Source organism: Brachyistius frenatus, unplaced genomic scaffold (assembly GCF_029030835.1).
Source record: "Brachyistius frenatus isolate BFR_SWC_R1_liver_20210118 unplaced genomic scaffold, ASM2903083v1 Contig_304, whole genome shotgun sequence".
Taxonomy (NCBI): domain Eukaryota; kingdom Metazoa; phylum Chordata; class Actinopteri; family Embiotocidae; genus Brachyistius; species Brachyistius frenatus.
Window position 1 is genome coordinate 302,501 of NW_027210903.1, and position 61,823 is coordinate 364,323.

Sequence of the window (61,823 nt, forward strand, 5' to 3'; positions counted from 1 at the left end):
CGTTATGAATCCTCCAGTTCAGATTCTGTCTGTCACCATCTTTGTTAGTTCGGAGCGGTTTGGAGCAGGAAGTGACCATATTTGGACGAGCTGGGGGAGGAGCCAGCGGTGGATCTGACTGATCTGATTGGAAACCTGACGATACTACGTCCCGCCCACCGATAGCTGTAACCTGACTGCACCACAGGCCTGTCAATCAAACAGACACGCCCCCAAAAACAGGTCTTCTTGAATCTTCTTTTCTAATGAATGAGGGATTATTTTCAGATGGACCTCCAGAAAACTAATAAGAAGGAGTGACTTTAGCTAACAACACCGAGATAACTGATGGACACATTTTATTCACTTTGGATTTGATGAGAGAAGTTGAATGGGAGTCTATGGAGCCGGAGGCTTTTTGGAGCCGACCTCTAGTGGCACTCGCTGGTATTGCAGCTGAAGACACTTCTGGATCAGAACCATTTTTCAAACTCTAACGCAGTAGCAGGGATGCGATTCATAAAATATTTTTAATGGAAAAAAATTGGGATATCTTTAATGTTTCTTTTCTCATTTGTAACTCAACTACTTGAGGCACTCGTGTGTACAACCTCATGCAACACAGTTAATATAATATAACAAACACACAATGCTACCTAACTGCCCTCTGAGGACGTCGTTTGTCCCACAGTATCTGAGACACATTTAAGATTACAGAAAATGGAAACACAAAGACAAGATTGATTTCCGATGACAGGATGAGACCGTCGAGCTCTGCCATCGCGGTTGCACATATGACTTTTTTGTCACGCCACATAACTGTCACGCTGCTTCCTGCACCGCCACTGAATTAACATTTTGACATAAATTCAGCTGCACGACGCTCTGCCGGCATGAAATGAGGAATTATGACATATTTTCTCAAGTTTTTTTCTCACCCATTTTGTAAGATGCAGAATATTAATGGTGTTTTAATTAATATGTGCGGTTTCTTTTTTTAATTGTGTCGACAAGGTGCTGTAGTTACTTTGTGTGCTCAGGTTCAGTTCGAGTGTGTTGACCCGTGTGTGTGTGTGTGTGTGTGTGTGTGTGTGTGTGTGTGTGTGTGTGTGTGTGTGTGTGTGTGTGTGTGTGTGTGTGTGTGTGCTGATCCTATCCCTCTGTAGTGCTGTAGGTGGGTGATTATCTTCCCCGAGGCTGTTTAAACAGAGGAGCTCCCGTGTGACAGCCAGCTGCCGTTCACTCGATATTAAAAAAACGCGGCCGTGCGAGTTGTATGTTCACAGAGACGTTTTCCAGAATCAAGTGTTCTCGTTTCGAGCGCAACGAATTAAACATCTTTGAGGCTGAATGTGTTCATGTTTTTAAGGAGAAGTGATAATCCTGTAAGAGCGCGGTAGGGTTGGGTTACATTTACCAGAATATTTCAGGCCAATCTGCTCCCTGAGAGAATCAGAAAGCTACAGTACAAATGCTGAACACAAACTATCTGACAGATTATATTTATATCTTCTTGAACTGATTTCCTACAGAACATGGAGCCAAGTAATGATGGCAGATTAACGTGTTATCCAGTTTGGTCCTGATTTAGCAGCCGAGCGGCGCCGACTGTTTCTCACAGCTTCAGTTTGCTTCTCTGTGAATAAGAATCTGGGAACTCGGCTCGTATTAAGCGTTTTCACAGCCACTCTGAAGGGCGGACCAATCAGAAACCAGCGTCGGTGGTCAACCCGTCGGTTGTCCCGCCCCTCCTTCATCGTGATTGGACGGCTGGTGACAGTGACGAGCGCACCGCTTATATTTTTCAACTCCGATTGACCGGAAATCGGCACGAGATGAGACTGAAACACAAAGTTATAATTCACCTGCATAATTTTAGTGGAACAAATTCCTCAACAAAGTTTGCAGTTCATGAAATTTTTTAAACCAATTTACGTGCAGTAAACCACAGGTTTGTAGTCGCCTGCGCATTACTGGTCTTTTTAATTAATTTGCTTGTAATCCTTCCATGGTATTTGTTACTAACAATGAACATCTTTACTCAAATGCCACGATGAAATGAAATAATTATAATAATTTAATTCTGTAGTAGTTGCTTGAAGGAATACTCTGCTGAAAACATATGCTGAGAGAAATACCACAGTGAAAACCTGAAACGCCTGAAAGGCTTAATTGTTCCTTCAGGAGAGCTGCAGCTGTAATAAACTGGGATTCAGTCGGTCAGTGAAGAAAAACAAAAACAAATATGCACATTCAAATGTTGAATTTTGGTCAAAACAGGCCAAATATCCAGATTCTGGTTGGATGGTTTACGCCTGTTTATATGAGACATTAAGCAATCGCACATGCAAAAAAAAAAAAAAACGACGACTGTTTCGAAATTGGTAATAAAATTCTGTTTCCTGTTATTATTTACAACCCCGTTTCCGAAAAAAGGTGGTACACGATGTAAAATGTAAATAAAAACAAAATGCATTGATTTGCGAATCACATAAACGCATATTTAATTGGAAACAGACCAAAGACAACATCTGAAATGTTGAAACTAAACGTAGCTTTAAACAACTTTTCCAGTTAATATCAAATTGATGTTATACACAACGTCCCAACGTTTTGGCGCACAAAATGAAAATTCTTTAACCTGCAAGTACAAAACTGGACGATGTTTTCGAGCCCCCTCATATTTCAAACCATCTTTCAATTTATGGCAACAAAGAAGAAGTGATGTTAAGTGTCAAGGCGTTGAGTTTTTGTGACCAAACAGAGACAGCAGGCTCCCTGCGGAGCAGTCCTTGTGCTAAAAGTGATGTTTTTTGCACCATTCAAACAAAGATTGCTGCTTCTGTGAATTCAGTGTCGGAGCAGCAGAATACCGCCGAGCTCAGAAAAAAGCTTTTTGTTAGAAGGCGGTTCGTCATAAAGAAAACAACTCTGCTATGCACTGTTTGCAGTCTTAAAAGTCTGAATCTTGATCTTTCCAACCTTACTGTCAGACAATATTCTGCACTGTTTACATTCAATAATAATTTTTGCCGACATTCTCGACAGCGAATATGTGTTTATTTTTTTATTTTTTATAATACTTTATAACCCCCAGATGCCCTCGACCATTGTGTGAAATTTCCACCTAAAAAAGACCCTCAGCTTCAGTAGGAAGCAGCTCGGCGCCGGTGAGGCCAAACCGAACGACCTTGGGAGTCTGAGGATCGCAAACACTTGGAAGGCTTTTGTTATACGGTACGTCGACCTGTCGACTACAAGGCCAGAGAGACAGATTGGAGAAACTTCAGACATTCTTCCACATAGAGTACAGCACTCAATTACAGAGTAAAAAAAACAGCCTTGAGTCCAGAACGAGTCAGTGACACTGGACGAACAAACGAAGGAGTTTATTTTCTGAGTTAAGCTGCAGCTTGTGTTCAAGGATTTCTCCGGCAGAGTCATTTTTTGGGGTTTATTTGCGTGGTTGTTGAGGAGCGTGATTCAACGCTACTTCTAGTTCTTTACTGTGTAGCTTTGTTGACGTTATTAGCATTTCCCGGCACGCCTTCGCTATTTCTTTGTAACTTTTGAGAGTGAAGCAACCGAATGAAATCATATTCACTTCTGTTAAAAGATGTCGTTTTGGTATATTTCAATAAAGGGTTAGGCTATGATTCAATCCCATAGGAGTACAAGGCAGGAACTTCATATACTGTAAGTTTTCATGCAGCATTACCTGTAGACATTATCTTAAAAGCAATTTGTGATGATGATGTTGTTGTTTTTTAGTTGTTTTTACCTAAAACCTCAACTTTTAACTCCGTAAGTGTCAAATAATAAATACTTTTAAGTGCTAACTATAAACGCAGTCAAAGACTTAAAAGACCTTGAGGTCAAAGTTGAATTTTACTCCTCGTGGGAGTCGTGTTTTAACTCCCACCAGAGTTCAGGTTCAACTCCTGAAAAGAGTTACTGAATCCAAACAACCGAGTAGTTTTCAGAGGTGGCAGATCAGAAACCTGCACATGAAACATTATTTTCTACCGACAATCTGTTGTCATCATGGAAGGAAAATGATCGATGGCCCGGTTTGGTTGTATTCGGTCGTACTTGTAACTTAATCGTGCCAGAAAACGAACCCGATGTGCCTTCACCGCGGTTCAGTCCTTTCATCGTCCGAAGAGTTGAAGGGTCAGCGCTTCCCGAAGGGCCACGTGGGGCCGCTGACAACTCCAGCTGGGCTCAATGAGAACCTCATGAGCAACCTGAAAGTCGTCATACTCCTCTCAGAACGGGTAAAGTCCACCCCCCCTCCCGCCCCACAGGCCCACGCTGGAAATTGTGGTTGAAAGGTACACAGCCCAGAGGGGTCCCTTAAAATCCTCCCTTAATGAGGGACAAAGACGGGAGATCTGAGTATCATCAGCTTTCTTACTTGTTTGGGTAAAAAAAGGTGGAAAAAAAAATCTAAGTGAAGCCGAAGGTGGAAAATGAGAGCAGCAGAGATAGAAAAAGATGAAAAATTAGATTGATTGAGGGAAGTGACTGGGGGGGATCCTGCAGATGAGAGGTGGAGGAGGAGGAAGAAGGGGGGGGGGGGGTGAGCCGATCAAATTTTATGGTTGACTTATCCCTTTCACAGCTCCTTGAAATAGCCAAACAATTTACAATCACCCGAAGCATTAACCTTTCACGAGCCGTGGGGACTCATTGTCCATGATGCCACGATGAGACACTTTGCATGCCGCGATGAAATGACGCGGGGAAATAAGTCATCCGGCGGGCAAAACAAAAGAAAGTGGAGGGAAGGAGAGGAAGGAGGAAGAGGAAGAGGAAGAGGAGAGGGAGATTAGCAGAGGAGGAGGAGAGAGATGTGTTGGAAAATCTTTTGTTAGGGATGGCAGATTGGCTCGTGCATCAAGGTGAGGGATGGCGAGGGAGGGAATTCACTGCCCTCCACGCTTTTTAGGTGAGGAGGAGGAGGAAGAGCAGGAGGAGGTGTGTTTGGGGGGGAGGGGGTTACAGCGAGAGCAGGAGGAAGCTTAAGAGCACAAGAAGCAGGCTTGATTCCCATCTCGTGGCGGGGAGCCAATGTCCATGCTATTTACTGCATGACAGCCTCCCGTATCTCCACCGGGGGGAGGGAGGGGGGGTTGATGTGTGTCAGGGAGGGAAAAAGGAGACAGAGAAAGGAAGGAAGGACAATAAACAAAGAAGGGAGGAGAAAATGTGAAACATCTGAGGAAGAACATTTTGAAACTGATCCTAAATAGTTAAAAAAAAAATGTGCAAAAATGATATTTTTATTTAGACGTAAAAAGTGGCCTGAAGTTAGTGAGACGTGGTCTGAAACTGACCTCAGGATAAAGATACTGAACTCCTGAAGGGTTTTTTTCTTATTTTAGTTTTTAGACAGATTTGGAGGTATTTGAAGAGTTAAATTCTGTCACAGGATGTTTTATAGTTTATTGGCATTTCAGTGTTGAATTATTCCCATACTGAGTAATTCGGAGCCAATTACTGAAAATACTGCCAAAAATATTTGATTTTTAATTTTGTGTGTTGAGTGAAGTTTAAAATCAGATTCTGATTTACAGAAAACTGCTTAATTTAATCCCAAGTAAATTGTTGCGCTATCATGCTGTTCATTAACCGAAAAGATACGCTCGCGTGGCTTTTAATTAAAGATGAGTAAACATGACAAAACTTGTATTTATTCAGTTATATCTCTACTTCTTTAAAGTTTGACTCAAAGATACTTATAAATACTACGTTTCTTTCATCAAGACATTAAACTATCTGAAATCTATTCATCTGTGCTTTCAGGGCCTTATTAGCACATTTCTATCCTCACAAAGTGGAGCAAAAACATTACTCGATAGCACTCCTAGTGGTCAGAAACAGCCACAGTTACCCTTTAATCTCTAGTTTATTTGGAATTAGTGCCAAGTTGCATATATTTTTTTTCCCACGACACTTCTTAGGAAATTATTGAGGATACGTGGAACTGAAAAATAAAAACCAGTAGAATGTGTCTGAAACAACATCATCGTGGTTTCATTTCTTAAAAAGAAGAATCTGCTTTGTTTAATTTTTTCTTTTTCTTTTTTACATTCAACACATCAGGTTAATGTAGAGAGTCAGAGAGGAGGAGGAGGAGGAGGAGGAGGAGGAGGAGGAAGATGAGGAGGAGGAGGAGGAGATGAAAGTTTCCCCAACTCCAATCAGTCTGAGCTAACAGCCGACTTATTAAACCGGAGTCACGCTAATTATCAGAGCAGATACAATTACAGTCGCGGAGACAAATTGAGATAAGGAGGAGAGGGAGATGGAGAGAGAGAGGGGACGAGGGCGACCGAGAGGGAGCGTGAGAGGCCGGATGAAGAGACGGAGACGCTGCATACAAATGACCCCCTTTTAGCTAATTAGCAGTGGCACTAAGAGCCCTGTGAGGGTTGGCCCCTATATGCTGCTGCACAGCGGCCCTATAGGTGGCGGGTTCAAGCCCGTGGCCACGGGGGCTCATAAGCAATGTGTGTCATCGGCGAACATCATCAGTCATAGAACAAAGGAGGCGCTGGGTCAAAGGCAGCGCTGCACACCGCTGCTCCTCTTCCTCATCTTTTTCCATTTCCTTCCCCATTAACCCCTCCTCCTCCTCTTCCTCCTCCTCCTCCTTCTTCTTCTTCTTCTTCTTCTTCACCCTCCTCCTCCTCCTCTTCACACCCCCTCCTCCTCTTGCTATCTCCTCCTCATCACCCGTCCTGTTCCCTTTGTGTGCGAGTCAATTAGCTGGCCCTTTAGTTTTGATTTATAGACTGTGGACCTCCTATGGCCTAATGGATGGCTGTGAATTAATATGCAATCCTTATGTGTGTGTGTGTGTGTGTGTGTGTGTGTGTGTGTGTGTGTGTGTGTGTGTGTGTGTGTGTGTGTGTGTGTGTGTGTGTGTGTGTGTGTGTGTGTGTGTGTGTGTGTGTGTGTGTGTGTGTGTGTGATAAATGAAAAAGCAGGAGACACAATAGAGGTCACCACGTTACCACCTCCAATAAAAAAGGAGCGGGTTGGAATCGGCGCCGGTTCTGTTTTCATCCCTCACGTGAAAGAAACGATCAATTTGTAACGTCGGCGTAATGGATGATGAACAATAACCGGCGCGCTCGTTTTCAGACGAAGTCTCTCGGCGTCGCTCTCCGCGTGGAAATAATTAGGCGCCTCCGCAAACGATCCGACGCCCGCGAGATCGCTGCTTCCGAGAACAAAAGGTCGTTATGGGATGTCACGACGACGCGTTCGGGAGCCTCGTCATTTTGAGTTTTTCTTTTGTTGTTGGAGGACACAAAAATTAGAGAGACTCATCCCGCCTCGGGGGAGGGAGGGGGGTCAGGATAGGTGCACGTACACATCATCATCATCATCATCATCTTTGTAACACACACACACACACACACACACACACACACACACACACACACACACACACACACACACACACACACACACTGTGACCAGAGGCTATTTACACTGATCCAAGTCAAGAGGCCTCGGGCTGCAGGTTTAGAGTTCACGGGGGTCGTGAGAGCGTCTGACACACACACACACACACACACACACACACACACACACACACACACACACACACACACACACACACACACACACACACACACACACACACACACACAGAGAGAGAGAGAGGCAGTGCATCATCGCTGGCATCGCTCTTACGTGGGATGTCACATGTCACGCGAATCGCAAATAAACCGACTCAGTTTTCGCTGAGTCGGTTTATTTGCGATTTGCGTCATCAAAATACAAACCGTTCTCTCAAATGTTTAATTCGTGAGATAAGCCTGAAGTCAATCTTCCAAAATCATGACATTTTGTGTAAATTGTCAACACCAAATGTGTTTTAAAAGTAAAATCTGGATTATTCTCGACTGCTGTTGTTAAGGAACAAATGAGAAAACATCTAGAACGAGTGGTGTAAAGTCTTCGTACTCAACCCAACTTTTCCTTGTTGTTTTGTGGTTAATAAAGCACGATTAACATATTTGCATTATCATGTCGCCGTAACGACGAGGACTTGATCTTTCATGTGAAATACACACGAGACCTGAACATAAACCGTCAGACGTTTCAGCTCAAAGTTTCTAAAATGAGACAAACCTTCTGTTTTTCTGGTGATTTCTGCTACAAGTCGTCACTTTTTGAGCAGATTTACTTCCTTTCCTTCATTAATGATATCTGATGGTTTTCTCAAACACACACAGAGTAACTCCATCGGGGTAAAAGTTTAAAGACATTTGGCACTTTGATGCATGAAAAGCATGAAAGACACCGTTGGAACAGTTCAGGTACATCTGAGGAGCTTTTGTTCTTTATTCCCCGTCTGTCCCTCCAATAACTTCCTGTCCTTCCTCAGCTGTCAATATAAAGAAAAAAAAAATCACCTGACAAGTGATGAAAAAAAAAAGAGTCAATGACATTCATTCTGAAGGATGAAACACAATTTAGTAATTTAAAGGTCTCGTTTGTACTTTGAGGGAATTCGTTTGTAATCCGAGCTGTTTTCAGATTAAACGTGTTCCCTTCAGGGTCGAGGAAAGTTTGTTGTTGTTTTTTTAAGCGCATCTCCCATAAAAACACGTGAAGCTGGAAAGAGACAACAAATTAAAGCGAGACGACGACGATTCCTCATTTCCAGGTCGATTCACAGAAACTCCATCGAGCACTCGGAGAGCTTTTTGATGAGCATTCAAGACCCGTTGAACTTGCTGAGCACACAGCAGGCTGATATATCAACCTTAAAATCAAGTTAAAGGGGATGAATCAGTGCTCCTGCGGGACGTACAAGGTATACATGTAACGGGCCGGCAGCAGTAGATGTATAACCGCGGCGGCTGCCCCGGAGGGCCGCTGACAATACTCCATCTAACCGACCTCATTACAGGGACCCGTGTTTTCTACCTTCTCCATCTCAGTCGGCGTTTCCATCGGAGGTGATGAAAAAGCACCGGTCTAATCATTTCTTTTTCCAGTGAGTGTGTGTGTGGATGGAGATTATTAACGGTTTAACGGCTAACGAAGCCTGACAGGTGCTTCTCCGGCTGAGATTAAGGAGCGGTGCGTTAATGACGCCGCGGCTGAGATTGTCATAACTCACAATAAGGCCATTAAAGGGATATTACTGGGAGAGACTTCAGCTGATGTGGGCTCAACTTTTCCAACAAGGTGGCATTGGACGGAGGAATTCTTCATATTTTTCATTCAGGTTTTTGTTCTTTTCTCTCTCGCCTGCAGCTCAGTAAGAAATTAACTTGAGAATCTCAGGAATGAAGCAAGTCGGGGAAAAAAAACCTGCTGCTGCATTCAACAGACTTATACAAATATTAAATCTGAGTTTAGATGAATGTTATTTGTATTAAATGTAAAAAAAAAAAAAAAGACAAAGAGCAGAACATTCCTCCACTCGGAGAAAACACTATGTCACCAGTTGAAGTTGCAGGACAACAATGAAGAAGGCCTCACTGCAGTTCACTACTCCCCTCTAGTGGCGAGGACGAGCCACTGCAGCGCTCAAGACAGGGGAAAAAGGGAACAAAGAAAAAAGGGAGACGAACAATAGAGACGACCAGCAGACTGTTTGAATGTGGTGTCACGGTGCTCGTCAGGAAGGCGATTTAAAGAAGTATATTTTGTGTTTTACGGGCAGATTGTGCAGTTTTTGATATGACTACACGGTTTATTTTACAGATTTATGTTTCCCCAAATAACTGTCCAAAAAAATGTTTTTATTTAACTTTGTAAAACTAGAGACCCAGGTGTAGATATCAATAATTAAAGGAAAAACGGTGGCGTTTTTTACCACTAGGAGTGCTGTGGAGTAAACCTGCATGGCACATGCAAAGAAAATGGACTCGTACATGAAACCATAGACTGAATATAAAAGTGTTCATAGCTTCCGGGTCTGAAAAATGAGGCCGAAGCTGAAGTGACTTTAAAAGCCGCGATACCAGCGAGTGCCACTAGAGGTCGGCTCCAAAAAGCCTCCGGCTCCATAGACTCCCATTCAACTTCTCTCATCAAATCCAAAGTGAATAAAATGTGTCCATCAGTTATCTCGGTGTTGTTAGCTAAAGTCACTCCTTCTTCTTAGTTTTCTGGAGGTCCATCTGAAAATAATCCCTCATTCATTAGAAAAGAAGATTCAAAACTGACATCTGAACACAAGGTTAAGCTCTTAAAAATGAAAAATATTTGCATGTTCAAAGGTTCTAGATTTGTTAAATGAAGGCAATTGTCCAGATGTCTTTTTTTAAATTAAATATATATATCTATTGTTATGTTTTCGAACACACTTGGAGGGGTTATGTAATTTGACAAAATAAAAGACTTTAAAGCCTGCAGACTGACATGTTGCTACTTCAGGATAGTAAATTCCCAAAATGCAGCACAAAGCATGTTTCCAGGATTAGTGTGCAGTATTGTGTTCCTTCTTTGTCTGCTTAACGTGCGACAGTTTAACTGTTATCTAAAGAGTTGGTCGTAATAATGAGTTGCCTTGAAAGAGATTAAAAAAATTAAACGTTTGTTTTCATACAAACTCAACTCAAAGAGGTTGTGGACTAAAATCTCTGCCGGTATTGCGCAACACGACTTCACCATCTCAAATTTTCAGGATCAGTCTTTTCACGGTCTGACAGGCACGTAGCAGAGACACTTTCCACCCCACCCCCACCACCCTCTCCGCCCTCCCTCCTCCGCCACCCCCGGTCCTCCCTCCTCCACCACCATCCCCCGAGACGCTGTGAATCTGTGTCACCGCGTACCTGCAGGGGTCAAAGCTGCCACTCGAGCCGCTCCTCAACACCTGAACAATGTCCACCTGCTGCCACCTGTGTCCTCTGGGACCACACCCAGTCCCAGTCCCAGTCCCAGTCTCAGTCCCCCCTCCTCCTCTCGTCCCCTCCCCCCTCCCCTCAGCCAGTCCAAGGAAGCAGCACCCATCAGATTTCTCATCAGTTCCCCCTACGGGCAGCGTGGACATCCTCACCACACAGATATATTTAGACAGAGCTGTCTTTGTCTTCACGTCGGTTCACCTGGAAACAGCTGATCTGTAGGAGCAGAAAAATCACTGCATCTTTTTTTAAATTATTATTTATTTTTGCATTGTTTTGTTTTTCCTTCTTAAAATCAGTTTTGGACTCCGTTGCTTTAAATCTGCTCTACTTTGGATTTAAAGAAATATTTAATGGTAAGATCTGTTAATCTGAGTCTAAATGAAGCGGCTACATGTAAATACTACTTTTTCTAATTTCCCTCCGTCTTCTATTCGAACCTCACATTAGGAGATATCTTCCTCGCAGCTGTGTTTGTGTGTGTGTGTGTGTGTGTGTGTGTGTGTGTGTGTGTGTGTGTGTGTGTGTGTGTGTGTGTGTGTGTGTGTGTGTGTGTCATCATTAAGACTCACTGTCAGCGATGTAATTGCCACACTGATTTCTCAGGGATGTAATGGCACAGCACGCGTGTGCGTTTCCACTTTGTGTTCCTGTGTGTGTGAATAAGAGATAGAAGGTCTCGGATAATGGAAGAAGAAATGCTCTAATTCATCTCGTCTTTTCATTGCAGATTAAAATGGGCTGCTTCACATTCGTCAAACTGATGATGGTTTTGTTCAATTTGCTAATCTTTGTGAGTATGTTTTCCTCTTTGATTACAAGCTCATATATGATGACGAGGAGGTGAAGGAGGTGGTGTTCATTTACTCTGTGAAATCTTTTACGTGAAAAACAAACAATATCTTTCCACACGATGCCCGGGGCTTCTTTCTGTGCCGTCCTTCGGTGCGAACAGAGGTGTGTTAGGTAAACATCTGGGATCGGTGAGCCAGGAGACCTGAACGATGCTCCGTCTCCTCCGCCGCGCCAATTTTCATCTCATTAACTTCAAAGGCTGTAATTTTCCCACCAACGTCCTCGGCTTAATGCGAATAATTTACTAACGCGGTCTGTGAAACAGAGAGAAACTTTTGGCAGAGGTAAGCTGAATCCTGAATCCGAGTCCACCGAGATAACACGTGGAAAACATTTACTGACTTGGAATTTGATGAGAGAAGTTGAATGGGAGTCTATGGAGGCTTTTTGGAGCCGACCTCTAGTGGCACTCGGTGGTATTGCAGCTGAAGACACTTCTGGATCAGAACCATTTTACAGACCTGAAGCTACGAACTCTTTTACAAACAGTCTGAAGTTGCAGCCCACAGTGCCATTCACTGTAACCATGACAACATTATACTTCTAGTATCTTGTTAAAATGTACATCTGTTCATACAAGTGACGACTTAACGTGACATTTTCCAAAACAACTATTTCTATTGATATTCAACATAATCAATCAGGTCGCTGGTGCTCTCATCTCAAGTAGCTGTGATTGATCACCGCATTCATGAGATCCAGATCTCATAATGTATTTTTTTTGGTATTATTATTGTTTTCTAAATTTGACTAGTAAATTATTTTTTAAATAAAAATGTCCCTTAAACAAACAGACTGGACTGTAAGAGTATATCAGGATATCAATGGTATATTAAAAGAAAAAAAAAGCCTCCCTGTCATGAGCCTTTAGCCTGCCGATGCTTCGGACCAATCTAAATGCATTGGACATTAAGAAGTGTCTCCATGTGTGCCGATTCACAGTCGAGTGTCAGGACTTAATCAGATTGTCTGTTTCCAGTAATATGACCCGTGAAGATGGGTTTTATACTCCACTGATGTCTCTCTCTCCTGTTCAGGCCTTTTCAAAGTGAAATAATTCCTGTGGGGTGGGATTGATCCGGTCTCTGTTCCTGCTCCCCCCTCTCTCTCCATTTACCTCCTCTTCTTCCTCCTCCTCCTCCTCCTCCTCTCTGGAGGCCGTGGCCTCCTACTCTTGCAGCCTGTTTTTCATTCCCTGTCCTCGAACCCTAATAGGCTTTATTCCTCCGTCTGCAAGCTGGAAAACCTGATTCTCTCCCCATTTCTTTTTTGCCATGTGGGTGTTGAACTGACGGGTCACCCTCCTTCGTATGGCACACCATCAAAGGGATTAGCCTTCCCTTAAAAACAAAATACAACAAAGAGCCGGTGCCAGCTATAATTACACCAGGTGAGAGATGATGGTGGCAGACATGGAGTTAGAGGAGGAGGGTGGGGGGGTACACTTGTCTTATCACATTTAGCCAATAGCGCGATGATGGCGCCGAGCAGGTTTCTGAAAGAGACGAGGAAAAGTAGCCGGAGTGGAAAAAAATGGAAAAGGAGAAGGTGAATTATAGATAGGAAGAGCAGGTCGGACAAAGAAAAGAAGCAGGAAACGTCAGCGTCTTGACGGGAGATGTGGAAGCGTTGGGGTCTGATGGAGAGGGGGGGGGGGGCACTGCAAGCAGCCTGATGAAACCTGACAGGTGATATCAGGTTTCAAACATGGTTTCTGTCAGATGGTTTCTATTAGAGCAAGAGGAAAAAGAAGAATAAATCACTCAGGAGGGGGCCAAGTGAAGGGGAAATACAGGGAGGAGCAGGAGGAGGAGGAGGAGAGGAAGATGAGGAGGTCAGAGGTGGAGGGACGAGGAAGGAGAGATATCGGGTGATTTCCAGGTTTGTAACGTGAAACTTGTGACACAGTTCGGAATTTGTTTGCGAGCAGGTTCTGCAGGTTTTCAGTCAATAGATAGTTGTTGTTTTTTTGGGTTTTTTTATGAATGCGACGTGGCGAATAGTCAGATCAATAAATACGATAAGAAAAAATGCCGTCCACGTATCACAAACTCTCAAATAAGTAAGCGGAGCTGCACGAAGAGAAAATATGCAGATATGCAGATTTAGTTCCAAAATTTCTCATTAAAATAATTCCGTGTTTCCTACTTTTTTTTTCTTGTTTGTATAAATTACCGTTAAAGCAGACGACTTCATTATTTTTCACAGCACTAATATGGAAATATATCATATTTACCACTCAATCTGTTCCAGTATGGGTCATTTGATGTTGTCCATGGACTGTGTATAAAAGTGGGCGGAGTCTCTGGCTCGGAAAAGTCAAGCTAACACAAAAGTACCTTTAAGTGTAATTCCACTGAGGGCCACTAGGGGGCTGGCTCCAAAAAACCTCTGTCTCCAATTATTTCCTGAAATACAAAGTTTTTTTCCGTAGTTATTGTGTCATTAGCTGAACTCTTCTGAACCTTCTTCTGTAATTGATTAGATATTAGGCCTGACGTAGAGGAATGTTTAGGGTTTGATTTATATGTCTGAGGTGCAGTCAGGTGTACAGTATTGTGGGCGGGGCATAGTGTCCTCATTGTCTCAGTCAACTCCACCCCCTCACTCCTCCCACATTGGTCCAAATATGGTCACATCGTGCTCCAAAATGCCAAACTGGAGGCTTAAAAATCTATTTGTTTGGAAATGTCGGTGTTTGGGTTCAGCCGGAGCAGCGTGGCTGATCGACCCGTACAGACCGAATGTAGAAGCTGTATGTCCTGACTGCGCAGGTGAGGTGTTTAAAACATGTAGTACGAGTCGAATGTGCCATACAAAACTATTAAAATGTTACTTTACCTGTTCGCGTGCAGTATTAGTTGTCGCTCGTCCTCGGATACATAATAAGAAGCCCGAGGCGGTCGCACTAAAGAAACCCTCCTCTGAGGAGGTGCTGAGGAGTCATGGTGTCACTAGGAGGTAATACTAATGTAATGTACGAAGAGAGGCACGGTGATGTAATACAGCTTCTCATTTCCCCAAAAAAACTACTACCCCCTCGATATACTCATGTTGACTTGACCCCGTCTGGATAACTACCAGCCAAAACAAATGATTGACGCTTTCACTGGCTGGTTTGTTAAGAGTGGATTACCTCCTCCTCCTCCTCCTCCTCCTCCTGCTGAGTATATATTTTGCATAGATTTTTGTTATCTTGATTCCCCCCCCTCTACCTCCGGATGCTCCTCGTAGCTGGGCGGCCTGACCCTGCTGGCCATGGGGATCTGGGTGAGCGTGGACGGGAACTCCTTCCTCCACATCTTGGGGCCCTTCTCCAGTCGAGGCATGCAGTTCGTCAACGTGGGATTCTTCTGCATCGCCATCGGGGCGGCGCTGGTGCTGCTGGGCTTCCTGGGCTGCTGCGGAGCCCACAAGGAGAGCAGGTGTCTGCTGCTGCTGGTAAGAGCGTCCAAACCGCCTTTAGATAGCGGAGACGTGACTGGAAGATGTAGGTTGACTAAAGTTGAAGCCAAGAGAGTCGTCCTTTCCCTCCAGTCGCTGTCATCTTCAAAAAAAAATCAAATCTTCAATTACATACAACCTAACTATACTTTCTCTAATGAACTCTGGAGTTCAAATGAGAAAGAGGCAAAAATCTCCATTGGTTGGCCAAATGTCAGGACTTCCTATTTTCCTTTCAAAATAAAAGCCCCTCAAGGGTTTCTTACACAGTTCAGCCACGTCTTTGGTCCCAGAAGCGAAAACTTTACATCGAGTCTATTTGAAACGTAAATCGGTATTAAACTGCATCAAACAGGCAGGAAGTCAGAAGAGAGAAACAGCGTAAAGAATTTCAAAATAAAACACCTTCTGCAAACTCCTTCCTACTTCCTACAGGAACTGTGTGTGAAGCAGTTATTAAAATGTGTTTTTTAAAATGAAACCATTTAACGTTTGTCCAGCGTCTCACTCCCCCTCCCCCTCTCCCGCCTCATCGCCACCGGCAACGCCAGCGACCCCCAACACAGCACAGCGTACGGTTATTACGCTCATGAATGAAGGGAGCTAACTACCTCTCAGTCCACCGCGGCGAGGCTAATGAGGAGCACGATTTCCCCCCATCGAGTTGAACGATGGCGGATCCTCCGACTGACTGATCTGGGAACAGCTGTAATGGAGCGAAATAAAAAATAAATAAATAAAAACAACCGAGCTTCTGCGTACCCGGCCGAGCTTTATCGACCGTCGGTGATCGTTACGAACAGGAACGCCCGAGTGAGATTATTATTGCATGTTTCTTCTTTCCTCCTCCTCCCTGCAGTTCTTCTCCATCATCCTCATCATCTTCATCGCCGAAGTGGCCGCGGGAGTCGTGGCTTTGAACTACTCTTCATTTGTAAGTTTTCCCTCCATCCATCTTCCTCCTCCTTCCTCTTTCACTCCCGTTCTTTTGCCCTTTTGTCTCCTAATTCCCCCCCCCACCCTCACCCCCCATCATAGCGGAGGGCCATCATTGAATTACTGGCTTCACTACATTCGGCTACTTAATGACTCCGGGATAGCCCGAGGCCGCGCGCTGTCTCTCACTTTGAACAATTTATTACTCTGGAATATTGAAGCTGAAGCATTTTATATGCAAAACAGCCTATTTACATACGTGTCCCTCTTTCTCTCTCACACACACACACACACACACACACACACACACACACACACACACACACACACACACACACACACACACACGTGCGCCATTTCCATTTAGTGCCACATATAATAATTACAAGGATTTCAAATGAGCTATGTAAAAGGAGGTTATAGCCGAGACTGGTCTGCTCCTAAAAGAAAATACAAAGAGGAGTTTTTTTTTATCCAGTTGGGGGATGTATCTGAAGCCCCGCAGGTGGTGTTGAGGTGGTAATCTAACGCACCTCCGTCTGCAGGGAGGTCGGCGACGTGCCGGGCAGAGCCGACTCCGCGAGCGCGGTGGAATTTCATTTGTTTGTGCTTCTGGTTTGTTGGTAAACCAGTTTGACATGCGGCTGGCACGCTGCAAACAATATCAGAAAACCAAGCGGCGGTCTTGTTTTTCAGTTGTTGTTTTTTTAAAGCACGTTTAACACTCGCGACTGCTGTCGGAAAAAAACTCCACAAGGCCGATCCGAGCCGCAGCCTAGGGCGAGGTGGTAGAGCGGGTTTGCCCACTGACCAACAACAGGTTGTAGGTTCAATCCCCACTTCCTTCCTGTTTTGCATGTCAGTGTCCTTGACAGTGAAGCCCAAGTTGCTCCCGATTGCAGGACGGCACCTCGCATGAAATGTTTGTTTTTTATAAATCACGATTTTAGACTTTTTGTTTGTTTTTTGTTTTTACAGCAAAGTGTAAAATAGACACAGAAAAACGTGAGATTGCTACGCTTGGCGCCATCTAGGCGTGAAAGTGTCAACGTAAAAAAAATAAAAATAAAAATCTCTGAATCACGTCATTTACTGCCTTCAAACATTGGCCAACATTTTTTGTATTTGGTCTCAAAACATCTGTTGCGGGACCTCGGTCACATGATCCTGGGTCACATGAAAGTTTCACGCTTTTCACAAACGTGTAACTTTCACGCCTGGGCTGCCCAAAGCGTGGCCACTTACTACACTTTTTGCAGTGTACAGCGCCGCATTTAACTCCTGAACAATGCATTCTGGTCCTGTCCAATCATGACTCTGTGTGTGTGTGTGTGTGTGTGTGTGTGTGTGTGTGTGTGTGTGTGTGTGTGTGTGTGTGTGTGTGTGTGTGTGTGTGTGTGTGTGTGTGTGTGTGTCCTTGGAGGCCATGTTTGGAAGCGCTGCAGCTGCTGTTCAGTGATTTTTTTGTTTTAAATGAATCGGCCTCGTCTCTCACTCGTCATTTAGAGCGGCCGAGTTAACCGAAGCAACGCTGCGTGAACGGCGTCTGGCGGGAGGCGAACGGTCGTCCTGTCGTCTAAAAGCACCGTTAAATGTCAAACATAACTCCCGCGTCTTGTCTTTCTCAGAAGAGATCACAGATTTGGTTCTGAAGTCAATTTAAAGCGCTGTTTGTTGGCTTCAGCGTCATCCGTTCATTACAAACACCAAAGAAACACGGTCGCTCGCATCGCAGGTATGAGACGACCAGCTGTCCGTCTTCCTGCCTTCTGATAAGACGTAAACAGAAGAGCAGGATAATGAATATGGTGGCATTATATATCTAATATGCATATATATAGCTGCCCGTGTCGGCGCGTAAGAGACGAGAGATGTGAACAATGAAGGGAGACGATAAATAAAGCGTTGATCTTTTCTGTTCTACTTATCTGCTGCGTAAATCTGCCTTTTTGGCTTCCGGGTCTCCGAAGCTCATCTAAAACCAAAAGAGCCAATAACGTTCAGGTGGTCGGAATAACGGAGATTTAATAAGCAATTCCAGCAGGTGTTATGAGAGGCGTCGGTCACGCTTGTTCGAAGGTTGGAGATTTATTACGATATGAACTCGATGTAGTGTCGCGCTGAATGAATTATGCCAACAGCAGAGTCCAAATAACATAATCCAACGCAATTCATGGTTTGTTTTAACTCGTCATCAATAAGAGGAACGATTAGTCCGAAGGTTGTGATGTGAGGTGATTAACTCTGACGACTTCTGTACTAATCGATATTTATACATATTTCAATTGGTGGGGAGAAAAAAAAATGGCTATGTTGCATCATCACCTGATCCTGCAGCTGTACAGAGCTTTTTAGCATCTTTAAGCTCATTGTTTTGGTTTTAAAGAGCACAACGATATATTTTTGGTGAAAGAAGCTCTAAAACTGCTCCGACCTTCAAATGAAGGTTCACATATTTTTTGCCATGTTCAGACATGTTATATCGGTTCCTTTTCCTCATTCCATAAATGACAAAGTAAATATATATACAATACAAAAATGTTTGTCTCGTTTGAAATAATCCCTCATTCATAAGAAAAGAAGATTCAAAAGACCTGTCAGGCCTGTCAATCAAACAGACACGCCCCCCAAGCGTCTCCTGTCACAGAATCTGTCATATTGTGCACAAGATGGAATATTTTTTATATCCAAATGTTCATTAGATAATTGTAATCCTTTTATTTGAAAGTTTATTAGGTACTTTTCAATCGATTTCATACAAACAGGTGGATATTATGACTGAATTATGATTTTCTTGTACCAAAGCACAGCTCAGCTGGAAGCATTGAGCCTTTCCTTTATTGCTTTTCCTTTTTAAAAACAATAACCAATTAGCAGAGGGCGATCCGCTGCGGTAAAACATATATTGATAATTACTTCAAAAACAGCAAAACACTGTAAAACAGCAGCGGATCAATAACTAATAAGGCTGAAGATTTTTTTTTGTTTGTAAAATGTGTTCCCTCCACTGTACATTGATAGATGTGTTATCGCCGGGGCGGTGTGTTACTATACAGGCTTTGTCCTGCTGATACACTCACCTGTGTGTGTGTGTGTGTGTGTGTGTGTGTGTGTGTGTGTGTGTGTGTGTGTGTGTGTGTGTGTGTGTGTGTGTGTGTGTGTGTGTGTGTGTGTGTGTGTGTGTGTTGTGGGGTCCATATCAGTGTGTGTTTAACGGGATGTGGCGAGGCGCGTGGCCGATTGACAGTGATGAATTAGCCGCCTGGTAATAACCCTCTGTGATCTTCACCGCTCTCTCTTCTTCTTGGGGGGCACTTTTAATTGTGGCATGTATCCCAGCATCCCCTCGGGCATCTCCTAGCCCCCCTCCCACACACACACACACACACACACACCCTGTCATTGTACACCTGCTCACACACACACACACACACACACACACACACACACACACACACACACACACACACACACACACACACACACACACACACACACACTAAAGAAAAAAAGCTTTACTCCTGCACATACAGTAAAGCACACACACTCTCCCTCCCTGTCAAGCGAGTCTTTGTGTGCATGTACGCGGTGGGATTATTAATCAAAACAGAAAAAGAAAACTGAAGTGGAAGCAGGAGGGGGGATGATGAGGGGGTGGAGTGGGGGAGGATGAGGTGGGGGTGGGGGTGGGGTGGAGGGCATGAAACAGGGTTAAGCTGTGTGCGTGTGAAGGAATCCTCACAACAAAAGAATCTCCTGAGTCGGGGAACCAGACCGGCCTCTTTTCTACCACTTTGGATAAACATGAATATCAGACCAAATGTGTCCTGACCGAAGCCGTCAGAGCACCAATATAAATGTAAATGGCCCCCAGTTTATGAGCAGAAAAAAGAAAAAAAAAAAAGGAGAAGAAGAAGAAGAAGAATGGAGAATGACGTCTCGGCCCCCTTTTTTTGATTTATTTTCATTTTTTCCAGGTGCCAGGACCCGGGCCTGTTTATTTCCCAGGTGCTTTGAGCGAGAGACGATTTATTTAATTTCTGATGAATAGGTGACTCCCAGAGAATTATCCTCCTCCTGCCCATGAAATCAGCTGCAGTGTTTTATTTCCGAGAGCTCCCACATAGTCCTTCGCGTCTCCACTTATGTGTGTGAGAGGTTGACGGGGCAGTGATGTGCTTTTATACTCCTTCACCGGAAGACATTTACATATAAAGGCCTCTCATCTCCATAATGAACCCTGAGGAATACCGTGTGAAGCGCTGATGCTGTTGAAGTGCTTTTTATTTATCTAGTCATTGTTGGATATTTTTGTACAACTGGGATATTTTTAGATGGCCAATAATAAAAAATAAAAACCACCTTGAAAAAAGAGAGTATTTTCAAGAGGACGAATAGTTTGAGGAAACTGGGACATTTTTGGGGAAATTTGGGACATTTGTCCAATAGATCCATTTTTGGAAAGTCAGGACATTTTAGATTATGTACATATTCTGAGGACAGTTTTGGAAGTGGGACATTTTTCAAAAGTTGAGACAACAGAAGGACGAATTATGGGCATTGTGAATTTTGAAAATATTTGGTAAATTAAGACATTTAAGTACAATGAGAACAACTTTGGCACGTGTGAACATTTCTGTCCAGTCGGGACAAATGAGTAAATGTTTTGGGAAATTAAAGGGCCTTAAATGAAAGAAATGAATGAATGAAAATTCCTCTCTCTGTGTGTGTGTGTGTGTGTGTGTGTGTGTGTGTGTGTGTGTGTGTGTGTGTGTGTGTGTGTGTGTGTGTGTGTGTGTGTGTGTGTGTGTGTTCCACAGGCTGAGGAGATCCTGAGAGCGTGGGCGATCCCTGCGTTACAGAAGAACTACGGCGGTGATCCTGTGGTCACTAAGATCTGGAACACCACCATGACAGAGGTACGACGTGTCTGAAGACATTTACATCGTTATGATGTTTCTGTGTGTGTTTAAAACTTGAACAGGCTTTTTTCTGAACTACAAACTATGTGTTTATACAGTAAACCCTGTGAGATTTCGCCATTTTAACACACAGTCTCCCAAAAGTGACGAGAACCATGAAAACTAAACCTTTCTTGGGCAGCTGGGTTTGATTTCAACATCAGTTCACGAACACAGAGTTCACACACGAGGCTCTGAGCTGATTGACAGTTGCCATTTAGACTGAGGTGGAGTTGTCAGTCAACATGAGGCGTAAAGCGGGGAACCATGCAGGTGAAGAAGATAATGATGCTCAAACGAGGGAACCAAATTAACAAGTAGAACATCAGAGGATTCAGAACAACATGAAAAACTCCGGGTAAACCTCAGAAACAGAGAAAACCAAAACGCCAAATAAAGCTGAAATACGGCACTTTGACAGCATCCATTATCCAATAATCATTATCAAGCAGATCAAATGTGTAACTGTTCAAATACCGAAGAGTTTGAGCTTCATTCAACAGATGATAAACGGAGTCTTTGTGACGGCGTAGTGTCGTGTCCTTGAGCTGCACTCGTGAAACAGCACAATCAAACTGCCGTGTGCAAAATGAAGACTATTGTTCATCGGTTCTCTGCTTTTGTCCAACATTTAATCTCATCTCGATTTAACACAATCACTTCCTTCTCTCCCCTCAAAACTGTCAGTCAGACCTCGAATTGCACAAAAAAACAACTATATTTTCTCACTTCCACTTCATTGTGCGGAGTTAATCAAATTATTTCAGTTTTATTTGCCAACTTTAGGTGAAAGGAATTTATAGTAAAGTACAACTCAGTTTTGAATATATATTTGCAAAGCGACATACCCGACCTGACAACGTGAGGTCTGAATATCTGCAGCAGCGAGACTCTTGTTGAGCTTGAACTCAGTAAAGTTCAGGTATGCAGAAGAAAATCTGTATTTATTGATTAAAAACTCCCCACAACTTTCTCCTCGAGTGTTTTCCTGCTCTGGGATGACGGCATTTTTTTTCCCCCCATCCTTCTCGCAGCTGAAGTGCTGCGGTTTCTCCAACTACACCGATTTTGTGGACTCCGAGTTTGAAAAGGAGAACGGAGGCAGCCTGCCGCCGAGCTGCTGCTGGACCAACATCGCCCCCTGCAGCCCGGCGGAGGCGGAGCGCAGCGCCATGCAGGTGAATTTTGTTTAAAAAGCACCCCAATTTAATGTACAAAACAAGTAACGGGAGGAAAGAAGTGTCTATTTTGTAAATATTCATTCATATTAGGGTGTACAAAATTTTACATACGCTTCTCTATATTGCACAACACAATTTAAAAGCTACATAAACTTCCAACAGTTCTAATAAAAACTGAACACAGCATTCATACATGTAGGATTTACTGCAGAGCCGGACTGCATTCGTTTTATCAAGGTGTACCTAATAAATTGGTGACTGAGTGTAAATTAATCATTAATTCTTCAGGAAGTCAGGAATTGATTGGAGACATATTTTGGTCATAAACCAAAGTACTGGATCCCATGGTGCAGCTGGAGGAAAGGTCACGGGAAGCCCAAAGTGATTCATGGTCATCCTGAAGGGGGTGTGAATATCTCCACCAAATTTAATTCCAATCCAAGCACAAGCTTTTCACTCAAAACTACAGTTGTAAACCTGCTGCTGGTGGCAAAAAAAATCAGGAGACAAAGAGAATCGTCCTCTGCGGACCACGAATATCTGTCTGGACAACCCATGCGATACTTGACATATTTCAGCGACTGTTAAAGTTTGCTATATCAGTTGCAGCTAGCCATTACTGTTCCTTGCAACAGTTGTTCTGGCCCGTGATATTTATATTTGGACAAACACGTTCCCCCCTCAGGGCTGTTTTGAACAAATACTGGAGACCCTCAAACAGCACGCCAACATCGTGGGAGGCGTCGCTGCAGGAATTGGAGTGTTGGAGGTAAAAAAAAACACAAAAAAACACACAAGAAGCTCGAGGAAAAGCTAAATTTATCGTTTCTATTATTTAGTCCGAGTTCAGACGTTTTTTTGTGTTTGTTTTTTCCCAGATTGCTGCCATGATTGTGTCCATGTACCTGTACTGTCACCTGGACAACAGAGTCACCTGAGACTCCTCCACAGAAATAACCAAGACGGATCACATGATTTGGTTTTCAAATCGACACTCTTTAACCCCGTCTTGAAGCGGTGTTACTCGCAGTCTCTTTCTTTTATAGTTCCTTTTAGGGAAATATTTACAATGAAGCCATGTTTATGACGTACATTTTTTTTGTTGCAGTAAATCATTTTCTTTTTCTTCAAAAAATGTAAACATTACAAATAATACCTACAAAGTGTAAATACATATTTGTCAATAAAATATTTCACAAGTTTATTATATGCAAATTTCTTATTTGGTGACAGATTATCCAGCACGCTTGCTTTAGCTTCTTTTTTGTTTTAGCTACTTTTAGCTCTCAGTTTTGATTTTCTGTCCATCTGCAGCAGCGGCACACAGAGTTCAGGGAAGAAGGTTTAAAAGCCAACTGTAGACTATCTTCCCAAAAGCATACAAGCTGGAGACCAACCGAAGAAAGTTGAACATCTAGCAGCTAAAAGAGCCACAGTTTGAAGATCAAGAATTCATATTTGAGTTTCATTCCAGTGGTGTAATGTAATAGTTTAAAGGTTTTCAGGCAGTAGTTGACAGTTGCAGCTCTTAACACAGAGAGAGATGCCAAAACACCTCAGAGAAATACAAGAAGACCACAAAGAGATGCCAAAACACCTCAGAGAAATACAAGACGACCACAAAGAGATGCCAAAACACCTCAGAGAAATACAAGAAGACCACAAAGAGATGCCAAAACACCTCAGAGAAATACAAGACGACCACAAAGAGATGCCAAAACACCTCAGAGAAATACAAGACGACCACAAAGAGATGCTAAATGACCAAACAAGGATGTAAAACCAACATAAAGCGACTACAGAGAGATGCACCAATAAGATGCATCAGAAAAGGAAACTGTTCTGGTTTGTTTTCCATCTGAATGACTTGCTGCTACATCAGAGTGGTGGAGAAGGTGGTGCTCATTATTTCATGATCTCTTGGGGACTCGTAACGCCGTCAGCTGTCCTGGTTTTTGATGATAAAGAGACCGTAGTGGCCCGAATTGTGTAAAATCGTTGAATCTGAAGCCCGTTTCCCTCTAAAATGAAGCTCCGCACTCGTGAAGGGAAGCGGCGGTGCTGAGGACCTCTTTTGTCCACCGTGTTATTCACTAATGTTCCTTCTCCTGCCCTTGAAGTTAACAAGCATTGTGGCACAAGGTTCAGTAGGTATTAAACCAATAAAAGGTGAGACAACAAGCCGGAGGCGGAGCATTGTTCATGTGTGCAGCAGATGTTTCCGCTCTTCTTGAATTAGTGCTTTCATGACTAGAAAAAAAGATCTACGAGAAAAAAATACCTAAAATACGACACAAAGATGGAGCCATTTCTTTCAGATTACATTTAAACCAAAGTTATAATAGTGAAAGGACGCTGTTTAAATCTCACAATCCACTAATCAATAATTTGTATGAACAATGGATGCAGTTAAATGTGTGTGAGCACGATGAAAGGTATCAGAGATAAGCCATGAATGTACAGATGAGCCTCTGCAGCTGACTTTCAATCCCACAAAACATTTCAACATCTTTTGCACAAATTTGAAAGCATAAGAAACTCTTTATAGTGAAGGCAAAAAAAAACAACAACCAAAAAACCACTTGGTTAATGTTAAAAGTTCACAAAGATGAAAACACAAAGTTTACTTGAAGAAATAATACTGCGACATAAATATTAATCTTTCATTGGTTTCTGAAAGTCTCTGAAAACTCGTGAAAATTCTTCCACTTTACATTCGTTTCAAATCTAATTTTTTTGGTCATCGCTAAATGGGAAATTCATGAGAGCAGCACCAGTTTATTCTGTTATTCTTTTATTGATAACTAATATTATTCCAGACTGATCTGAATAATTTCAAAATAGCTCAAACCATAAATCCACTCTTAAAGTGGGACTTTGAGATTTTCCATTTAACTCAATGGTTTGGTTTTTTCACTGCTTCATGATTGAGTTTTTCTTAAAAAAAAAAAAAAAAAAAGATTTTCATTATTTTCAGTTGCTAATTTCATCTGGTTTTAAGATACTTTTCAATGAAACACCTCCTGCAGATTTATTCACATTAAAAGTGGCCCAAAGGGGAACGATCCTTCCTTTTTCCCTACTGAATGCATCTGACCTCTTTTATTCATGACTATAATCTCACATTTTTTTGCGGACGCATTTATTGCACAAAATAAATTACGTCATTGTGTATATTCTGCTCTTTCCCCGACATTAATGTGATAGAACTTGTTGAAATGTGCAGAGGCGTGTTTTTGTTCCATCCAATTATAAAGCCACGCGAGGTATTTAGAGTTAAAAATCTGTCATCATCATCTCAGCAGCTCCATGTTTAACAATAACCCCCCACCCCCACCCCCCTCCTCCACCCACCCACCAGCTCACACTCGCACAAAATCTATATTCCATCTACATCTCAGCCATCAGCCGCCGAGCTCGGCTCATCACGATGTTCAATAGGTCAGAAATGACATTTAAAAAGGCGGCGAACGCACGCCGACATGGACCAGCGACTCCTGATTCAGCCACAAATGACCTGCTGTGTGTGTGTGTGTGTGTGTGTGTGTGTGTGTGTGTGTGTGTGTGTGTGTGTGTGTGTGTGTGTGTGTGTGAATAAGAGCCTCCTGTGAAATAAAAGCGACGTGACCCAGTTGTCAGTTAGTGCACCAACACACCGTTACGATCACGGTGAATAACTCCGACCTGAACCTCCGTCTAGTTTTAGACACACAAAAAAAACAACAACAAAAAAAGTTCCCCAGGCAGGAAGAACGGTTCCTAAACACAAAGAACGGTTCCTAAACACAAAGAACGGTTCCCAAACACAAAGAACGGTTCCCAAACACAAAGAACTCCGATGATCAGATAATTGGATGATAGATGAAACTGTAAAAATGACTTTTAACTGCATCTCCGACTTTGAGCTTCTCCATCTTATGAGGAGCTTTTTTTCCTTTTTCGAGGAGCTCCACTAATTATAGCAGCTCAAAGACTGCTGGCAGGATTTAGAGAACAAAAGAAAGACGGTTTTTTGGGGGCTTTAGAGGGAAAATGAGCAACAATCAAATGGCTTCCTGTTTTCGAATGTTCTTTTCTTCTGCCTGATTGTTTTAATGCTTTTCTGTGAAGAGCTTTGAATTGTCTTGTTGCTGAAACGTGCTGCACAAATAAACTCTCCTCTCAGTAGACGTGTCAAACAAACTAAACAAGTTTTATGTGTCGGCAGAAAACGCACGCAGGAGGGAAGCAAAGGCTGCTGGGAAGGCGGGAGAATCCCCGATCCCTTGTTTCAGATCATTTGCCTCCGAGCGGGTACGGCGGCCGCCGGGTTTTTTTCCATCACAGGATGTGAACGTCGGCGCTTCTGTCCTCGGTGGAAACACCAAACCTGCCGATTTACATACACAAATAACAATAACTACAAGTTTACTCCATTAATAATGTGCAATAATCATCATAATAGCAATAATAAATCCTTCCGTTAGAATCACGTAGAAAAGCAGCACAAAACTCAGTAAAAACATCTTTATTATTTCCATGACAAAAGGTAAATGAACTCGTACGCCTGTGACCTTCGGTGTGACCTTTGACCCCTCGCTGTCACTCACACAAAGCTCCCTTCTTCCAAACTGTGTCAAAGCTTTAAATTTAACAAACCGTATTGGTGAGGAAACAGTGATCTCAGTCCAGTTTGACCTTCTCGCCTCGTCGGAGGAAACGTGAGTGAAATGAAGACAAAAGATTAAAAAAAATAAAAATAAAAAATAAATAAAGTAGAGATTCTACTTTGTCATTTTCATAAGAAACAAAACCGCAAACAAACAAACAAACAAGACAACATGGGCTGGAATACTGCCGAGTAAGCAGCTCTGTCTGACAGCAGGTATTAAACATGTGGTTGCCTTAAAATACAGAGCACCCTTTCAAAATAAAAGACCAAAAAAAAGAAAAAATACTGATTTATCGATAAGTGATGAAAACTCAAAAGCTCAAACATCAACAGACGCAGAACAGATTTGAATTCACTGCGAGTTAATTAACTTAATTTGTAATCAAACCTATCGAGCATTAATAAGTAGTATATTAACGCATCCACTAACTGATCAAAGACGTTAATAAGAGTTAGAGCTGCTGACAAACAGCCAGTTAATATATTATTATAAAGAAATGATCGCTGTATTTGTTAATATACTGCTTATAAATGCCAAGTTAAGTGTGATTAAATAAAAGTTGTACCCTTATTTTGAAAGGATTATTCTTATATGAACTTTGGGAATCGATTCTGTTCATAATATTTCAGAATAAAAAACCTGCCGAAACGATGAGACGCGAAATCAATTAACAAAACAAAAAGACGAGTATCAGACGACATATTTTTCTCTGATGATTGACAGCAGTTGTTTTGGGTCATAAAACACTTCAGGGCCTTTTTCAGATCTCCGAGGTGACGCAGCAGTACCACGTTGAAATAAAACGAACGACATCGCTACGTACTGTCGGTGGAGGTGGAGGTGGGCGGAGCCTCCACTTTCTACCTGCACGCAGGAAATCAGGCAGATTCTGAAAAATCGATTCATAGATTTAACACACGCTGCTTCTACGAGTCACCTGGCGAGACTTCCCGCTAGAAATTTTCAAAGTAAAAGTATCATTTTCAAACGAAAAAAAAGTAAATAATTAAGCAAAAAAAAATATTGTATTAAATATTTGTTTTGCACTTTTGTAGTGTTAATTCAGTCGTAGAGACTTCGTAGAGAATTTTCTCTCGATGCCGTGACAAAGTTAATAGTTATGTGCTTTAGGTTGTTCGCCTCCTATGTGCAGCTCTGCGTGAACTTTGTCAAAATATAGACAAAAGGTTTATTTTACTTCTCCTTTTAATAAGTAAAAAAACATCATTTGATTCCAGCTTTATGAACCTTATGTTTTTGATGCTTTTGTAAATGTCCAGCTAGAAGTCCGTTTACAGCAGAGCGATGCTCTCTACTAATAAATACGTTTCACGGTGACACAGTGTCGTTTTGTCTCTAAAAGCAGCGAATGTCATTAAAAAAAAAAAACGTGAATACTTTTTTTTCCGTTCCGATTCCCCTCAATTAAAATGTAATCCCAGGCAACTGATGTAAAGCAGTCAATGACAGTAAAAACCCACATGGCTTCTTCACTCAGACTCCCCATCTGATGCTGAAAAATATGCTGACCCTTTTAAATTTTTCATCAAAAAATATATAGTCACGTATATACATTATTATTTCTGTATCTGTAAACGTTAGGCTCATTAAAAAAAAAAAAAAGCGCTGATCTTGATAAAAGTTGATAAAAAAAAGAAAAGAAAAAAAAGCAAACAAACCACTAAAAACCTTTTGACTGTAGGATGTCAAATAAATAGAGATAAGTTAAAACGTATGTACAGGATGGACAAAAGCACTCAGTAGTTAAAAACACAAACGAGGAGGAGATCGTGGATAAACTCCGGTTTGCGAATTGTGAAATTCAAAAACGGGGCCAGGTGGGAATCGGCCCGCGGTTGTCACGGAAACCGACAGCTGTTTTTTTTTAAAAGTCACAGTCAACCAAAAACTCAGCGTTCCTCCTCAAACCGTCGGACGGATCGAGCAGTGCGGGTTTGTAGTGTTAATCCCCCCACTCCCCCCAAAAAAGGGACTCCGTTTCCCAGATATCTTCTCGTACACGAGTCCCCCCCTCCCCGCCCATCCCGCCCCTCCACAGGCTGGATTATTTAGTGGTTGTCATTGGAGAAGAAGAAGGAGGAGGAGGAGGAGAGTTAAGGCCTGGCCTGGTGCTCGATGGCGTCTACATCTGCTCCACCGGCGCTCCTTCTTCTTTGGGAGGAGGCTCCAAGTGAATCGGAGCGACGCTGGCAGGTTTCTTCACACTGGACGGGACACGGGAGGAGAGGGGGGGGAGGAGGAGGAGAGTGGACAGGCAGAAAGAGGAACAGAAAGGTGACGTGGTTGTCGGGTTGGAAAACAAACTCTGGAAAACTGGGATGTGACGGGATTTTGTGGGAAACGTGGTCTTCACATGAAAAGTGTCTAATTAAATGTTGATTGTCAATAACTACGTTATATTAGTTTTATAGAGACCGCGATTTGTCTTTGTGCATACAGTAGTGCTGAATTAACATGAATTAAACAGCATCTAACGCTCTTATTTTGAAAGGCTGATGTTTCTATATCAGTCAGACTGTTTTGTAAAGCTATGTCACTTTTTAGGAACTCTTGAGCGCCTTTAAGTTCAATAAAAGAATAAAACCAAAATTATTATTATCACCAGAAGTGATTACATATCACTGTTTTTGTGGTAGTACTTAAAAAATAATGTAATCTTTTGTTTCCCGCAATTTTAACAGCAAAAAAACCGATTTTAAAACTCTGCAAATTATATTGAAAATTTTGAGGAAATCCTGCACAGAAATTAAACTTTTTATTTTTTACAACAATCACAAAATAAACCCTGGAGGTTCACGTGTCTTTTCTATTCTCTCCATCATTTGTAAATAATTTTAAAAAAAGCTCTAAAACAGTGAGAAATAAGACAAATTAAATGTCACGATGGCTTCCTGTTTTTTTTTGTATATATATATATATTCCATAAGTAATAAGTACATGAGCCGGGCTGAACACAGGAGACGGGAGGATTTGCATACCAGCTCGTACTTCCTGTCAGGTCGATGCCCTCCAAGATTGGAGGTCACTGCACATGCAAATAAATTCATGTCCGACTATTTAAGCTTGTGATTAATCGGCATCACTCGAGACCTTTTTAAGTCGCTGATTGTGGCGTTTCATACAGCAAGTATTTTAATTCAATATTTATTGTGATTTTTCTTTTTAAAATCGGAAAGTCAAATCACATTTAAGTCAAATCTTATGTCAGTGCGTCTTTCTGGGTTTTATTTTTTAGGAGCATCATAAAGTGGCTTTGAAAATAATAAATCTGTCATTAGGAATAATACTTTCAACGCGAGTTAGTTTAGACCAGTATAGAAGTTTTCAACTTAAGATGTGACTTAAGTTGAAAAGCAAAATAAAGCGAAATAAAGTACAGTTTTAATGAAATGAATTAAAGCTAAACCACCGGTGCTTTTATTTTGAAACCCCAATCGGACAACAACGGTTTAAACGAGAGAAAAAACAGCTACCGTTTGATCAAACTAACAGACCGACCCGGCTGGTCAAATAATCCTCAAACTTGAAACTCGTGAATTTTTTCGTTACTTACGAGTACGGGGAGATCGGCACGGCGACGACCAGGACGTGGTTCCTCTTTCTGAAGAGCCGCCACAGGCCGCGGTGGTATCCTCGAACATCCAGGTCCCAGACATGCAGGCACTGAGGAGACGACACGGGATGAGTTCTTCTGTGAGTGAGTGAGTGAGTGTGTGTGTGTGTGTGTGTGTGAGTGTGTGTGTGTGTGTGTACCTTGGCGAGCTCCGTCCACGTGGACGTGTCCGTCTCGGTGTCCATCTTGATGAACATGACGTAGGTCTTCCCCTCTGAGTCCGGCAGGAACGAGTCGTCACACGGGTTCTTGGTGTGGTCCAGCACCTCGGCCTCTCTGGGATATCACACACACACACACACACACACACACACAATGACATCATCACTTCAGCCCTTTCTGTACTTTTTATTTCACCGCAGCGACCGAACATCTGCAGGTTCACTCACTTCAGCAGGTTTTGGATCTCCACTTCGTACGCGTCCTTCTTCAAACTGGGACGCACAAAAAAAAAAACAACAACGAGACAACCAAAATTATTTTTCAGATGCAATTCAAGAGGTGGGAAAAAAAACTTCACACATCTCTCTCACACACTCACACACCTGTCGACGCTCTTCAGCTGCACATTGGGAACAGTGTTGAACTTGTGCTTCTTGAAATAAACCTCCTACGGGACGGAAACGCAGGAATATGATGAGAAAACCCAAATCAAATCAAATCAAATCATCTGCAGGTCTTTTTTTGTTTTTATTTTTAAATCACAAAAGAAGCAGTTTCTTTTTTCGGATCTTACGTGGAAGTATCCGTTCATGTTGAGGCCGATGATGCCAAAGTGGTACGAGCGTGACACGTCGGGGATGATGCACTCTCGGCCTTTCCTCTGCTCCGGCATCCGCATCCACATGTCCCAGTCCCACAGCTGCAGGACACACACACATACACACACACACACACACACACACACACACACACACACACACACACACACACACACACACACACACACACACACACACACACGTTTTTAAATGAATGCTCTTCCTTTCATCGGATGAAAATCTAATTGCAGGTCTTAAAATCTGCTGCTCATAATCATAATTCAGTATTGAGAGCACCGAGGACAAATATTCATCACTGAAAGTTCACACGTGTAACTTAAAGCTGCAGAAACTAACTTTGTTTTCGGGCCACTAGGGGGCAGCAAATTATTTGACAACTAAAAAAGCTTCCACAGAAGCAACACGAGGATTGTTGGAGGCAGACAAGAAGACCGGAGCACCTTCTCCGGCGTCGGCCACTTGGGCTCCAGCTCGTCCTTGTAGAGGCTCTTCTTCAGCACCCAGCCCAGGCCGGGCATGCTCTCCACCCGGTACAGGAGGGCCGGATCCTCCGCGGTGTGCTCGTAACCCTGAGCAACAAGAAAAACAACAACAACAACGGCTGTCAGGGACATATGGAGGTTTTTTTTCTGTGGGCTTCAGGTCTACGTGTGGGTTTATTTGTTCTTTAAAGAAAGCGAATGACTGACGTCCCGACATTCGTTCATTTGCTCACCTGGTCGTTCCAGGCGGAGATGCAGTAGAGGCTGTCGTCCTCGTCCAGAAGGTGGACGGTCTGACTCAGGAAACTGCAGGAAGAAAAAAACAGGGATATTAGTGAAAGCAGCTGATATCAACAGACAAAACTATTCTTTTTTTTAGTCAAGTTAAAAAGCAAGAACTTTCCAGTTTATGTACACACACCTAAACTACAAGTTCAAAAACAGCCTCCAAAGCTGGTTTCAATCTTTCAACAAAGATGTTGAACGCTGGCTGCAGGGAGTTTTGTGAAAAGGAGCCAAACACAAAGTCTGTTGTCTAAAACATCGCTTCTTCTTTCTCGGGAGCATTAAATATTCCCTTTCAGCAGGTTTCCCTCTGCGCAGGTCAGAAGGCGGACTTTAAACACGAACGCTGCATGTGGAGAAGCAGCTCGGAAAAATCACTTCATGCTAACGAAAGAAATCAGGAATTCAAATGTTGAAGCTGAAGTCGTGACACCGTGCAAGAAGTAAACATGAGACGTAACGGCCTCGTCTCCCTCAACAGGAGGGAGCTTCTGGTTCTCTCACCGAAGGCCTGAAGCTCGTCTTTCTTCAGAGAGGCGTTCAAATGGAAACGGCTGCAGACGCTTTTATCGGCTATTTGAAGTCGGTGCTTTGAACGGATCCGTCGGCCCGGGAGGGAAAGATGCAGCTTCTTACAGCACCGTTCAAAAAAATAAAAAATAAGCAGTCTGTCCAACAAAGGAGGGTCTGAGAGAGGCTCCATCACCGAGGATCTACTGCCACCTGGTGGACACTCCGGACCAAATCAAATAGAAATAGAAAAAGAGAGCTCGTAAGGTGGAAAAAAACTCGTCGGGTCCTTAAGGAGGACTTTTAAGAGGCTGAAGACTTTCGCCGAATGACATCATGACAATGACATGACAATGACATCATCTCGTCCGTCTCCGCCAACACACAAAAAAATTTTTTAAAAAAATTCAGCAACTGGAAAAATATTAAAAAAAAAAAAAAAAAAAAAATCCATGTTAAAAAACATTGCAGCAGTGATGACTTGGTCATAAGCAAAGGGGTCACAGCGCTTTCACAGCCTCATGTTGGGACGCAGTTCATGTCATTTCCACCAGGTGTCACTGTTCGTCCTGCCTGCCATCAGTGTGCTTTTTTTTTTTTCTTCAACCAATAGCAGCTTTAAAAGGAATGAAAAAAAAATGTCCCAGTGAAGGAATGAAGCACCCAAAACAAAAAAACTACTATGTTAAATGTATTTCATTTACTTTCTATATTTTTTAATGTTTCCTTTTATATCTGTTTTTATGTGAAACACTTTGAGCTGCTGTTTGTTGTATGAGAGGTGCTACACAAATACGAATTAATAATATTAACAATCATATAAAACAAACAATAGCAGCAAAGTTTGAGATTAAAGAAGATGAATCAGTTTTTTCCTTCATCAGCTTTCAAAATAACTGATGATTAATTTTCCGTCGATCTGTAAAACCCCACTTTGAATTAAAAGTCACGGTATGGACACGTATGAATTTGGATCACTCCAACTATAAATTAATACTTCTGCTGTCATTTTAAAATAACTTCTGGTCATTTATTTTAGGATTTTATTCTCGTCAATTATTAAGAGAATATGAAAGCGGTAAGTTGTTGGCGAGTCATCTGTCCGTGGTTTTAGTGGCAGATGTGCAGACGGTCTGACGTACCTGAAGAAGTCGATGGAGATATCCAGGTCTTCTTCCAGAACGATGGCAAAACTGGCATCCTGATCAAAAACACATTAATTCTGTCATGAGATCGACTCTGTGAAACATACAAACCACCTGAGAGACTGAAAGCTGTGATCGATTCATAAAAATATAAAATAAAAGAAGAAATAAAGCTGCCATAATGTGTGACAGTTTGATACTTACAGGGTGGAGGTTGAAGGTCGCGGTCAGACTCGCCTTGTAGTGCTGCGATGGAGAACGGAGACAATTCAACATATTTTTAATCCTACAATCACCATGTAAAGTGCTTTAACATCACAAAACAACACGCAGCAAGAAAACGTGTCAACAGAACCACATTAACGACAACGCAAGTAACAAAACAAAACAAAAAAAGCGTATCAATAGAAACAATAAATTAAACGAAGAAACTCCCGGAGGTCTGAGTGTCTTTCATGACTTGAAATCAGTCTGAAGCTCAAACACTCTTTCATAACACGCTGCAGGAGACAATTCAGTGACGTGGAGGAAATACTCGTATAAATTTATAAAAGAATAATACTATTTTGTTTTATTTAAACCTCTTTACCTGCGACACTCTGGCGTTCTTGATGCTGATGGGTGTGTGCTGAACTCCCTTCAGCCCGAACAGCTCCACGACATCCATCGGTTCCTGGGTCCAAGACACATAAAACATGAATAGACATGTATACAGCATGGAAATTAATATATACAGCATAGAAATTAATATATACAGCATAGAAATTAATATATACATATATACACCTAAAAAAATAGACAAGAAAAAAAAATATAGATCAAAAAATAAGACGACACAACATAAGCATAATTTTTCACATTTATACGCTCAGACGTGAAAGATATTTTTTAATTTTGGAAACACAATCTGACTGAAACATCCACCAGCCAAGTGGAAGAAACTCGCCATTACCTCGTAATATCCGTCGATGAAGACGGTGATCATCTGCGAGTTGACGCCGTGAGCCGAAAGAAGCGACCTCAGCATCCTGAAAACAGACAAGCGCTCATATTTTATAATTTAATGATTGTTTATTACTCCGTTCTGTGAGATTTGTTCCAATTTAACAACAACAAAAGCGGACATGTAAATGTGTTTTTTTTTCCCCTTTAAATGAATTGTATTCATGTTTTTGCCGCCATCTTTCTTCATCCCACTTGGACGGCAGCAGCTCGCCGTGTTTACGTCCTCCGCCACCAAATCAAAATGTCAAAGAGGAATTTAACACGAGGAATATTTACTGCACGCGGCCTCATTTCTCTTTATTCGTTTCGGGGGTAAAACTCAACAAAACGGCAAAACCAAATAAGTACAAATATCTTTATAGGAAAATGAAGAACGTTATTCTTTGGGCTGATCTCACCGGTAGAGGTAGTTGGGTCGGTTCCCTGCGATGACGGCCACGGGGACGTTCAGGACGTTGCTGTTGGGCAGCTGGCAGGACAAAGACAAAAGGAAGTGAATGAAAATGAAGTCACAGAGAAATATTTTATTTGTCAGCACACCAGAAAACAAATTATAACAAAAAGAAAATGAACGATTATATCGGTGGCAACATTTTGAAGATGCTGTCGATGTCATAACCGACACGCGAGTCTCTTTATATAGAAACTTATCTCGAATTATGTAAAACTTTAGCATCTTGTGTGCCTGATTTAAATCTTCTTTCTCTCTGTGGCGACCGAATCAAATTTTGAAATGACGACTTTTTTGGTCTTTCTTATATCTTCCACGTGTTTGTACATTTTTTCATATCATGTGCACCTTTTTGAGTTTCTATGCTGCTGCAGCGACTAAATTTCCCCACTGTGGGATTAATGAAGTCTAAATCTAATTTAAATCTCACCAGGTCGGGGTTGAACTCGATGGGCGCCGGGTCCTTGCAGCTGCAGATGCTGCCGTATCCTTCCACTTTGCTGCAGAAGAGCTTCCTCCTGCGGTTCAGCTCGGTGTCGGCCCAGTGGCACTCGGCCTCTGCAGGGTGGACAACGTTTACGGAAAATCTTACAGTTAAAAACAAATCATAAACACGAGGTGCAGCTTCTGACTGAATCATTCGGGTTTTTTTTGGGGGGGGCGTTAACCGGCGTGAACGATATGAATCCTGCGTCTTTACCTTCGGAGGCGGTGAGCTGCACCTCGGTCTTCAGCAGCACCGGGTCTCCCCAGGTGGACAGGGCTGGAGACTTGGAGTGCTTCTCTCCGTACACCTGACCTGGTGAACACACCGACACGTCAGCTGATCTCGTCACACAAAAAGCTCCATACGCAGACGAGTCGACGAAGCCCAGTTTGAGAAGTCGATTGATACGTTTCAAAGATGTTTCTGAACCGAGTCTGAATTTAGGGGAAAGATATTCACAGGAAACTAAGAAGTTACTTAAATGCATGATTCCGTTGATTTTTCTTCTCCCACGACAACATTTCTTATAATACAAAGTTGTTTTGTGTTTCCTTCTGTAGCCTGTAAACAAATAATCCTGCTTCAAAGCTGTGAGTTCGGATTTCAGTCGTCGCCATTTTTGCTAGTTTGGAGCAGGAAGTGACCATATTTGGACAATTGGAAACCATGACGATACAACGTCCTGCCCACCGATATCCCCCCAAAAACAGGTCTTCTTGAATCTTCTTTTCTAATGAATGAGGGATTATTTTCAGATGGACCTCCAGAAAACTAAGAAGAAGGAGTGACTTTAGCTAACAACACCGAGATAACTGATGGACACATTTGATTCACTTTGGATTTGATGAGAGAAGTTGAATGGGAGTCTATGGAGCCGGAGGCTTTTTGGAGCCGACCTCTAGTGGCACTCGCTGGTATTGCAGCTTAAGTTCACTTCTGCATCATTTTTCAGACCCGAAGCTACGAACACTTTTATATCCAGTCTGTGTTCTGACCACATGTGACAGTCACATCCGCTTGGGAGTGAAAACTTGCTCCTCTACCTCCTTTCTTCACCACCAGAGTCCACATGTCCCTCCAGCTGAGGTTGAGGGACACCTGGCTGCCCAGAGTCTTCAGCAGGTTCTTGGCGGCGTCCTTCAGGTGGAACGTGCCCTCATCCTGCAGGAAAAACAACAACAACAACAACAAGTCTGTAGTCTGAAATAAAGACAGGAACACGTGCTTCAGCGCAGAGACCGCCGGCAGCTACTCACCTTGATGGTGAAGATGAGGACTCGACCTCGGGTCACCATGTTGAGGAAGAGGATCATGGCTTCGTCCTCGTGGGGGGAGTAGGTGTCAAATATCCTCTTGGCCATCACATGACCCTGACACACACACACACACACACACAGGTTCGGTTATCCAACCTTTTCTTTTAAATCCTGTGCAGTGATTGGTCGATATGAATCTGAATGGCGAACAGACGGCGCTCACGGTTGCCTGGTTGAGAACGATGACGTGGACGCCTCGGCCTTGTTCTCGCATGTCGTCCTCGAGCACCTGCAGCCGACGGGGCAGGGAATATATATATATATATATATATACATGCCTCATACATTTAATATAATATTTGTTTCTGGACATTTATATATCCTGAGAAATTTACCTATATGCAATAAAAGTCTGGTTTTCTTTGTTCAGAAATATTTACACAAACATTTCACTGTATACGTGTGTGTGTGTGTGTGTGTGTGTGTGTGTGTGTGTGTGTGTGTGTGTGTGTGTGTGTGTGTGTGTGTGTGTGTGTGTGTGTGTGTGTTTTTACATTGGTGTGTATTTGTTTTTGCATTAAAGGAGGATTAGTGATTTGGATTGTTGTCGGCGGGCGCCGGTCGGTCACTCACGGTGGTGCCGTCCACCGCCACGTAGACCTTGGAGCGACTGGAGTACACCTCGATGTCCAGGACTTTGCGTCCGCTGGCCGGCCTGCGCGGCGTCTCCATGTTGGGAATCGTGTCCTCTGAAAGAGACACGAGACGACAGCGGCGTGTTGGAAATACGGTAGTTATGGCAACACGTGTTTGAAGGTTGAAGAAAATAAAAATAAAAACACGCCGTGTTGGTTTTACTCTCAAACACGCACATACGAGATATGATATAATAATCTGATGCTGACGGTGGAGAAAATGTTTTATGAGCTCTAAAGGTTGTTGTCATAACGACCGTCGTTAGTTACGTGTTACACTGAAATAAAATAAGGTGTTTTCTCACCGTATTCCTGAGCTGCTGCATCTTCGTTAGCAACTCTCCGTGTGTCCAAAATGAGTTTAATGTTGACTATGACGGTTATCAGCAGGAACAGAACGGCACCAGCCTGCGGAAGAAAAGAAAATTTAAAAAAAATCTGAAATCACTTCTTTTTTTTCAAGTCGCATCACAAGAGACTTTACGAGAAATCAAACAATCGGAGCGGATAAAAGCTTGAACATGAAATAAAACAGCTGAAATAGGGTAAAAGTATACGAACAATCAAAGGCAAATACAAATGTCTAAATAGGTAGAAACTGAAATGCATATATTTAATAGAAACTACATTTAATAAGCGAGTCTAAAATCCTGCTGTTGGGTTATAAAGCACTGAAGGCTCGTTTCTGATCCTGCTGCTACTTTTATCAGCCAGAACTAAACGCGGTAGAAGCAGCTTTCAGTTTCTACGTTCCACATATCTGGAACAAACTCCCAGAAAGCTGCAGGTCTGCTGAGACTCTAAAGACTTTAAATCAGGACTGAAGACTTCTTCTGTTCGCTGCCTTTCACTGAACCACATTTGAGGACGTCTTAAACTGCACTGTAACTTTTGTCCTATTTGTTTTTTTAGCTTGCTTAATGTTTTAATCACTGTTTTTTTTATGTTTTAATAATTGTTTTTAATGTTTTAATCACCATTTTTAACATTTTAATCACCGTTTTCAATATTTTAATCAGTTTTTAATGTTTTAATCACTGTTTAATAGTTTTTAAATGTCCTTTTCTTTTGCCTGATGTTTTTAATGCTTTTAAAGGTTTTAAGTGAAGCACGTTGAATTGCATTGTTGTTAAAATGTGTTCTACAAATAAACGTGCCTTCCTTCTGACATAATTATGATGACTGAACAAAAAAAGAGAATGAAAAAGGTTCAGTCCTGATAAACAGAAAATTAAAGAGATTTCTTGTGACTTTTATTTTTTGAAAACATTCGATGTCTTCTTCTTAAAGAAAGTGTGTTGGAGGAAACCTGAGAACTGGATGAAGGTATTTGTTCTGTTCTGATGAAGGTATTTGTTCTGATGAAGGTATTTGTTGTGATGAAGGTATTTGTTGTGATGAAGGTATTTGTTGTGATGAAGGTATTTGTTCTGGATGAAGGTATTTGTTCTGATGAAGGTATTTGTTCTGGATGAAGGTATTTGTTCTGATGAAGGTATTTGTTGTGATGAAGGTATTTGTTCTGGATGAAGGTATTTGTTCTGATGAAGGTATTTGTTCTGATGAAGGTATTTGTTCTGATGAAGGTATTTGTTGTGATGAAGGTATTTGTTCTGATGAAGGTATTTGTTCTGATGAAGGTATTTGTTCTGATGAAGGTATTTGTTCTGGATGAAGGTATTTGTTGTGATGAAGGTATTTGTTCTGGATGAAGGTATTTGTTGTGATGAAGGTATTTGTTCTGATGAAGGTATTTGTTCTGGATGAAGGTATTTGTTCTGATGAAGGTATTTGTTGTGATGAAGGTATTTGTTCTGATGAAGGTATTTGTTCTGATGAAGGTATTTGTTCTGATGAAGGTATTTGTTCTGGATGAAGGTATTTGTGATGAAGGTATTTGTTCTGATGAAGGTATTTGTTCTGGATGAAGGTATTTGTTGTGATGAAGGTATTTGTTGTGATGAAGGTATTTGTTCTGATGAAGGTATTTGTTCTGATGAAGGTATTTGTTCTGATGAAGGTATTTGTTCTGATGAAGGTATTTGTTCTGATGAAGGTATTTGTTCTGGATGAAGGTATTTGTTCTGATGAAGGTATTTGTTCTGATGAAGGTATTTGTTCTGATGAAGGTATTTGTTGTGATGAAGGTATTTGTTCTGATGAAGGTATTTGTTCTGATGAAGGTATTTGTTCTGATGAAGGTATTTGTTCTGATGAAGGTATTTGTTCTGGATGAAGGTATTTGTTCTGATGAAGGTATTTGTTGTGATGAAGGTATTTGTTCTGATGAAGGTATTTGTTCTGATGAAGGTATTTGTTGTGATGAAGGTATTTGTTGTGATGAAGGTATTTGTTGTGATGAAGGTATTTGTTGTGGATGAAGGTATTTGTTGTGATGAAGGTATTTGTTGTGATGAAGGTATTTGTTGTGATGAAGGTATTTGTTGTGATGAAGGTATTTGTTGTGATGAAGGTATTTGTTGTGATGAAGGTATTTGTTCTGGATGAAGGTATTTGTTCTGATGAAGGTATTTGTTCTGATGAAGGTATTTGTTCTGGATGAAGGTATTTGTTCTGATGAAGGTATTTGTTGTGATGAAGGTATTTGTTGTGATGAAGGTATTTGTTCTGATGAAGGTATTTGTTCTGATGAAGGTATTTGTTCTGATGAAGGTATTTGTTCTGATGAAGGTATTTGTTCTGGATGAAGGTATTTGTTCTGATGAAGGTATTTGTTGTGATGAAGGTATTTGTTCTGGATGAAGGTATTTGTTCTGATGAAGGTATTTGTTCTGGATGAAGGTATTTGTTCTGATGAAGGTATTTGTTGTGATGAAGGTATTTGTTCTGATGAAGGTATTTGTTCTGATGAAGGTATTTGTTCTGATGAAGGTATTTGTTCTGGATGAAGGTATTTGTTGTGATGAAGGTATTTGTTCTGATGAAGGTATTTGTTCTGATGAAGGTATTTGTTCTGGATGAAGGTATTTGTTCTGGATGAAGGTATTTGTTCTGGATGAAGGTATTTGTTCTGATGAAGGTATTTGTTCTGATGAAGGTATTTGTTCTGATGAAGGTATTTGTTCTGGATGAAGGTATTTGTTCTGATGAAGGTATTTGTTCTGATGAAGGTATTTGTTGTGATGAAGGTATTTGTTCTGATGAAGGTATTTGTTCTGATGAAGGTATTTGTTCTGATGAAGGTATTTGTTCTGATGAAGGTATTTGTTCTGGATGAAGGTATTTGTTCTGGATGAAGGTATTTGTTCTGATGAAGGTATTTGTTGTGATGAAGGTATTTGTTCTGATGAAGGTATTTGTTCTGATGAAGGTATTTGTTCTGATGAAGGTATTTGTTCTGATGAAGGTATTTGTTCTGATGAAGGTATTTGTTCTGATGAAGGTATTTGTTCTGATGAAGGTATTTGTTCTGAGGTATTTGTTCTGATGAAGGTATTTGTTCTGATGAAGGTATTTGTTGTGATGAAGGTATTTGTTGTGATGAAGGTATTTGTTCTGATGAAGGTATTTGTTCTGGATGAAGGTATTTGTTCTGATGAAGGTATTTGTTCTGATGAAGGTATTTGTTCTGATGAAGGTATTTGTTCTGATGAAGGTATTTGTTCTGATGAAGGTATTTGTTCTGATGAAGGTATTTGTTCTGATGAAGGTATTTGTTCTGATGAAGGTATTTGTTCTGATGAAGGTATTTGTTCTGATGAAGGTATTTGTTCTGGATGAAGGTATTTGTTCTGATGAAGGTATTTGTTCTGATGAAGGTATTTGTTCTGATGAAGGTATTTGTTCTGATGAAGGTATTTGTTCTGATGAAGGTATTTGTTCTGGATGAAGGTATTTGTTCTGATGAAGGTATTTGTTCTGATGAAGGTATTTGTTCTGATGAAGGTATTTGTTCTGTGATGAAGGTATTTGTTCTGATGAAGGTATTTGTTCTGATGAAGGTATTTGTTCTGATGAAGGTATTTGTTCTGATGAAGGTATTTGTTCTGATGAAGGTATTTGTTCTGATGAAGGTATTTGTTCTGATGAAGGTATTTGTTCTGATGAAGGTATTTGTTCTGATGAAGGTATTTGTTCTGATGAAGGTATTTGTTCTGATGAAGGTATTTGTTCTGATGAAGGTATTTGTTCTGATGAAGGTATTTGTTCTGATGAAGGTATTTGTTCTGATGAAGGTATTTGTTCTGATGAAGGTATTTGTTCTGGATGAAGGTATTTGTTCTGATGAAGGTATTTGTTCTGATGAAGGTATTTGTTCTGTATTTGTTCTGATGAAGGTATTTGTTCTGATGAAGGTATTTGATGAAGGTATTTGTTCTGATGAAGGTATTTGTTCTGGATGAAGGTATTTGTTGTGATGAAGGTATTTGTTTTGATGAAGGTATTTGATGAAGGTATTTGTTCTGATGAAGGTATTTGTTCTGATGAAGGTATTTGTTCTGATGAAGGTATTTGTTCTGATGAAGGTATTTGTTCTGATGAAGGTATTTGTTCTGATGAAGGTATTTGTTCTGATGAAGGTATTTGTTCTGATGAAGGTATTTGTTCTGATGAAGGTATTTGTTGTGATGAAGGTATTTGTTCTGATGAAGGTATTTGTTCTGATGAAGGTATTTGTTCTGGATGAAGGTATTTGTTCTGATGAAGGTATTTGTTCTGATGAAGGTATTTGTTCTGATGAAGGTATTTGTTCTGATGAAGGTATTTGTTCTGATGAAGGTATTTGTTCTGATGAAGGTATTTGTTCTGATGAAGGTATTTGTTCTGATGAAGGTATTTGTTGTGATGAAGGTATTTGTTGTGATGAAGGTATTTGTTGTGATGAAGGTATTTGTTCTGATGAAGGTATTTGTTCTGATGAAGGTATTTGTTGTGATGAAGGTATTTGTTCTGATGAAGGTATTTGTTCTGATGAAGGTATTTGTTCTGATGAAGGTATTTGTTCTGATGAAGGTATTTGTTGTGATGAAGGTATTTGTTCTGATGAAGGTATTTGTTCTGATGAAGGTATTTGTTCTGATGAAGGTATTTGTTCTGATGAAGGTATTTGTTCTGATGAAGGTATTTGTTCTGATGAAGGTATTTGTTGTGATGAAGGTATTTGTTCTGATGAAGGTATTTGTTGTGATGAAGGTATTTGTTGTGATGAAGGTATTTGTTCTGATGAAGGTATTTGTTGTGATGAAGGTATTTGTTGTGGATGAAGGTATTTGTTCTGATGAAGGTATTTGTTCTGATGAAGGTATTTGTTGTGATGAAGGTATTTGTTGTGATGAAGGTATTTGTTGTGATGAAGGTATTTGTTGTGATGAAGGTATTTGTTCTGATGAAGGTATTTGTTCTGATGAAGGTATTTGTTCTGATGAAGGTATTTGTTCTGATGAAGGTATTTGTTCTGATGAAGGTATTTGTTCTGGACCTGACAGAAGCGGCGAAGCGTCCTCTTATTGGTCAGTTTGTACTTCCAGGTGAGATAGAAGCTCCTCTGCTGGCGGGGGACGAAGGGCTTGGCTCGGGGGTTGGGGGTCCAGGTCTCCATCCTGGACACCGACAACACCGCCCTCCTTCACACGGAGCTCAGACTCTCCTCCTCTTCCTCCTCCTCCTCCTCCTCCTCCGCGCCGGGACATACACTGCTTCCAACGGCACCAGCGGAGACACAGATGTTCAGTTCACATCGTCATCTGAGAAGGACAAAAAACAACAACAACAACAACACACACACAAAATAAACAGCGCGTTAAACAACAACAACAACAACAACTAACGACAAGCTAAGTTACCGCGAGCTCTTCAAACTCGCTGTGCCGTGGGGGGGGGGGGTGGAGGGGGGGTGGGGGGGGGTTAAAACACCCCAGTCGGCATCTTTTCTGCTGAAACATCAAACATCACGACTCACGGAGACATCAGAGTCTTTTCATGTCCTCGGAGACCAAAACTCAGCGAAGTCAGCTCGGAAACTGCTACACGGCGCTTCTCGTCGCAGAGCGACACACGTCATCACGCGTCGACCGCCTCCCCTTTCTTATTTATAGCATTTTCGCACAATAAAACCCCACAGCGGCCTATACCGCCGCCAACTGGCGAGGAGTTTCAATACAGCATTAAAAATGTAAATAAACGGAAATCTTTCACTCAACCAACTTCCCCGTTAAATAATGACACAAAACAAAGAACATAACACACTTTTTCTGTGTTTTAGTTTTGGTACTCTTTGATTCCTGGCTGTGGCTTCAGGGCTCCTTTAATGAATTCACTGAACACGTCAAACCGGTTCAATATTTTATTACATAGGAGATAAGAGCTTAGACTTTAGACAGGTGTGGATTGCAGTCATATGACTCAGACGTGTAGCCAAGCATGAGTCATAAACCAGATGACTTCAGACTTGACAGATTTTGAAGTGTACTTTGACGTTAACACGTTTGACTTCCCTTTGGACTTGACTCTTTTGATTCAGCGTGGCTTGATAAACGCCTATCTGAGGATAAAAAACACACGTGCAATTATCTCTTCACTGATTACAGAAATCCAGTATATCAACGTTTGAAATAAGTAGTAAATGCTGCTGTTTTTTTTGTTTTTTTTAGATCAAATATCAAGATCAAACTTAAAATACATCAATAATTAGTGAAACACGCTGAATATTTTATTGGCTGAACGATTCTTAATTACGTTTATTTAATTAATTTTTTTGCACAATTTCAAAAAAATGAAGGCTGAGGAATAAGAGAAGAAATCTCAGCAAAACATGAAAATAGACACGCCGGTCCGCGACAGCAAAAACACGAGACGGCCACGCTTTGTTCTCATATTTTACAGATGTAAGATCTGATATCTCTGGTGAATTCAAATAAAGACCAAGACGCTTATCAGGAAAAACACAAGTGATATTTTCTTGAATTTTGTTCAAATCATCGGCGTAAGAAAACACCAGATGATCAATTTATACCAAACAAGACCAGCTCAATCTTAATATAACATTATTTTACTGGGTCAGATCGACAGTTTTTTCCGTCCAAACGAAACTAAATCATCTGATTCGTTAACGTCCTGACATGCTGTGCTTTTTCAATGCAACAAACACGTGGCTGTATGTGTTTCTGTTCCTGGGAAACTATAAATAAATCTATCTATCTATCTATCTATCTATCTATCTATCTATCTATCTGAAGTCCACCGAGGCTTTGTGTGCCCTTTGGCTCCTTTACGACAGCACACGAGCTGAACATTACGTATTTTTATGGCACCGCACCCAAAGAAGCAGCGTATATAAAGAAGGGAATCCAGAGATTTTTATTTGAGAAAAGTCCAACACAACAAGCTGATGATGAGGTGAGTACTGCAAACTCCTGTACATCTTCACCGATTCTCCTTTTCTCTGTTTCTTACTGAGCTTCGTTCCTGAGCTTTCTGATGTTACTTACTTCTTCTCATTCTGTATCATCTTCTACATTTTTCCTCCATATTTTCTTTTCTCCTTTTTCGATACACTTCCTCCTGCCCGATTCCTCTTCACCCTGCTCATCCAGTTATGGTTACTTACTATTTTAATTCCCACTTTTGAACCTCTTTCTTTCTTTTTTCTTTCTTTCCTCTCTTCCATGTCTTTCCTTCCTTCCCTCCTACGTCCACATCTAGTATCTAAAGGTATCACTCAACAGAACACTGCGCCGTATGCGGGATTTCATGTGTCGTTTTCGATCTCCATCAGTGCCGCTCAGAGTCCGTCGCCGACGCTGAAGTCCAGACTGGAGGCCCTGCAGTGCCACTTCACCTGGGACCTGAGTGCCAGCAGGTCCGCTCTTCTCCGTTTCAGGGACGGCCTGAAGGACATCGGCACCGAGGAGGGATACAGCTGGCGGGGTCACATCTACAACCTGCAGGGGTTCATCCACCACCAGCTGGTCTCCGTCCACCGCCAGCCGGGCTCCGTCGAAGAGGCCCGGAGTTTCTTCGGCAATTCCACGGAGGCTTTCCGCCAGGTGAGAAACACGGTCACGGACGAGGGCCCCTGGTTGGTGGTGAACTACGGGAACCTGGCCTGGCTGCACCACCACCTGGGAGAATGGGCAGAGAGCGAGGGTTACCTGTCCAAGATCGACACCTTGATGAGAGAGTACACGTCTCCGTCCCGGGACGAGCTCCATGCGGAGGTCTGCGCTGAAAAAGCCTGGACCCTGAAGTGTCTGGGCAGGCGGCCGGAGGCTGTGGATTACTTCCAGAGGGCCATCCGCATGCAGCCGGGCATGGTGGAGTGGCAGACCAGCCGAGTGTTAGCGTTACCGAACGATGGCAGCGATGCCAACATCCTGAAGGAAATGAGAGTCGCCATACAAAACGATCCTGAGAACTTGTACCTCGCTGCTGTTTACCTCGAGGCTTGTGGTCCGGTTGAAGGAGATATTGGAAGTAAAGCGCGTGAGTTGGCCACCAGGGTTTTAAGGAAGCCGGTTAGTAGCTACAGTGGTATCGTACCATTACTGAGAGTGTACAGAAAGTATCTATCTTTAGATGAAGCTATCGATTTGGCAGTGCAGGCTCTGGAGAAACATCCAGACGAGCGGTATCTGAAGAGATGTGCTGCGAAATGCTACAAATGGAGGATCTATTCTCAGCAGGACAATCCGCTGAAGCACATAATGATCGACAAAGCGATCCGTCTCTTTGAGGACGTGATCCCTTGTTACCCCGACTCCTCACTTGACATGAAAATAGATCTTGCCAGCATTTACCAGGAGTTAAATAACCAGGCTAAAGCAGACCAGATATTCGAGGGGCTGCTAGGAAGTAATCTGGATGATGACAAGAAACAGATGCTTTACCAGCGCTATGCAGCATATTTGAAATTCTGTAAAAACGAACAGAACAAGTCGATAGACTATCTCATGAAGGCGGCAGCGATAAGAGGAACATCCGTACATCGTGACAAGAGCATCAAAGCCCTGAAGAGGATCAGAGACGGAAGAAGAAGCCAAAGGTGTGCAGAAATAGAGGAGTTTCTGTCGAACGTGGAGTGAAGATGAGACGTTTACTGTACTGATCATCTGCGTGTTTGTATCAACGCTGTGTCTAAATCAACAACAACGTCGCTGTTAATGACACGAAAACAAATTTCAGACTTTTTTTTTTCTTCTGTATTTCATGTAAAAAATGAAAATAAATAAAATAAAAAAGATGTACAAAAAAAAAACCACGACAAATGTCTATAGTTTTAACACCTATTATGAAAATATCCGACTAAACATTATCTCTAGCCATCTAGCCTTTTGCAACATTTCACCGTTTGCTTTATTTATATATTCAGACATCAAGATGACTCGAATAAATCTCCAGTGGCAATACATTTAAACGTCTTTAATGTATTTTAATGTGACTGCAAGCCAGGATTATGTTTATTCTCAATGAAAGAGTATAAACACATATGTTAACCATCAACATATCTTGGAAGAGAGAGAAACAGCTGATGAATGACGATGATGATTAAAATCTAAAATAAATACACCATGAAACCCGATCGCGAACGAGACAAAGAGAACATCACGTACGTAAGACAGCTGCGAGTGTGTTTGTCTTTGCGTGACAAAGGGTCCCTGCATGATGAATCCAATGGTGTCGTGGGTGTTTGATTTTCAGCATCCTATAATGAAGTTAAAGGGTGGCGGTGACTTCGGTTCAATGATAGCAGGTGTGGCGCAATAACAGGGAGGAAAAACAGTACGGATTGCTCAACTAAATTCTGTTAAGACGTCATTTAAAATAACCCACACGAGTAACTATTAAACTTCAGACCTCACAGAGTGGCATCTGGATCTGTGCCTGAGAATTATGATTAAAAACTTAAAGTTACAACCAGCAACTGAAATGATCAGCAATGAGGTTCAGATGATTCCAAAACAGTTTGATCCATCAAGTGTATTCAAAACCAAATGTAAGGTATTAAGATGGATAAACCGTATATCATAAACTTCAAGTTGTGGCCTGACAGTCGAGGTGAGACAGCTGCTGCTGCTGCAGCTGTAATAACATCTGCCTGGTTTACTTCACTGGTTGCCACTTTCTTGATATTCCAGATCGACTGGAAAACAAGACGCACCAACTGGGAGACACTCAAAGTGTGATTCATGACAGTCCTTCACGTATTATTTACACAGTTCCTCCCTGTCACAACAATGTCAGACGCACAACACCATCCCTGCTTTATACGTCGAGGAAAATCTTGTTTTGAACATGAAACAAATTACACATAAAAAAAATAAAAATAAAAAATACTCCTGAATGATTCATTTATTTATTCATCTTTTGAACCGCTCAGGTCAGCGGTAAATAAAGACCTTTGCCTCATGGTTCAGATCCCTCTTCACCACTACAGCCCAATATATTACTGCTGCCCTTTCTCCCAGTGATTTCATGTAGTAATATTACACACACGTCATTAAAGGAGAAAGATCTGAAGTGAACTTTTGTACAGTGAAAATGCAAATTGGCACATAAATGATTACTGATACTTTAGTAATAAAGTGTTATTAAGGAAACACAACTTTTCATTGAAGTCATATTAACTTACTAACTAATGCAGAAGGAACAAGTTCATTTCACTTGACATCAGCAAAAACTTTGAAATCATTCTCATTTATTTTCATTTAGAAATGTTTACTTTTTTATTTTTGTACATGAACCTGTACTTACTTAGTGACGTAGTTTTTAAAGGTTAAACAGGAAGGCAGACAGCAGCCACTGGAGACTTCTTCTCTCAGTGGTAGTTTGTTTTCCAAGAATAAAAAAAACCAATAAGATTACCACGTCCATTCAGGCCCCCGAAATATACCAGCCTTTATTAAAATGGACACACATTCAAGATTTGTTTTTTTTGTTGATTTTATACACTTTATTAATCCCCGAGGGGAAATTTCTTCACTACAGCAGGGGGGCTCTCAGGGGGGAGATGCTGCAGCAGACACTGACAACAAATTAAAAGGAAACTCGTTTGATAATCTACTAATTATTCCGATAACATTTTAGAAACACTGGCCAGCGTTTTCAAGATTGTTTGCTGTATGAATTTTCTTGTTTTCTCTATTTCATTTTGGATTGTTTTGAAGACAAAGCACATAACACAAAGAAATCACCGTAGGTCTTTGGAAACTACGGGGATTTTTCAAGTCTTTCAACATTTGAGACATGATGATTAATCAATGAAGAAAATGATGACTCAATAAATTGCAGCCCAATAGTGTGAGCAGATTGTCGTTCATGTTTTCTTCAAAAATAGAGTTGGAATATTTAATTCATTATTAAAAAAAATTGTTCAATCAATACAAGACAAGCAAAATAGATTTATATACTTTATTCATCCCACAAGGAAAATAACAAGTACAAATAAATAGTTAAATAAATACTTTCTCAAAGTCTTAAATATGTTTCTTCACTGCTTTATAGCCATATTACAAAAACATGAATATATAGTTTAATCCATCTATTCTATGTCATTCAAAGGGTTCTTGGTTGCACTGACTGAATACTTTATATCATGAGGAACTACTTTTAAATAATGTTTGTTTCTTTCATTCTTTCTTACTGTGGAATCAAAAAGACATTTAAGCAGAAAAATACAGTAGAAATCTCATCCATAAAGAATCAAGACTGCAAAGAGTGACAATGTGGATTTAAGGGCTGGTGTTACGAGAATAAGCAAGTCGAATGTAAAATAGTGCAAATATACTTTGTGATCTTTTCATATAATGCCAAAGGGTCACTAACATGCATAAAATAAGGAAAACAACCACCAACAAAACAAATGACATTCAAGTTCATGTTAAAGTAACAGAAAAGTACAGTGTTTTTTTCTTGTGTTCTTTTCACCTTTTTAAACTGCTGGCTATTGTGTGCATTTTCCTTCATTAATAGTTTATCTACACCGAAATGTATTAATCTTTAAACATTTTCAGTTCTTGAACACAGTACAGCTCATTAGTATTGCCCCTGATTTTCTTTGTTCTAACAGAGGGTAAAGATAAGAAGTCCAAGCAGCAGATGGATCATACCCAGTCTGAAACAAGATGCATCACTGGTGGGTGCAGTGGTGGATGCAGCGGTGGGTGCTGCTGTAGGTGCTCCGGTGGATGCAGCGGTGGGTGCTGCTGTAGGTGCTCCGGTGGGTGCAGCAGTGGGTGCTGCTGTAGGTGCTGCGGTGGGTGCTGCTGTAGGTGCTGCGGTGGGTGCAGTGGTGGGTGCTGCTGTAGGTGCTGCGGTGGGTGCTGCTGTAGGTGCTGTGGTGGGTGCAGCGGTGGGTGCTGCGGTGGGTGCAGCGGTGGGTGCTGCTGTAGGTGCAGCGGTGGGTGCAGCGGTGGGTGCTGCTGTAGGTGCTGCGGTGGGTGCAGCGGTGAGTGCAGCGGTGAGTGCAGCGGTGGGTGCAGCGGTGGGTGCTGCTGTAGGTGCAGCGGTGGGTGCCGCTGTAGGTGCAGCGGTGGGTGCAGCGGTGGGTGCTGCTGTAGGTGCTCCGGTGGGTGCAGCGGTGGGTGCTGCTGTAGGTGCTCCGGTGGGTGCAGCAGTGGGTGCTGCTGTAGGTGCTGCGGTGGGTGCAGCGGTGGGTGCTGCTGTAGGTGCTGCGGTGGGTGCAGCGGTGGGTGCAGCGGTAGGTGCTGCGGTGGGTGCAGCGGTGGGTGCTGCTGTAGGTGCTGCGGTGGGTGCTGCTGTAGGTGCAGCGGTGGGTGCTGCTGTAGGTGCTGCGGTGGGTGCAGCGGTAGGTGCTGCGGTGGGTGCAGCGGTGGGTGCAGCGGTGGGTGCTGCTGTAGGTGCAGCGGTGGGTGCAGCGGTGGGTGCTGCTGTAGGTGCTGCGGTGGGTGCAGCGGTGAGTGCAGCAGTGAGTGCAGCGGTGGGTGCAGCGGTGGGTGCAGCGGTGGGTGCTGCTGTAGGTGCTGCGGTGGGTGCAGCGGTGGGTGCTGCGGTGGGTGCTGCTGTAGGTGCAGCGGTGGGTGCAGCGGTGGGTGCTGCGGTGGGTGCAGCGGTGGGTGCAGCGGTGGGTGCTGCGGTGGGTGCAGCGGTGGGTGCAGCGGTGGGTGCTGCTGTAGGTGCAGCGGTGGGTGCTGCGGTGAGTGCAGCAGTGAGTGCAGCGGTGGGTGCAGCAGTGAGTGCAGCGGTGGGTGCAGCTGTAGGTGCTGCGGTGGGTGCAGCGGTGGGTGCTGCGGTGGGTGCAGCAGTGAGTGCAGCGGTGGGTGCAGCTGTAGGTGCTGCGGTGGGTGCAGCAGTGAGTGCAGCGGTGGGTGCCGCTGTAGGTGCTGCGGTGGGTGCTACTGTAGGTGCAACGGTGGGTGCTGCGGTGAGTGCAGCAGTGAGTGCAGCGGTGGGTGCAGCTGTAGGTGCTGCGGTGGGTGCAGCGGTGGGTGCCGCGGTGGGTGCAGCAGTGAGTGCAGCGGTGGGTGCAGCTGTAGGTGCTGCGGTGGGTGCAGCGGTGGGTGCTGCGGTGGGTGCAGCAGTGAGTGCAGCGGTGGGTGCAGCTGTAGGTGCCGCGGTGGGTGCAGCGGTGGGAGCTGCGGTGGGTGCTGTGGTGGGTGCAGCGGTGGGTGCCGCGGTGGGGGCAGCGGCGGCGGTTGTTGGGGCGGCGGTTGTTGGTGCTGCAGTTGTTGGGGCGGCGGTTGTTGGGGCGGCGGTTGTTGGTGCTGCAGTTGTTGGGGCGGCGGTTGTTGGTGTTGCAGTTGTTGGGGCGGCGGTTGTTGGGGCCGCGGTTGTTGGGGCGGCGGTTGTTGGTGCTGCAGTTGTTGGGGCGGCGGTTGTTGGGGCGGCGGTTGTTGGGGCGGCGGTTGTTGGTGCTGCAGTTGTTGGGGCGGCGGTTGTTGGTGTTGCAGTTGTTGGTGCTGCGGTTGTTGGGGCGGCGGTTGTTGGTGCTGCGGTTGTTGGTGCTGCGGTTGTTGGTGCTGCAGTTGTTGGGGCGGCGGTTGTTGGGGCGGCGGTTGTTGGGGCGGCGGTTGTTGGTGTTGCAGTTGTTGGTGCTGCGGTTGTTGGGGCGGCGGTTGTTGGTGTTGCGGTTGTTGGTGCTGCGGTTGTTGGTGCTGCGGTTGTTGGTGCGGCGGTTGTTGGGGCGGCGGTTGTTGGTGTTGCGGTTGTTGGTGCTGCGGTTGTTGGTGCTGCGGTTGTTGGGGCGGCGGTTGTTGGTGTTGCGGTTGTTGGTGCTGCGGTTGTTGGTGCTGCGGTTGTTGGTGCTGCGGTTGTTGGTGCTGCGGTTGTTGGTGTTGCGGTTGTTGGTGTTGCGGTTGTTGGTGCTGCGGTTGTTGGTGCTGTAGTTGTCGGTGGGACAGTTGTTGGGGCGGCGGTTGTTAAGGGAGCTGCAGTATTACACAAACTGGTCCCACAACAAGTTGGTCCACTGCTGAGTGTTCCAACGTTTTGCATGAAAGGAAGGGTTCCTAGACTTGCAGCACCTGCACACACGTTTGTAGATATGCAACCAAAAGCTGGAGTAGTCACCAACCCGCTCGTCACTGTGGATGAAAAAGTGTTTTAGTATAAAAATGTTTGTATTTCAGCTTGTTAATTTCAGGAAATATCCCAATTTTTCTGTTAGAAAGAACCTTAAAACTTTCCGGTTTGTTGTCCTGACACTGTTGTCTCTGGTTATATGTGCAACATTCTTTACTTAATCCAACTACACACCCAACTGTGAAGCTATTTCAACCTGAGAGAAGAACCATTGTCACCGATTGGTGACTGGTCAAGGTGGAACTAACTTAACAGACTCTTAACGGCCCAACCCAATGTGGGCTGCTGAAATCTGCAAAGTTTATCGACATTATCTCTCATACAATCCTAAATTTTTAACTTCAAAGATTGAAAATACAAAATATAAAATCTGAGTGAGGTGAAAATTCACTTTCCTTCACTGACTGATTTCCCTGATCTGACAAGTAGGAATGAGTTTTAATCACTTCCAAGGTAGAGGAAACAGATTTGGAGACAATCTTTGTTGAACTATGTAAAAAGAAAACTCACCGGTTGCTTGAAAGCAGCGGTCCTCATTTCCTGTGCATAGTAACTTGGAGGTGCATTGAGAGGTGGAGGGATCACAAAAGAAACACGTATGGCCGTTGGCTGTTTGAGTACTCGGGACTAAAACAGAAAAGAACAATATAGTTTATTTACAAAAGAGAAAACATTTTACTATCACAGAGGCAAAACACAATTCCAGAATAATGTTTCTTATGTTTTCTTACAAGATAGAGTTGGTGAGTTACAGTTGTCCGTGTTGCAGCACTGAGCAGATGCCAGAGCACTTGAAACACCAATGCTGGTTGAAAATGTCTGAGAGCCTGGGACTGGACACAAAGAGGACGGTGCACACGCCTTGTAGATTTGCTGTGAAAGATTTCCTCCTGAAGTGGCTGCAGAGTGGAAATACACGTTGTTAATATTAAATTAAAGCACACAGAACATCACAGTACATTTATTTCACTGAACTGCCGTTGATGACGTGAAGAAAAGTCTACCTTGAATGGAGGCTGTTATACACATGGTCCCTGCTGGACATGTTTGTAGCATTGTGTTTGAACACTGCTGATTTGTGCAGGTTTGACACTGAAGAGCTGCAGCTGTAATCAGGAGAAAAACAGTTAAATGATGCCAACATTTTAAATATATCAGATGTATAAGGTGTTTTAAAATCTTTGAATACGCTGAAAATTGTCAGGGATTTTAAAGTACAGAGGTTCAACGGATTAAAATGTTTATTTCTTTCCAAACTCTTTAGGCTGTATTAATATACTGCAACAACCAACCTCTTTGACCCCTGGAACTTTCATGGGTATAAAACTAGTTCTTAATGAAAGTAAAATAAAAAAAAATAAAGTATTATCATTTAAAGTAAGATTTTATCAATTTAAATAAAAAAATTGTATCCAATCTGCAAAAAATTCATACGAATTTAAATGAGTGTTTCTTTTTTGAATTAGTGGGCTTACCTGTGCTGCAGAGAGCCCAGACGAGAGTCAGAGAAAGGATCAGCTTCATCATGATGAACAGGTCAGTGCTGTGGATGTGTTATCCTGGATTTCGATACTACCAACTATGAGAACATCTTCACTATATATACTGTACAGGTGATCTCAAGGTTTGGGTGTTTTCACATTTTTAATGCATGAACATCTTTTCTTTTGTCAAATCATGACATCAATATTCTTTACCACACCTCATTTTCAATTCATCAACAGGTAAATACAGGTTTTTGTCCCGAAACAAATAAAGAACTTAGTGAATAACGTGAAGGACCGTCGTGAATCATACTTTGAGTGTCTCCCAGTTGGTGCGTCTTATTTTCTGGTCGATCTGGAATATCGAGAAAGTGGCAACCAGTGAAGTAAACCAAGCAGATGTTACTACAGCTGCAGCAGCAGCAGCTGTCTCACCTCGACTGTCAGGTCACAACTTGAAGTTTATGATCTACGGTTTATCCATCTTAATACCTTACATTTGGTTTTGAATACACTTGATGGATCAAACTGTTTTGGAATCATCTGAACCTCATTGCTGATCATTTCAGTTGCTGGTTGTAACGTTAAGTTTTTAATCATAATTCTCAGGCACAGATCCAGATGCCACTCTGTGAGGTCTGAAGTTTAATAGTTACTCATGTGGGGGGATAACCTGAAAGATGAATTAAAATCATGGACAATATAAGGTCAGCAAGTTAAATAAGAAGGATCCTTAAAATATAAAGTAGGTAGTTTGAGTAGATTACAGTTATATAAAACAATTACAACTATCAGTTTAGAGATTTCAGATGAAGTTCCATTTCATGAATAATTTAATACATTCTCACGCATTCAGGAGACTCATTCATTAAACACGGTCTCTATTGAATTTCTTTTTAGAACAGATGACCCTCTGAGGTGCCCTGACATTGAAATTAGTCGTGAACAAGTCATTAGGAATGTGTGTGCAAGGCGTGTGGGTGATGCACGACATGCTTTAATTGTCAGCGTCAAATTATGAAGGTAAAAGCGAAGTCAAACTGACGTTAACAGCAGGTGTGGTCGCCAAAATAGCATCATGAACGCAGACAAACAATCCTGTTTACCACAAACTGCACTTCATTTCACTCACGTCAATGTTTAAGGGAGGAATGTGGACCCACTTGTAATGATTTACATTTAAATTAATTGTAAATATGTCTTCCATCATTTTTTTACATTTTTACAAATTTACAATGTCAGATGTATTAACAGAATAATGTGCTGAAGTATTGAATATTGTAAACATTGGCTGAATATTGAATACATAAAAACAAAAAGGTTGGGACATTGTGCAAACAACTTAAGCACATTTTCCGCGAAACAGTAAACATTTTTAGTTTCCACATTTGACACGTTATCATCCCATTTTGTTTTTACGTACAGTTAAAACAGGGTTCCAACTTTTTGGGGGAAATGGGTTTGTCTTTTTAATTATTATGATATAAACAGCTCATCTCTCTTTAGGCACAGAAATGTATGAAACAAAAAAACAACAAAATGAATAAAAACCCAAATAAAACTGCAGATTGTATGGGGATTTAACAGTTAAGTTCTCCATGTTTGAAAAGTACACCAACCTTTATCAAGAGGCATGTTCAATTAAAACAAATATCCTTGAATTATTTTTAAAACTAAAAGGTCAAATCAAAAATGGCCTAAAAGTAAAAGATTTTACTTACAATACTGAAATTTAAAATGAAGTCTTGTTTTGCTGAACAATGCTGCAGAAGTAAACATTGGTTGAATTGAAAAAGGGTGTGGTGAAGTGTGAGTGTGCCGTCATTAACACTTTTCAAATAACAAAAGATGAGGTAACGGTCTGAAGAGCCACGCTGTAACAATGGGAACACACCCAGTCTATACGCATTCATTAGACGTACATTTGTTCACTACTTATGGTATAAAAAGTGTCATCGGGCCGATCAGATGTAGTATCACATTCCAGGAATACTAATCGAAGACTATTTACTTGTTCACCATGATGAAGCTGATCGTTTCTCTGACTCTCATCGGGGCTCTCTGCAGCACAGGTAAAACCACTTCTTCTCACGATACAGCTTTTGTTGTTGTACAGGACATAAATTAAAACTTTTCAAAAAGGACATATTTTTAAGAAACACTGAAGGCTTAAACATTATGTATTTTAATTTACAACAGCTAAGTGCATCTGTGGTTTATCTCAGATGAGGTGAGGTGAGGTGAGGTGAGGTGAGGTGAGGTGAGGTGAGGTGAGGTGAGGTGAGGTGAGGTGAGGTGAGGTGAGGTGAGGTGAGGTGAGGTGAGGTGAGGTGAGGTGAGGTGAGGTGAGGTGAGGTGAGGTGAGGTGAGGTGAGGTGAGGTGAGGTGAGGTGAGGTGAGGTGAGGTGAGGTGAGGTGAGGTGAGGTGAGGTGAGGTGAGGTGAGGTGAGGTGAGGTGAGGTGAGGTGAGGTGAGGTGAGGTGAGGTGAGGTGAGGTGAGGTGAGGTGAGGTGAGGTGAGGTGAGGTGAGGTGAGGTGAGGTGAGGTGAGGTGAGATGGACCCAAAACTAGAAATTCAAATGTTCCATAGGATTTGTATATGACAAGACGAGGATGTGTAAGTCTATGTTCGATGCAGGATATGTTTCAGGACATATGGGTATGAGACCAGGTCATTTGAGCCATTTTAACCTTCTTAACAAAAGCCAAATGTTTTTAGCCACTCAAAACACCTGTAACAGTGAAGACCTCAGACTGTCGATGTGCTCATCCTTTCACTGACTGTTTTTCTCCTGATTGCAGCCGAAGCTCTTGACTGTCAAACCTGCACAGATCAGCAGTGTTCAAACACAACGCTACAAACATGTCCACCAGAGACCATGTGTATAACAGCGTCCATTCTAGGTAGACTTTTCTTCATGTCATCAACTACTTTCCAGTAAATACAAGTACTGTACTGCAAAGGCTACTCTTTATGGACACAACTTCCAGAGGGATAAATGTAAGGCTTTTTAAGACCTTTAAAATCACCTACCTATTTATTACAATGTAATATTTGTCGAGGAGTATTTAACAATAAGTCTTAATTCATATATTACCTTAAATTATTGTAACCTTTTAATGATTATTTATTTTAAGTTATTTGACTGGTTATTGTAGCGACCGTATGTCAGGTCTGCCTGGTGCACTCTGAAACATCTGAAAACAGGTTTGACCAGCTTCCTGCACGTAGTATGTGGTTGTACATATTCATATTTATATTCTTGAGCCATGCATAATGCACACCTAATGATCATTTACCCAGCTGGGGACAATAAAATCTGAACTCTCTCTGAATTCTGTTTGGTTTCTATGTTTGGCCTCTGTTTGTAATGTCTTCTTGTTGTTGTTGTTGTTGTTGTTGTTGTTGTTTTTAACATTATTGCCTCGAGAGAAAATATTTTTCCAATTTTCACGACCAGCAGATAACTTTTATGGAATACTGAAGAAGTCTTAAGTTGACTTACTTTATCTCCATTTCCCGCCTCTCTATAATTCCAAACTAATTTAAATAAATAGTTAAATTAAAAATAATAACGATAATAATTGTAACAATTTAACCCTGTTTTATGATTGTAAAAGTATTTTAAAATCATATTTCACAGTCCTGTGTTCTGCTGTGTGGCTCCAACGAAAACAAAATGATGAGAATGCTCATTGCTAATAAAATAAAATAGAAATACGTTTTCTGTGAGGTTCGGTTGGGGTTCAACTGAGTTGACGAACATCTAAGCATTTGGACGTTTTCTACGAATTTTTCCCTGAAAGGTAAGACTATTTACTAACTGAAAAAAATGCAGCAGTGATGACTGGAGTCTGTCACAACCTCCATCAGCAGAGCGATCACACAAAAGCAGCTCTTTCACAGCCTCCTATTGAGACGCAGTTCTATTTCATTTCCACTAGATGTCACTGTCTGCTGTGTTCTATTATCACGGAGAAGGGTTTTTTTGTTTTTTTGTTTTGATCAACCAGTCACACCTTTTAAACGGGTGTGTCGCCCCTAGCAACAGCATCAACCACCTCCTCACTAGGATAAAAGTGTCTGTCCCTTCTTTACTCAGTTTCTCTGAAAAGTTTCCGAAATCAGGAGGTCCAATTTCTTGCACCCTCAAATCTCAATCATGAAATATAATATTTAATGTTTTTATGTTTATTTAATATGATATGATCTTATCATGAAATCGTATCATGAAATCTGCAGTAACTGTGACGCTTTAATGTCAATGTGGATCAAAATCTCTAAAACCTTGTTCAATCAATGCCACGAAGAATTAAGATAGTTCTGAAGGTGTTACTACCAAGGTGTACCTAATAAAGAGGCTACAGACCATCTCCTTGTCTCCTGCTTGTAAACGCCCTGCATTATTTTGATGTCATGTAAATATTGTATTTCGGTGCGTCTTGATGTCTGAAGTCCTTCTGTTCCTTCTATCGTCTGCGTCAGATTTGATGTCGCACAGCAGGAGTGGAAAAGGAAATTCATTTCCACTGGTTTTTAACACTAACTGTCCACTAAATCCACCTCAATCAATCATTCATAGAGCACCTTGCGTGCAGGTTGGTGCGGTTCAATGCGCTTTTTCCAAACGGCTGACAGGCGGATAATAAGATGGATAGGTGGAGACTCAATTCAAACAAAGAATAACAACAAAAAACATGGAAAAAATGACTTTAAGCTGACTCTTTGGTGCGGAGGTGAAGATGAGCGAAACAAACATTCTGATTCTGATCTTCAGCAGTCAAGTCAGTTTCTGTATTTATGAAAAGACAACTGCGGCAAAAACTAAAATAGCTCTTGAAGTGCAGCCATCCCTCTTTATCTCTTTATATAATACACTCTGAGATGCCCAGTCAATAGTCATGAACAAGGTATTGGGAATGTGTATGCAAGGCGTGTCAGACACACAAGGTATGCTTCATTGTCAATGTCCCGAGGTAAAAATAAGTCGCTGTTGTGTAACAACAGCAGGTGTGGCAAAGTCTCCACAGAGCATCGTGAGCACAGCAACGACCGACAAGAAATCCTCTTCGCCATCTTTACACCCAAAATCACGATGACGCCTGATTCGGCACGAAACTGCGGCATGCCCGATAAATACTGGTCAAAATGGCAGTCAGTCTGAAAAACAGGCTAACTGGTATCTTAAATCAAAAAAATTTTTTCAAGGAATGTTACATAACGCATGTTAAATAACATAAAGAATATTACAAAACAAGTGCGATAGTATCTGGGCCTAAAATATTCAGAAGAGACGACTTTTCTTGATATGAAATGTAGACATTTGTACAGTCAGCGGACCGACCAGCGTGTAGAGTCGTTTAAAAGTTTAAACAAAAATTAAAAACTGTAGCGAGCTGGACCCGGCTGAGAAAAATGTTTCACCCTGTCTTTTGGGAGCAGTTTGGGTTCGAGGGACAAGACAACATCTTTAGCTTTAAGGTCAGACTTCCAACTTTCCTTTTTGATAATGATCATGTCCTGGATCTCTATGCTATCCTTTTCTCTCTCCGCTCTCCCCTCACCTTAACCAATCAGGGCAGATGGTCGTTCACCTTTGAGTCAGAGGTTTTCTCCCTGAAATAACCTGTTGTGTTGCAATGTGGCGCTTTATGAATCAAATGTAATCGAATATAATAAGTGGAATAAGGAGAAAACAAGCAACATCTGCTCAAAATCATGCATAACAAAAAAATGAACTATTACAACTACGACCTAATGTGTAAACGAACCTCACATTTCATTCAAGTGGACACAAAATTGGTGGACAAATCGTGACTTTTTTTTGTATCCAATTTCAGCTCCTAAAAAGTTTTAGGACCCTCAGTGAGAGCTGAGGGGCTTTTTGTTTTCCTCACAACACTAAATATTACATTGTTAAAACAAAATAATACTCCTTTGTATGCATTAAACAGAAATATTATACTATTAGACAGACTGCTGTTGCTCTGTGAGCTGTCACCTGGAAAGATCGCCTTCAATAAAGTACTGTAACAAACAAAAACAAAAATACAAGAGACTTGATGCCTGATTTACAACAACACATATAAATAAAATATTAAATATTAAAATCCTTAAATATTAAAATAAAACATTTAATTTAACAGTTAAGTTCTGGACTTGTTCCTTGTGTTTGCAAAGTAACAACCTTTATCAACACAGGAATGCACTTTGTTTTGGTACACAATACAATATTTCTGATATTGGAAATGGGTGTGGTGAAGTGCTGTCAAAATGGTATTTCAAGTGACAAAAGACAAGTTAAGAACCTGAATAGTGAATCTGTAAAAATGGAAACACACCCAATACCTGGAGTTCCTACGCAGGTTATTCATCACCTGGGCAGTATATAAAGTGCAGTCCAGCTCAGCAGGTGTAATATCAGAGTTTGGGAATATTACTTACCTGTTCATCATGATGAAGCGGATTCTCTCTCTGACTCTCGTCTTGGCTTTCTCAAGAACAGGTAACTCTGCTCATTATTACAATACAGCTGCTGTTGTTGTAAAGAACATACATTTAAACTTTTCAAAGAGTTCAGTATTTTACTACGACCGATCTTAAAGAAACATTACATACTAGATGTTATGTAGTTTAATATAAAACGAATTGCTTGTGTGGTTTAAATAAGAGAAGACAAAACAAGACAAAATAAGATAAGATAAGAAAAGTGAAGAGAAGAGAAGATACAACAAGTTACAAAGCACTTTACATTTAAAACACAATAGGCAACACTTAATAAAATATAATGATACAGATATAACAAAAATTAAAACAGACAATAAAACAAACAGACAGTGAATCAATAAAAGGGAAATCAGCCAAAAACAAGTCTAAGACTTTTAAGAGTGACTTAGAAGAAGACGATATGTTAGCATCTCTGATCTCCTCTGGCAGATCGTTCCATAAACTAGGCAGCCTGAAACAGAAAGCGCCCGGTCGCCTTTAGTTTTAAGGTTAGTCCAAGGAACGGGCCAGGAACGACCTACCAGAGGATCTCAGGTTGCATTTAGGATCATAGGAGGTTCAGGAGGTCAGCTATACATTCAGGAGCCAGCCCTCTGCCAGCTTTATAAGTGATCATTCCCATTTTAAAATCTATTCTAAAACAGACATGGAGCCTTTAAAACGGGCGTAATGTGCTCTCTCTCTCCTGTTAACATTGGTTATGAGTCTTGGCTGCGGTATTTTGAATAAGTTGGACTTTATTTATGTTAAATTGTGTGCATTGCAGTGATCTCATCGGGATGAGATGAATGCTGTTTCTTACTTATTGAGGGGTAGAAATGACCTGATTTTGGAGATTTTAAAGAGGCATGATGGGACAACAGAGCTGAAATTATACCAAGGTTTCTGCAGGAGGTAGTAATATTAGCTGAGAGGGAACTGAGATGAGAGGAAATGTAAATTTTGGAATGAGACCTATGATGATGATTTCTGACTTCTCGGAAGATAACCGTTGAAAACTTTGACGCCATCCTTTTTTTTTTTTTTTTTGCAATGCACGTGGAGGTTGTTTAGTTGATATTGTATTTTTTCTATTTAGTGTAGCGGTGCCGGTGCTGATTTAAAATTCCCAATATCTACACAAAATAATCAGATAATGCTATGATCAACAGTGTCAAAAGCTGCAGGCAGGTCCAATGACCTGAGATAGAATAGGATAAGTTGGACTGTACTGACTTTTATTGATCCTCAGAAAAGGAAAAATGTTACATTCTAAGAAGTACAACAACTACAGAGAAAACAACAAAATAAGAAAATTAAGTAAACATCATTTCTATATGTGTACTGTATACATGACAAGACTACACTTGAATAATGCTAGATTTGACATCTGAGATGTGCTCATCCTCTCACTGACTGTTTTTCTCCTGATTACAGCTGCAGCTCTTCAGTGTCAAACCTGCACAGATCAGCAGTGTTCAAACACAACGCTACAAACATGTCCAGCAGGGACCATGTGTATAACAGCGTCCATTCTAGGTAGACTTTTCTTCATGTCATCAACTCATTTTCAGTTAAATACAAGTACTGCGAAGGCTCTTAATTAACATGAACAAACTTGACTCTGACTCTGTAGCCACCTCATCTGGAACTGTGTCACACCAAACCTACAAGGCATGTGCACCGTCCTCTCTGTGTCAGGCCACATGCAATCAGACATTTTCGGTCAA

At 41.8% G+C, this 61,823-nt stretch overlaps 4 protein-coding genes across 5 annotated transcripts; 2 read left to right on the forward strand and 2 right to left on the reverse strand.

Moving 5' to 3' along the window:
• The first annotated feature begins 11,601 nt into the window (after positions 1-11,601).
• LOC138635338 (tetraspanin-1) lies at positions 11,602-23,256 on the forward strand. Its single transcript, XM_069722760.1, has 7 exons — positions 11,602-11,658; positions 14,955-15,161; positions 16,024-16,098; positions 20,921-21,019; positions 22,096-22,239; positions 22,928-23,011; positions 23,121-23,256. The coding sequence occupies exons 1-7, from the start codon at positions 11,602-11,604 to the stop codon at positions 23,178-23,180; spliced, it is 726 nt and encodes a 241-aa protein (XP_069578861.1). The 3' UTR covers positions 23,181-23,256.
• Positions 23,257-28,948: 5,692 nt separating this feature from the next.
• pomgnt1 (protein O-linked mannose N-acetylglucosaminyltransferase 1 (beta 1,2-)) lies at positions 28,949-43,637 on the reverse strand. Of its 2 annotated transcripts, none has more exons than XM_069722758.1 (22): positions 43,547-43,637; positions 43,067-43,331; positions 37,932-38,034; positions 37,565-37,680; positions 37,155-37,220; positions 36,932-37,045; positions 36,719-36,836; positions 35,889-35,987; positions 35,619-35,746; positions 35,136-35,206; positions 34,685-34,760; positions 34,322-34,405; positions 33,937-33,978; positions 33,730-33,788; positions 32,026-32,098; positions 31,751-31,879; positions 31,265-31,390; positions 31,074-31,138; positions 30,918-30,962; positions 30,669-30,804; positions 30,469-30,578; positions 28,949-29,119 (listed from the first exon to the last, which is right to left on the reverse strand). In XM_069722758.1, the coding sequence occupies exons 2-22, from the start codon at positions 43,184-43,186 to the stop codon at positions 29,038-29,040; spliced, it is 1,962 nt and encodes a 653-aa protein (XP_069578859.1). In that variant the 5' UTR covers positions 43,187-43,331; positions 43,547-43,637; the 3' UTR covers positions 28,949-29,037. The 2 variants fall into 2 exon arrangements, with proteins under 2 accessions (XP_069578859.1, XP_069578860.1); XM_069722759.1 differs by lacking the exon at positions 43,547-43,637 and adding an exon at positions 43,431-43,529.
• Positions 43,638-45,251: 1,614 nt separating this feature from the next.
• Positions 45,252-46,684, forward strand: LOC138635333 (interferon-induced protein with tetratricopeptide repeats 1-like). The gene has a single exon (XM_069722752.1). The coding sequence runs from the start codon at positions 45,252-45,254 to the stop codon at positions 46,665-46,667; it is 1,416 nt and encodes a 471-aa protein (XP_069578853.1). The 3' UTR covers positions 46,668-46,684.
• Positions 46,685-49,644: 2,960 nt separating this feature from the next.
• Positions 49,645-53,167, reverse strand: LOC138635334 (mucin-5AC-like). Its single transcript, XM_069722753.1, has 4 exons — positions 53,127-53,167; positions 52,875-53,021; positions 51,625-51,968; positions 49,645-51,560 (listed from the first exon to the last, which is right to left on the reverse strand). Exons 1-4 carry the CDS (start codon positions 53,165-53,167, stop codon positions 49,645-49,647), a joined length of 2,448 nt encoding a protein of 815 aa, XP_069578854.1.
• Between the last annotated feature and the right edge of the window lie 8,656 nt (positions 53,168-61,823).

Excerpts from the sequence above, each read along its gene's own strand:
- LOC138635333 (XM_069722752.1), top strand. The coding sequence starts at position 45,252 with ATGTCTTTCCTTCCTTCCCTCCTACGTCCACATCTAGTATCTAAAGGT.
- pomgnt1 (XM_069722758.1), bottom strand. The coding sequence starts at position 43,186 with ATGGAGACCTGGACCCCCAACCCCCGAGCCAAGCCCTTCGTCCCCCGC. Across the intron at positions 37,046-37,154 it reads TCGTTCTCAACCAGGCAACC|GGTCATGTGATGGCCAAGAG; the intron begins GTGAGCGCCGTC and ends TGTGTGTGTCAG. Across the intron at positions 30,805-30,917 it reads GAGATCCAAAACCTGCTGAA|AGAGGCCGAGGTGCTGGACC; the intron begins GTGAGTGAACCT and ends GTGATATCCCAG.
- LOC138635338 (XM_069722760.1), top strand. The coding sequence starts at position 11,602 with ATGGGCTGCTTCACATTCGTCAAACTGATGATGGTTTTGTTCAATTTG. Across the intron at positions 15,162-16,023 it reads GCAGGTGTCTGCTGCTGCTG|TTCTTCTCCATCATCCTCAT; the intron begins GTAAGAGCGTCC and ends TCCTCCCTGCAG. Across the intron at positions 22,240-22,927 it reads CGGAGCGCAGCGCCATGCAG|GGCTGTTTTGAACAAATACT; the intron begins GTGAATTTTGTT and ends TTCCCCCCTCAG.
- LOC138635334 (XM_069722753.1), bottom strand. The coding sequence starts at position 53,167 with ATGTCCAGCAGGGACCATGTGTATAACAGCCTCCATTCAAG. Across the intron at positions 53,022-53,126 it reads TATAACAGCCTCCATTCAAG|CCACTTCAGGAGGAAATCTT; the intron begins GTAGACTTTTCT and ends TCCACTCTGCAG. Across the intron at positions 51,561-51,624 it reads CAACCGCAGCACCAACAACT|CACCAACAACCGCAGCACCA; the intron begins GCAACACCAACA and ends CAACAACTGCAG.